Source organism: Choloepus didactylus, chromosome 3, assembly GCF_015220235.1.
Source record: "Choloepus didactylus isolate mChoDid1 chromosome 3, mChoDid1.pri, whole genome shotgun sequence".
Taxonomy (NCBI): domain Eukaryota; kingdom Metazoa; phylum Chordata; class Mammalia; order Pilosa; family Megalonychidae; genus Choloepus; species Choloepus didactylus.
Genome location: NC_051309.1, coordinates 221,960,955 through 222,032,629, shown reverse-complemented (window position 1 = coordinate 222,032,629; position 71,675 = coordinate 221,960,955). Strand labels below are relative to the sequence as shown.

Below are 71,675 nucleotides of genomic sequence, written 5' to 3'. Positions count from 1 at the left end.
TGAGGCAGAAGAAGATGCAGTAACTTGCCCCAGGTCACACAGCTGGTAAGTGGTGCAGCCATGGTCTGTTTTCTTAGCTCGTCACATCTGGGACCAGGCAGGTAGGTTTGGAGAGACAGAAGGTTCTAGATGGACAGAATTTGAAGAAATGAATGTTGTATCTATTTGTCGCTATTTGGAAGCAACTTGCATTGAGTAGTTTCACTTACCCTCTGCGACTGACTAGCAAGAATTTGACTGTTGTGACAACTTGGGAAGTGGAAGGGTAAGGAAGTAAGGGAGGAGGCTGCTGTGTTCAGGCCTCATTCTCCAGAGCCCCGGGAGGGGACGTGCGGGAGGGAGCTCTCTGCTGGGCTGCTGAGTCATGAAATTCTTGACCATCAGCCTCCCCTTTGAGGAACAGGTTGGTGAGAACTTCCCCTGTGGTTTAAGATGGGGACAGGGGCCAAAAGTTGGAGCCCTATGGTGGGGGTCTCTTGGTTCACAAAGGAGTCACATTCTTCTCCTTTTTCTCCTTCCCCTTCCCCTTCCCCTCCCTTCTTTCCTTTCCTGCCCACCCTCCCTCCAAGTGTAGCTCAGTGGGGGCAGTGATGGCGATGATGGTGGTGGAGAGGGCTGGAGAGAGGCAGATGGTGCTTTCTCTGAGGAGTTGATGGGAGCACCCAGGGTTGCTGGTGGGGCCTGGAGAATTTTGCAGGAAATTCTGGGTTCCTGCTGTTGTAAAGTAGGCAGAAGAATGGAACAGCTGGGCTCTGCTTCCAGAACCACCAGAGGGGGCTTTGATGTGCTCTGGAAAGCTCACAGGTAAAGGGCCGTACCTGCTGGCAGCAGTCAGGCAGAGATGCTCAAAGTGCGTGAGCCCACCAGACTCTCCCCGGACCCTCTGAGACCCTCGGTAAAGATGTCCATCTCCTCTAGTCGATTCTGCTCCTCCTCAGGCTGACAGGACAGAAGGTGCTAGAGGTGACCCAACTGAACTGATTCAGTGTCACAAAGCCAGTGGGCATGAGGAGTGGCTTCTCAGATTTAATGGAGGATGTGTGATGTGCTGCGCTGGGTGTGAGGGGCTGAGGTGTCTGCCACACATGACAGCTCCCACCCTCAAAGAGCCTAGATGCTTTGCAGGACACAGAAGGATAATGGATCCCTTACTGTCCTGTCTACAAAGTGCCAGGCTAGAGGCCCGAGGTGCTGGGGACACTTGGAGGCATCTGAGGGGGCTCTGCATGGAAGGCCCTCCCAGACAGGCCACCCCAATGCGGGGAGCCCCTTCCCCATGGCTGGTCCTTTGTCAGGCAGGGACTGTCCCTTCTTGTGTGTGTGTACATGGTCACACACACACACACACACACACACACACACACACTTCTAAGGCTTAAATACATTCAGGCTCAGTGTATATTATTTAAACAATTTTAGCTTGGGAATTCTCAAACATACACACAATTAGAGTATCATAGTGAATCCCCATAAAACTATCCCCAGTGTCTACAATTATCAACATTTTGTCAATTTTGTTTCATTCATCCATCTCCTCAGTGTATTATAAAAACCAGTAATGGTTCGCCTCTTCTTCCCTCCTTACCTCATGGGTGTTCTCGTAATCTGCTTTCATAATGATCATCTCACTCTGTCCTCAGAGCAATTTTATTGAGTTAAGCAGGGTGGTTATTATCATCTTCATTTTATAGATGAGAAAACCAAGGTTCAGAGAGGTTAAGAAACTTTCCCAAGGTTACACAGCTAGTAAGTGGCAGGGCCTGACAACCCAGGCCTTCTGATGCTTGATCAAATTCCCTTCCACCGGACCATTCCAACCTCCTTTTAGGGTGCAGGTGGGGGGGGGGGGCTTCTTTTTACCCCCCAGTACTTACTCCGGCCCTGTTGCCCTGCTGGTTGGAGGCACTGGGGCAGGGAAGGGTAGATTAAGCTTTCCCAGGTCGTCCATCGGTGGCTTCCTTGGATCATGGCTGCAGGATGTTTATAAAACTCTGAATCAATTTGAGGCACAGAGATTTTCAATCAGGGAAGCAGATTGCGCTGATAGGGTCAAAAGGCCTGTCGCCAGCAAGGATCGCAGCATCTGACATATTAATTTGAGCTGTCAGAACCAATATGTGTAACAGAGGCGTGGAGGCACAGGCCCTGTTTTGGAAAAAGAGTGGGAAAAGAAGGAAAGGGGGTGGGATGGCGGAAATGCCGCCTTAAGACGGCTAACATTTCACAGATTCCTGTGGGACCAATCCCTCCAGCATCAGCCCAGGCTGGGGGTCTGGGAGCAGTGGGGAGGAAGGGGGCTGGGGGCTGGAGCCTTCTCGGTGGGGATGTTGGCTCCATCGCAGCAAAGCTACCTGTTGGTAAACTTGAGAGAACATTACCTGGCTTTCCACAAACACACACGCTCTTGTTTCTTTTCTTGCCCCCACACCATTTGAGTCCCAAAGCCCCCTTTGCAACGGGAAGCAGATCTGAGATATGGCAGGAAGCTCATTTGTTACTGAGAACCCTTTGATATTTAGCATGTGAAACGTCTCTACTGCCGGGAGTCAGGTTTTTGGCAGAAAATCCCCATGAATCCTGGCTTCCAAAGGTCACACACAACGTGCCTTCATGATCTTTTCTGCCCTCCCTGGCTTCTCTCTCCTCTGTCTGTGTTTCCTTTACTTCTTGTCCTTCCCAGTCCCCACCCAGTTCTCCCTGCTGTCCCCATCCTCCTTCACACCCGTCACCCCCAATTCCTTCCAGGCTGCTTTGAATAATCCCGCTATCCCCTCAAGACCCCGTAAAATGACTTTCCTTGCTGGGATCTGGATGCAGATACTCTTAAATTAATCCACATGAATTAAGTATGTGCCAGGGCTGGGCGGGGCCCCAGGGATGCATGCAAGCAGCTCTCCAGCTTGGTGGGGTCTACATGCAAAGTGGGATGGACCCAAGAAAGTGCAATAGTATTCATGCTTCTTATACCCATGTCGTCATGAAAGTATGTGAGCACACAGGACATCACGGCATGGTGGAGCAGAGGCACATTGAACTGTTTCCATTCCGGGTGCCCCTGGGTGCCCTGGGGCCATGACTGTGTGGGTGATATAAGGCATGTGAAGTATGAGTCATTCTCCATCAAATGGAAACCCAATTAATACTGTAAAATTAAGGACAATGCTAGCTTTTGTACAGATGCAACAACCTTGAAAGGCAGACAGTATCCTTATGTTAACAAATGAGCAAATGGACACACAGAAATCTAAGCAAATTGCAACTTGCTGGGGTCCCATGGTAAGAAGGGAGAGTGGGCTTCAAATCCCTTTCTGTGGGATTTTTTTTTTTTTTATCTTCATTTTATTGAGATATATTCACATACCACACAGTCATACAAAACAAATCGTACTTTCGATTGTTCACAGTACCATTACATAGTTGTACATTCATCACCTAAATCAATCCCTGACACCTTCATTAGCACACACACAAAAATAACAAGAATAATAATTAAAGTGAAAAAGAGCAATTGAAGTAAAAAAGAACACTGGGTACCTTTGTCTGTTTGTTTGTTTGTTTCCTTCCCCTATTTTTCTACTCATCCATCCATAAACTAGACAAAGTGGAGTGCGGTCCTTATGGCTTTCCCAATCCCATTGTCACCCCTCATAAGCTACATTTTTATACAATTGTCTTCGAGATTCATGGGTTCTGGGTTATAGTTTGATACTTTCAGGTATCCACCACCAGCTACCCCAATTCTTTAGAACCTAAAAAGGGTTGTCTATATTGTGCGTAAGAGTGCCCACCAGAGTGACCTCTCGGCTCCTTTTGGAATCTCTCTGCTACTGAAGCTTATTTCATTTCCTTTCACATCCCCCTTTTGGTCAAGAAGATGTTCTCCGTCCCACGATGGTCTGTGGGATTTTAAAGACCACGGGCTACCAGGTTTCATCACATTGCCAGGGCTCTGCAGCGAAGAGAATGTTTCTCCAAAGAAACAGAACCAGCAGGATATACATATGATTTGTTATAAGGAATTGGCTCATGTGACTGTGAGGCCTGGCAAAACCAAACTCCCTGGGGCAGGCTGCAAGCTGGCAACTCCGATGAAGCTGAGGCCGAGTTTCCCAGGGGAAGCTGGCTGGCAACTCTGGGGAGAACCAATGCTGAAACGGAATCCAAAGTCCTTTCCTGACCTCTGAAATTCTTAGTTCTGACTTTTAAGACCTCCAACTGATTGGGTAAAGAGACTTCTCACCTTGCTGAGGGCAATCTCTTTTGTTGATTGTAGATGCAGTAAGCTGATTATAGACACAAATGCCTTCTCAAAATACACTCTCATTAATGAGCAGGCCAGTGCTTGACTAAACATCTGGACACCTAGCCAAGTTGACACATGAAATTAACCGTGACAGGTTTTTCTGGCCAGTGGTGATAGAGGGTCTCTTTTAGGGACACAGAAGTTAATCTTATAGCCTCATTCCTAGATTGGCAGCTTCCCCTTTTATAATCTGTCCTGTCCCTACTTTCCCAGGGTTGCTTGTTTGATGATGGCACCTTCTTCCCTCCCTTGAGAAACTCTCTGCCCATCCTAAAGCCAATGAAAATTTGGTTTTAAATCCTTGGGTAAGTTTTTTTCTTTCTTTTTTTTTATTTGAAACCATTTTTGTTCCATGTAGGAGATACAGATCTTTGATGAAAATATCTCCTGAGAAAATCTTGCTTGAGTCAAGTGGAAGAATTATAGATTTCTTGCTTTGAGGGGAGGATAAACCTGCCTAGAGGCTGACTCGGCTTGAAGTTGGGAAAATAAAGTAAATGGTGGGGGGCTGCTACAGCCCCAGCTTTGCCCTGTTTGCTCCAGGGGCATGGGCTTTGTCTCCTTGGCAGGGGAAGGTCCAAGTAGAGATGTAACAACTGCATCTTTGTCTTCTCATTGTCCAGCTTCCTGGGTCAATTACAAAGGACAGGTTTTTGAATCACTCTCTGTCTCTTTTTGGGTGGAAAAAGATAGGTGAGATTTATAAGAAGATCAGTTGCTCTTCTGATCAGGATCACCTTCCACCTGCCATGTGCAAGTTAAAATGAACACTGCATCAGGACAGAGGAGAGAATGTCAAGATACAGTGGCATGAGTATCTGTGTGCCAGGCTGGCCTGGAACTTGGGCACAGAAGCACGTGCATGTTCAATCTCAGACGGCCTTGGTCCTGTGAAGGGGTCACTCAGAGAATCTGGAAGACTCCGAGGAGGGTCAAAAGTCCGTCTCTGAGCCAATCCCAGCCACATCACATCCCCTCAAAGCAAGAAATCTGCAATTCTTCCACCCGACTCAAGCAAGATGTTCTCAGGAGATATTTTCATCAGACTCTTGTTTGTTGGGTGTTACTGCTGGAAGGAAGGTTCGAGACCACGGGGTCTGAATTCTCACTTTTCAGAGGTGGAAACGGAGGACCAGAGGGAGAATGACTTACAGACAGTAACACAGCTAGATCGAGTCAAGTCTGGGAGCAGAGCCCCACCTTCTGTCCCCCATTCTAGGAAGGACTGTGCTAACAACACAGCTGTCTAACAGTCGATCCTTACAGAGTTTACAGTGAGGTTGGGGTGGGGGTGGGGAGAGAAAAGTCAACAGGCCATTACATTGACAATTTGATGCATTTTAAAACGGGAGCAGAGGGTGCTATGCGCAGGCGGAAGGAAGTTTTTTTGTTCTTTTTTGGGGGTTGGGTTCGGGTTGGGGGAGGAGGGCTTCCTGAAGGAAGTTACTTTGAAGCTGAACTCTGACTGGTAACTGGGAGTTGGTGAAGATGGGGTCTAGCAGAGAGTCCAAAGGAGAGGGTAAGTTAGGACATTTGAGGCGTTCAGAGGACACTCTGTGTGACTGCGGGGAAGACGCTAGCAGGGACTGTGGACAGATGAGAGCAGAGGGAGTGAGGCTAGATTCCTTCCAACCCCCTAAAACCCCCTACGGTGTTTGGGCTTTAACCTGAGGGCCACAGGTAGCCGCTGGGGGGCTTTCTGTGGGTTACTCTGGCACCCAAATTGTGCTGAAGGAGCTGACCCCCGGTCCAATGTCCCCAAAACCTTTCGGTCAGCTTAATAAAAGCTGTCTTTTATCAAGCTGTGTGCCCAGCTTTGGACTGAAGTGAACATTTTAGGAAGAATTCATTTAATCTCCATAACAACCCAATAAAGTACTCACTGTTATCACTCACATATTAATGGAGGTTGATCGCTGACACTAATTTAGCACTAACTGTGTCACCCCAACTGTTATTCTTTATGAAAACCCTATGCAGCAGGTCCTATTATTATCTCCATATTATAAAATAGGAAACTGAGGCTCAGTAGAATCAATGACTTGCCCGAGGTCACACAGCTAGCAGCTCACAGGGGCAGGAGTCACAAGCCTTCAGCCACTGCACCAGCTGGTTCAGGTTGCAGCACTGCCTGCCACCAAGTGCCACCTGCTTCAGTTTCTTTCAGCACCACAAAGGAAGGAAGTTAACTTTTTTGTCTGACATTTTAGCAAAGCTGCAGTGGCCATAACTGCTCTCTGAGCTTTGCGATGCCACCCAAAGATGACAACAAGAAGAAAGATGCTAAAAAGTCAACCAAGAAAGACAAAGACCCAGTGATCAAATCTGGGGGCAAGGCCAAAGGGAAGAGGTGCAAAGGTGTTCTGGTTTGCTAATGCTGCTGTTACGCAAAATACCAGAAATGGATTGGCTTTTATAAATGGGGTTTATTTGGCTACAAATCCACAATCTGAAGGCCATGAAAATGTTCAAATTAAGGCATCAACATGAGTGTACCTTCACTGAAGGAAGGCCAGTGGTGTCTGGAAAAACTCTGTTAGCTGGAAAGGCATGTGGCTGGTGACTGCCACACATGCCTTGTGTTCTATCTCCTCTCCCAGCTCCTGTGTGTTCTTCAAAATATTGCTCCTGGGGCATTTGTCCTCTATTAGCTTCTTAAGAGCAAACTCTGGGCTAGCATCTCCAAAGTTTCAGCAAAAGTCTGCTTTCAGAGGCCATCTCCAAAATGTCTCTCCAAGCTGCAGCTGCACTCCTTCTGTCTGTAAACTCTTCTATAGGACTCCAGTGATTTAATGAGACCCACCCTGAATGGGTGGGGTGACACCCCCATGGAAATTATCCAATCAAAGATCTTGCTGACAGTTGATTGAGTCACATCTCCATGGAAACACTCAATCAATAGTTCCAACGTAATCAACACTAATACATCTGCCCCCACAAGATTGCATCAAAGAACATGGCATTTTGGGGGACACAATACATCCAAACTGGCACAAAAGGCAAAGTTTGGAACAAGCTCAATAACCTAGTCTTGTTGGATGAAGCCCTGTGACAGACTCTGTAAGGAAGGTCTGTAACTCCAGCCATCATCTCTGAAAGACTGAAGATTCAAGGTTCCTTGGCCAGGACAGCTCTTTGGGAGCTGCTTAGTAAAGGACTTAAAGTGGTTTCAAAACACAGAGCTCAAGGAATTTACACCAGAAACATGAAGGGTGGAGATGCCCTAGCTGCAGGTGAAGAGGCAATAATAAGTCTGACCAACTGAAAATTTTGAAAAATAAAATTTTATTAAATTAAAAAAAAGAAGGAGGTTAAAAGAAAGATGGGAAATCTGGAGAAAAATAAATATTTCCTTCCTTAGTCTTAAACACCTCCCACCATCACCCAACAGACCAAGCAACAAATGTCCCTCCCAAACCCAAGTTTGGAACCTCCTGGTTCAGGAGATGGGGGTGGGTAAGAAGGTGGACCATCAGACAAAGAGGCTATTTGGTCTGGGAAGGATGAGCGGAGAAGGCAGGTGACCTGCTGGTGGGACAGGGTGGCTGGCAGAATTCTAAGCTGGGCTCTGTGACCTTCAGCTCCTGGTGCTACTCTTTTAACTATGTCGTGTTATGCAGCAGAAGAGATTTCGCAGATGCATTTAAAGTTACTAGTCAAATTATCTTAATATTGGAAGATTATCTAGGTGGAGCCTAACCAAATCATACCATCCCTTTAAGAGCAGAGTTTTCTCCAGTTGGTGGCAAATAAGTCAGAGAGATTTGAAGTGTGAGAGGGACTTGACATGACGGAGGTCCTTTGTTGCTGAGATGGAGGAGGCCGTGGGACAGGGATCGGAGAGTTGAAGGCCTCCAGGAGCTGAGAGTGGTCTGGCCAACAGCCAACAAGGAAATGGGGACTTCAGGCTTACAACCACAAGGACTGAATTCTGCCAATCACGGAATGAGCTTTGAAGAGGACAAGCTCCAGAGGAGAAGGCAGCCAGTGGACACCTGACTTCAGATCTAGCCGACCCTGAGATGAGAACCCAGTCCCAATCCTGGACTTCTGACTACAAACTGTGAGATAATAAATGGGTATGGGTTAACTGCTAAATTTATATTATTTGTAATCAGCAATAGAAATGAATACAGATTTTATCTGGAAATGGGTGGCTGCTGTGACAAATACCAAAATGTGGCAGCTTGCTTTGGAATCAGGCGTTGATGGAGGCTGGAAGAGATTTAGAAGATGACAGAAGTCTGGATGTTTTGACCAGAATAGCAGTATGGCGTTAAAGATGAGGCTGGTGAGGGTTCAGAAGGAAGTGAGAAAATGATAGAGAAACCCTAAATTTTATCTTAGAGAAAGCCTAAATTGTTGCGAAAGGGCCATCAGTAGAAATCTGGACTTTTGAGAACGTTGCTGGTGATGGTTTATGAGAGAATGATGTTATTGGAATATATTGGAAAAGGGGTGGCCAAGGTGATTTTCTAATTTTATCATTATTAATTGAAATTCTTCTATAAGAAGAACTTTTCCTCATCAACTATTTGGTTAAATCTTGATAAACAGTTCTTTATAGAAAGGCTGGGTTAATGTTTGATTCTTTCCCCTTATGTATCAATTTTCAAAGTTTTTATGCCATTATACCAAAGTGCTTCAACCTAGTGTCTTAATTTGCCTGAGCTGCTATCACAACCATGACACAATGGTTGGCTTAACAACAGGTTTTATTGGCTCATGGTTACAGAAGCTGTAAGTCCAAAATCAGGCTATCAGCAAGGTTTGCTTTCTCCCCGAAGACTGTACCGTAATGGGGCTGGCCGCCGGGCAGTCCCTGAGGTTTCTTGGCTTCTACCTCTGCCTCTAGTCATATGGTCCTTTCTCACTTTGTTAACTTCCAGATCCTATTTATAGGGCCACTAGTCTTTTGGATTAAGACCCACCCTCATTCAGTTGGGCCACAACTTAGCAAAAACAACAGCTTCAAGAGGTCCTGTATGCAATGAGTTCACACCCCCAGGAATGCAGGCTGAAGCTAAGAACATGTCTAAATTGTGTGCATAATTCAGTCACACTGAGTGAATCAAGGGTCACAGGGTGCTAGAGCCAAGATTTGAACCTGGGCGTTGTTGGTCTAGCTTATGGTTGAACCACTACATTCCACTGCCTTCAAGAAAGCAGGAAGATGGTCATGGGATAATGTAAGTGAGTAAGAGAGAATACAAAAATATATCTCCATGCACCTATGGTTATAGTTGTAAATGCATAGAAAAAAAATGGAAGGAAATACACTTTTTATAGTGGTTGTTCCAGTTGCTAATGCTGCTGGAATGCAAAAACCAGAGACGGATTGGCTTTTATAAAAAGGGGTTTATTTGGTTACAAAGTTATAGTCTTAAGGCCATAAAGTGTCCAAGGTAACGTCATCAACAATTGTGTACCTTCATGGAGGATGGCCAATGGCGTCTGGAAAACCTCTGTTAGCTGGGAAGTCACGTGGCTGGCGTCTGCTCTGGAGTTCTGGTTTTCAAAATGGCTTTTGCCCAGGACTTCCTCTCTAGGCTGCAGCTCCTCTTCAAATGTCACTCTCAGTTGCTCTTGGGGCGTCTGTCCTCTCTTAGCTTCTCCAGAGCAAAAAGTCTGCTTTCAAAGGCTGTCTTCAACTGTCTCTCACCTACAGCTACTCTCTCATCTCTTGCGCGATCTTCAAAGTGTCCCTCTTGGCTATAGCAAGCTTGTCCTTCAGTCTGAGCTATATAGTGCTCCAGTAAACTAATCAAGCCCCGCTGAATGGGCGGGGCTACACCTCCAGAAATTATCCAATGAAAGATCTCACCCACAGTTGAGTGATCACATCTCCACGGAAACGTCCAATCTGAAGTCTCCAACCCAATCAACACCAATAGGATTCCTGCCCACACAAGACTGCATCAACGATAATGGCGTTTTGGGGACATAATACATCCAAACTAGCATAGTGATTATCTCTGAAAAGTTGAAACCAAAAAGCACCTAGGACACTTGAGTTCCTTTGTTTCTGGTGCTTCTTACAAGCGGCTAAGAACATATGGAAGGTATGGGTACATTTCTTACTTACAAATATCCCTGTAGTCTTTGTCCTTGAATGCTGGCAACTATCACACAGGGAAGCTGGGAAGTGTCTTTCTTTAAGGAGAGAGGGCCTGTATCACAGTCCTTTCCTATGTATGTCCTATGGGTACAGTATGGTATGGAGGGGACGAGCACATCCTCTGGAGTCAGATTATTTCAGTTCGTGTCTTTACTTAGCCACTTCCTAGCTGTGTGACCTTGGGCAAGTTACCCACCTTCTTTGGGCTTCAGCTGACTCACCTCTGAAGTGGAGAGAGTTGGAATGCCAGCCTCCTAGGATTCTTTGGAGGGTTAAAGTAGAGAATGCAAGTAAGATGCCGAATATAAAAGATACCCGACACATGGTAGTTATTCTTATAAGGGAGAGCCCAGAAGGGTTACTGGTTCTGGATGGTTGAGTAGTTACAAGAATTGAAGGGAGGGCCCCTTTCCCCAGGTGCTGTGAGGATTGCAGCCAAGCCCAGGCTCTGCCTCCTTGACACACATTTTCCCCCATTTAGTTTACCTTGGCACAAGAGGATAATTCATTGGAATGTCCACATCCTGGTCCTCGACATAAATCTTCCCTGTCCATGCATGTGGTGACAGCTCTCAGGTATCCTGGATTTTCGTCTCTGAGTTTCCCATTAGTGTCATCTACATGAAGAAAGACCTCTGTGGGTCTGCTTTTCCCTGGAGCCATCCTTCTTTGGAGCAGAGCAGGTAGGGATGAAGGGTGGGGAGCCTGAAGAAGAGGGGGGTGGGAAAAAGACCAACCCAGGCAGAGCTTCCCTGACAGTGACCTTGAGATCCAGGGCAGGGGCTTTGACGGCAACCTGGCATGGAAATACATGGTTTAGCTAACTCCCAAAAAGGCTTGTCCAGAGCCAGCACGTATGGATGCCAGAGGTCAAGTGGAGACAATCTTTTCTACAGCTCTAGTATGAGGCTGGTCTGGAGGTGAGTGATTATTTGTGATGCTAGTTTGTTTGTTTTTCTTCTCAGCTACTATATTTTTATCCCTCTTTAGCCAAATAATTATGTGCTGCTCAGCCATTTCCAACAGTCCCCAACCCTAATGATACATCAGATCAGCTCACATAAGCACCTCTTTTGAGCCCTGCTGAAGCCCACATTCTCAGTTGGGATTCATAGGCTTGAGGACACTCATTCTGTTTCTTTCACAAGTGTTTGGGCTTTGGGTCTAAAGCTTCAGTGAAAAGGAGAAAAAGAGAAAGCAATTCCCAGTGAAATGTTCTTCACTTCTGGACACCACTCAAGGTGTATTAGGAATATAAGTGAAGTCTCTTCATTCATTGCATTCATTTATTCATTCATTCATTTGGGAAATATTTGTTGATTCTTTTAAGTAGTACTTTTCAAACAATTTTTTAAAATGCAGAAAATGCCCATTTAATACAATCTTTGTGCAACCCAATATATAAGGCAGATCAGAGTAAACCTGGGTGTCTGAAGTAGAAAGAGTTGGAGCTGAAGTTCGGAGAACTTCAGTGACTTGTTCCAGGCATCTTAGCTAGTAAATGGGAGCGCTGGGTGGAATCCAGATATTCTCCTTTACTAACCCTTAGGTCAAATATGCCCTGGTTATTTGGAGCATTTATAGAGAAGTACAGGCAGTCCTAAACATACAAATGAGTTCTGTTCCAAAAGTTCATTTGAAAGTCAGTTGTCTGGAACTTGGAATATATTTTCCTATAGAAACAGAGGTGCAGGTGGTGGCCTGGTTCCCAGATCAGCCCACAAAAGCGCATTTAATCCACAATGTGTCAGAGTTATAGAACTAACAGTTCTCTCTTAGCTTTGTGCTATTAACAGTACTGCAGAACCAATAAACTAACTGCTGATAGGACAATGGCATATCACCTGTGGGAAACTGTTCCCTATCAGCCTCACCCACATAGAAAACAGTATCTAGCAAGTGAGCAAAAATGACCCTTGCATATTTACAATAGATGCTACAGGTTTTCCTTGGTCCAAACACGTGTAAACTCCACAAAGGAAGGGACTTGTGTTTGTTTTGTTTCTTGCTGTATCCCCAGCACATAGGGGAAAGTGGTAGGTGCTTTAAAAATTGATAAAGAAATAAATGCTCTAAAATTCCATAGATTTCTCAGAGAAGAGCCCTCAGACTGTCACTTAGGATCTAGATACTATTATTTAACACACAATTCTAACAAATCTGGTTATTTGGTTTCCAAATTCTCTGTTTGGAAATAGCACATTAAAGGCTGGTATAGGTGGATCACACTGACAGCAGTGACTGATGACCGATGGAAAGGCAGAGGACAGAAATACTATAAAAAGCCGACACAGGAACTCTAAAAGCACAGTAGCCTGGCTTTATTTATTTAACTCAGTAACCCTGGGAGTCATCATTGTAAAACAAACATTAATTAATGCTCTGTAAGTGATCACTGCCATTTAAGGATGTAGGAAAGTATGTGTGGAAATTATAGAACACTTAATAAAAGGTTATGTTTCTTCAAGATAAACTCTGTTATCCAGAAAACCATTCCAGATTGCAATGTGACGATTCTTCAAATTGCAAGTACTTGAGCACCCTATAGCATTAGAAAATCTTGGCTATTATGCTTTGTTATCGTAGAGGATACTTGGGTCTTTTGCGAAGCTCTCAGCTTTTCTTCCTGCAAATGTTATTGGATACCAAATGAGGATTTTTGCCTTTAAAGTAAAAAAGGAAACTAGAGTGGTATTTAGCTGTCATGGACAGCAGTGCATCTGGGAGCCAGGTATGGAGAAAGGATGGAGGGCAGGAGTAGTTAGCTCTGTAGACTATGTACCTTGGGGGAAATTTTGCTTGAAGCCGGAACCTGAGCTTCAGAGTTAGACAGATCTGCATTCAAATGTAGGGTCTTCTACTAGCTATGTAACCTTGGGCAAGTCGTTGACCACATTGAACCTTAGTTTTCTCCACCTCAAAAAGGTGATGCTTTCTTAATAGAGTTGTTGTGAGGTTTAGCTAGAAGTGTGTATTTAAAGAGTCTAGTAAAATGCTTGTTAAATAAAAGATACTCAGCAACTGCATTTCCTTCTTTTCCTATTTCTAGGAGGTATCCTCCTCTCACTTCTGTTGTGTTTGAGTGTAGGATGGTGTACGTGGGTGTGTTTGTGAGTGTGAAATGCTCACTCAATAACTCTTCTCTCCAGAGACTCTCCTCGTTCCCTGCCCTGTTCAATGTCTGACTGGGCAGTTAGGCATGGTCCAAAATTGTTTTGCAAATTTTGGTAAATATTTGGCCACTCCAGTTTAGGTGATGATTTGAAGTTGAGAACCAAGTGGTATAGTATTGTTCCAGGGTACAAATGTTTTTTGCATGGCAAGATGAAAGTGAAACATGCTCCTCTGCTCTGCCCCTCCTCTAGGGACATACTCATGAGGGTGACAGCCTGCCTGACCTTTTATGGCTCAAATGGCATACACTGTAGCTTTGGGAGGGGGAGTGTCAGGCCAAAAAGTTTTATATGGAGTTTTCATGAACTCGTTCCATGATTTTGGGAGTTTTGGTTGTTGTGATGAAATGTTGTTGTGTTCTACCCGGACCCTCCTTGGAGACCAAGGCACTGATCCCCAGCTGCTGATGGCTCACAGCTGAGTCCCTTCCTGGGCCCTGACCTCAACCTAAGGGAGCTGCCTCACCCAAGGTTATGCTCCTTCCTTAAAATCCAATGACTTGGCAACGTGGTCTACAATGATCTGGTCCCTCTGTCTCAGTGTGGGACATCTCTGCAGGCCAGCCCACTCCAGAGCTCTCCATGGGATTGCACTGCAATCTAACTTCAGCTTCTGCTCAATCCTGTTTCCTACCTTTCCTCTCAAGAAAGGCCAAATGAAAGCCTCTGAATGTTTTCTTACCACCTGGCCCAAATAGTAAATAAAAACAGTATTGCATACCAAAGGGAAAAAATGATGGAAACTAATGCCATTCTTAAATACCTAAAAGATGCACAGGTGGTGGTCTCTACCATGTCCTCATTTAACTGACCAGTCTGACCCCTACAAAAACCAGATAGATCCTGGAAGATGACAGTGAACCACCATAAATAACCAAGTGGGAGCCCCAGCTGGAATTGTTTTTGCCAGATGTTTTACATTTGCTAGATATATTAGCATGACTTCAGATACATGGTATGTGGCCACTGATCTGGTGAAGGCATTTTTTTTCCCATCGCTATCAAAAGGAAGATCAGAAGCAGTTTACATTCTTGTGGGATGGAAATCAGAATACATTTATGCCTTGCCCCAGGGATACATTAACTCTTCTGCCCTCCGTCATAATAAAGTCTGAATGGACCTGTACCATGTGGACATTCTACAAAACATCATGTTGGTCCACTATAGTAATGACATCTTGTTAATCATATGGGAATTAAGTAGTAAGTATATTGGAGGCCTTGGAAAGACATATACACTATAGACAGTGGGATAAAAAACCTACAAGTATTTAAGAGTCCTCTACATCAGTGAAGATTTTTAGGAATCCAGTGGTCTGGGACACACTGGGACATCACCAGAAAATTATTGCATCTCTCTCATTCCCTACTGTTAAGAAGAAATTATAGTACCTGGAAGATCTCTTTGGGTTCTGTAGGTAATATGTCCATACCTGGGAATATAACTCTGATTAATTTACCTAGTGACATGGAAGGCTTTAGCTCTGAGTGGAGCCTAGAGCAGGAAATGGCTCTGCAGAAAGTTCAGGGTGCAAGCAGCCTGCCTCCTGGGCCATATGATCTGATTGGCAAGTTGGTCTCAGAAGTATTTATGATGGGAAAGTTGCCATTTTCCCAACAGGAGATTTGCAATGTAAATCCATAGGTTTCTGTAGCAAAACTATGTCATCTGCAGCAGAGAATTTCTTCACCAGTTAAAAAAAATAGCTCTTGTTGTGTCACTGGACCCTGGTAGAGACAGAGTCTGGGCACTAGGAGCAGGGTTCTGTCAGACCAACCAAGGCAAAGCTTGGAGAGCCTGGTAGCAATCCAAAGTAAGATGGAAGTGGGACATTTAGGTATAGGCACAAGCAGTGCCAGAGGACACAAGTAAGCTGCTTGAGCAGGTAGCTCAAACTCCCGTGTCATCACAATTGTTGCACAGGTGACTCTCCCTCACAGCTGTGGCTGAAAGGTGGGGAGGGTTATCTTATAACCTGTTTACAGAAGAGGAAAAAGCCAAGCCTGGTTCATGGGTGGGTTAACTTGGTATGTGGGTGCAGCTAAATGGGTGGTAGCTGAACTACAGCTGCACTCAGGAGAAGCCCTGAAAGAGTAGTGAGGAGCAATCCTCCTAAAGGGTAGAACTTTGGGCAGGACACATGGTGATCCATTCTGGGTCTGGATGGACCTGTGCCATACAGACATCCCATAAAACATGACATTGGCCTGAGGTAGGAATATTTATGATCCCTACAAAGTGGTGAATGGCTTAGCTAGTTGATCATGGACTTGGAAGATGAGGGACAAACAGTTTGGGGGATGAGGCATGTGGATAGAACTATGGGAGTGGGCATGAGTGTGAAGATCTTTGTATCATATATTAAAGCCCATTAAAGAGCATTCACCTGGGAAGAGAGCACTCAAATGGAATGACTCAGCCATTTGATCCTTTCTCATCATGCCCTTTTCATTCTTCCTCCTACTGTGCTGGCACAATGGATACATAAACTGAGAAGCCACAGCGGCAGAGATGGAGGCTACACATGGGTACAACAGCATGAGTTGTCACTTACCAAGGCTGATCTAGCTATTGTTACTGACAAATGTCCCAACTGGCAGCAAAGGATTCCAACACTGAACTCACCAAAACACTGTCCTTCCAGGAATTGGTAGCTAGTTGATTATATTGGACCTCATCTACCCTGAAAGGGGCAGTGATTCATCTTGACTGGTATTGCCACGTATACTGAACCCACTGACCCAACAAGACTATCTGAAGGCTTACAGAGTCTGATTCACCACCATGGCATCCTGCATACCGTTGCAGTGAGTCAAGAGATCCACTTGATAGTGAAGGAGGGATGGAAGTGGGCACAAAACCATGAAATCCACTGGTCCTATAACACATCATATCACACCACGCAGAAGCTGCTGACCTGTTAGAGAGAGGGAACAACATTTTGAGGGCATAGCTGAGGTGCCAATGGAGATAATACTCTCTGAGGATAAGGTATATTCTCCAGGATGCAGTGTGCACTCTAAATTAATGACCATTATATATGTACATATCTTCAGTAGGTAGAATACTTTGCACCAGGTACCAAGGGGTGAAAATAGAAGTGATCCTGCTTTTAGTAACTCTCAGTGACCTATTTGGGGAATTTGTGCTTCCCATCCTCACAACTCTAGGCTATGTGGGACTGGAGGTATTGGTTCTTATAGGGCAAGGCTTCTACCTGGAAACAAAGGAAAAGTCCCATTAAGCTCTAGCTGTGGCTACCACCTGATCACTTTAGGAAACATCTCAGATGAGAAAGCTAACACCTTGATAGGTATAATTGCCCCTGATCATTGGGAAAGATGGGGCTGCTGAAACGCAGTTTGAGCAGAGAAAAACATTTTTGTCACTGAGTGTCACTTTGTATTCTGCCCAATTTTGGGGGCAAATGCACATACACAGCAGCCACCTCTTAAGAAGGGCATAGTGACCGGTGGCTCAGGTCCCTCAAAGATGAGGGTCTGGGTTACCCCATCAAGTAAGCCACCTAGACCAGGAGAAGTGCTAGTAGAGGATGAGGAGACTCTAGTGTGCATAGTAGAAGAGGGAATGATTCATATCAGTTGCAGTCCCAAGACTAATTGTGGTGGTGAGGGCTGTAGTTTGATTTCCCTAGGAAAGGCGGTCAGCCAGAATCCTGGAAGAGCTGTTCCCAGAAGGCATGAACTTACTATGTGAAGCACAATGGTAGTCTGTAATGGATACCAAGGTCTGTCTTCCATATTCCTCACTCAGGACTGAAGAATTCCTTGCCTCCAGTTTCTGGATTGTTGGCTGCAGAGGGCTTATAGCTATGTCTCCCTCTCCAGAAGTTGTCGTCTGCTGGGTTTCACCCAAGGCTACATCCCCTCCTCAGGGATAGCCTGCATCTAATTACCAGTCAGTGCAGAGATACCGCAATGCAGGAGATCACTGAAGAGCCAACCTAGCTTTATAGCTCCCCATGGAATTGGCTCAGTCAACTGTTGTAACTACATTATAGTTAAACTCCTCTCCCTTCCCAGTCCTGTTCCCTCACTCCTTTGCAGGTTTTGATCTCAGAGCACCCCTATACATTGCTTGCACCCAGTTCTCTGTCTCAGAGTCTGTTTCCTGGAGAACCTGACCTACAATAGGAATGTCTATAAACTCATTCTTCACCTAGAACAGGGCCGCCTGTATTAGGATAGACTTAACCGCTATTATACTTAATGCCAAAATCTTGGTGGCTTAACACAGTAACAGTGAATTTCTCATCCACACACAGTCTGATGAAGTCTTTTCTGGTCGAGTAGCTCACACGCAGCTCCTTTCATTCTGTGTTGTACCATCTTCAACATATGGCCTCCAACATCTCCATGGACGGGGGAGGGAGTACACTGGATACTTAACCACTTTGTCTTGGACATGACACATAACCCTTTTGCTCACACTCCATTGATGAGAACTAGTTACACGAACTGACTTATACCAAGGAGTGGGGAGGAGGTGTGAGGGTTGGAAACTGTAGACCCTGTCTGGGCAGCAGCTCCCCGGAAACAACTATATTAGGGGGAGCATGAATCTCTGAGGGTCAGTAGCCATTTCTACCACACCATTCTGCACATCCTATTCCTAGTCATGGAATAAATGAGTTTTGTGTTTACTTCTCCATCCAGCTCCCTCCCCCACTGCCTCCCAATTCTAGACTCTTCCTCCTCCCAGCTCCTGACCTCTGACTTTTCTCTGAAGACTTATTCTCAGAGAGCTGTTAAATGACTGTCCAAGGCATTAGCTGATAACCAGACAACCAGCTTAATACCAAACACTTCCTGGGCGTTTCAATTCTCTCCCTGCCCAAATATAGCAGATCCTTTCACACCTCTGTGCCTTCCCTAATGCAGTGACCACTTCCTGACTCTTCTTATCCTTTAAGACCCAGCTCAGAAGTCACCTTCTCTGCTCCTGACTCCTTGTACATCTAAGTATCATAGCACTGATTGCATTGTATTATGAAGAACTGTTTACCTTCAAGTGTTCTTTTCTGTGGGCATACATTTGGTGTTTAACCCATGAGGATGGAAATGCCATTAGAATATAAGCCCCACGTGGCCAGGATTTTTTTTTTTTTTTTCACTGCTATATCCCTGGAACTTAGGACAGGGCTTGGACCATAGCAGAAAATAGGTCAGCATTTGTTGTGTGAAGAATCCTTTGTAACCTTTTAGCCTTAGCAGAGTGCCTAGCAGGTAGTAGGCACTCAGTTGTTGAAGGACAAAGTTTGCAAGGTCAGAAATATTTGAAACCTCAGGTAATCCTTGCTAGTGGTGGAATTTCAGATACTGTATTTGAAGGATAGTTTTGATTCTGGGAAGTCCCTCTAGGTCCTACTTAGATTATTCTACCTGGGTGTACACGTATATGTACACACATGTACACAGTGCATACCCTTCATTCCTAGGTTCTCCTTTCAAATCCTTTTTGAAGATGAAGACCCAAGGAAACTGGTTCTTGTAAAACCATTTCCCTAAGTTTCTACACCAAAAGGACAAGCCCCTTGAGATGAGCTGTTGGATCCTGTGACTCCATCTCTTCTACCCTGGGCCCCAGGCACCCACCCCCACGGCTGGCTCCATCATCAGACAGAGCTGTTTTCACAAAGGCACACAACTTGAGACGCAAATTGGATTTGCCTGTGGCTTTGTGCTCCTCACAGCCTCCCTCCTTTGTTTTTGATTTATCGTTTTAATCAGTCTGTAGTCAATCATTCCCTCTCCGTCTTGCTCACCATAAACACAACCCCTTGCCAAAAAATTATGACTGTATTAAATGATTTTATTACAGTAAACTGCAGATTGTTCAGTGTAAACACAGGTGCTGTTCAAACCCCACACCCTCCAGCCCTGTCCAAACCAGTATGGGTACCTGGAGAGAAGGAGGCTTCTGGGCATGAGAAAGGGGGCTGCCTCTGGGATGGGAGGTCATTAGGCTCAACCTTTCATCACAGAGATAAAGCTTTGGTCTGAAGCTGAAGTTCAGGGAGGTGAAGCCTGGTCTCAGGTCATACAGATGCTTAATGGCAGAGCTGGGGTCAACTTTGGGGTCATTTGATATTTAAACCCCATTCCATGGCACCTCTCCTTTCTCCTCTCCCTTTTCCACGTTCATTGTAGGCACATTTCTCTATGATTCAGATGCTGGGGGAGGGATTGGAAGAATTTGAGTAGGGTAATTTGTCTGGGGTTGCATATATACCATGAATTTTACTCTTTTGGTCCTTGTAGGGGTAAGATCTTCTGGGGTGAACATAGAACTGGAACAAAGGCCAGGTCTCCCTTCCCCACCCCCCCATCTTGGCATGGAAGTAGTTGGGGGACTTGCCGTTCTCTAGGCTGGCTGCCTCAGACCCTGTTCTGGGGACAGAAATGGGGAATTCCTTGAGAAGGAGACACAACAAAAGAAGAAGATCCTGGAAGGAAACCTTGGGGAAGCTTTCCGTATCAGCCCCTTTTGCAAATAGGAGAGATTTTCCTGGGATAGGCTGACTACTCTGGAAGACTTGGGAACCTTGCTTTCCAAAGTGGTCTCCCCAAGAGCTGATGGAGCCATGGGGTTTGGTTTCTTTTGGTGCAGGTACAGGACAAAGAGGAATAGGAAATACTTTAGGGGTAATTTTACTAGAAGATTTACCCCAAATATTTCCCATCACTAAACCATGAGAAAGACATCTTCTCAGCAGGTGATTTATCAAATGGAGGAAGTGGAAGGCAACTCTTAGAACTGTGGATTCCAAAGATAGGACTATCTGGGGCAACCCACTGATGATGTCCATCCCCCCTCCCCCCCATGCCCCAGGAAGTTTCTTAGCCTAGACTTTCCAGCCCTTTGGGAATCAGTATATGGAATACACACACACACACACACACACATACATACATATATGTACATACATACACACATGTATACGTACATACAAATTTAATATACACACACAGACACACATTTACATATATATGTCAGTGTTAACATTTGCTTTTTGCCTCCTTCCTGTTTGTTTCACAGTTTTGGCACATCTGGGTCTGTGTAGTAAACATAGATCCAATATTTACCAAGCAGCTCCAAAGGTTACATTTGCTTCCAAAAGTTTTTTATTTCTCCTTCTTTTGGTTAAGTTTCAGCTCAAAAGAGAAGCTGGAAGCTGTTTTTGCTGAGCTGGGCTGCCTGAGAGGCAGGAGCACAGACCCATCTGTTGGAGATTGGAACATAAATAGCCCCCTTTAAAAATAAATCTCTGCTTTTAACTCTGCAGATAAAAATATCTCTATAAAGGACAATTCTTAATCTCCACCTTCTCCTCTGCTTGACTCAAGCGTTTCTAAGTGGAGAGTTTTTTTTTTTTTTTTCCTTTCCCTTCTCTTTTTACAGGTTTCATTTTGGCTTTGATTCCAGCGAGTTTACTGACAGATTACTTCATTTTAACTATATGGCTTTTCTGTCTAGCGGGAGGCATATTTCTAAGTATCATATTTATCAAAAGAGCTCTGCAAAACAAGGGCCAGAATTACTCTTTTGATGGTTCCCCCTCTAACTACAACCACAATAAATTTTGTGAGAAAGAATGCCCAACTGGGGACCTTTTATGTTAAAGCCGAGAACCGGGGTTCAGACATTGTCACTTTCAAGCCTCCACCAGTTGGGCTCTTTCCCCCCCGTCTCTCCCCTCCCCGGACAGAAATCTCACATCTGGTCTCACTTGCAAGGCTGGCCCTGGGCTCCCAGGGGCTCCATATTTTTCTCCCTATAACTTTAAATCAGAGGAGCATTTCAGTAAATCACAGGGAACACTTATTTATTGGACATAGTTTTGGGTCTCTTAGAGCATGGAAAATAAATTTAATGGGGCGTTTGGAGCATTTCTCCAATCTTTTGAGGGATTACTTGGGGAATTTGTCAACTGCGCCAAGCCCAGCAGCCCGATCCAGAGAGATGGGAAGGAAATGATGGGAGAATCTTCTCAGGAGACCCAGGTGGATCCTAAATCACCCCCAGGAAGATTAATATAAGGAGGACCAGTTGCCAGCAAGGTTGATTGGCAGTATCACCATTTATTTCGTAAACTATCATTTCAGCTGGAGGTGACCTTAATCTGAATTACATTTTGTTTTTGTCATCCACTCTTGCCAAGTAATTTATGGCATTCCATAGCATGCTTCTTAACCTCAAATAACAAAGGAGGGAGGTGAAGATGGTGGGCTGGGGGAAAGAACAAAGAAAGACGGTGAAAGGAAAGAGGAAAGGGAAGGGAGTAGCTCTCAGAGACTCTGTGAAAATGCTGAGGTGAATGAAGAGCAGGGACTGTTTCTCACGCTGGGAGAAGTAACATGCCTATGGTATTGAGGCACTGTGTAAGAGTTTTGGGGTTGTGGCCTGAAGGAAAACTTAAAAGAGGTGATGGATCAGATACTGGGGTGAAACCTTGATTATGGAGGTTGGATTTCCCAGAGCTGAGGAAAGCTCTTGAAGGGGTGAAGAATGGTTTCCAAGGGAAAGGAAGGGCTGTTTGGTTGGGTGGGCAAAACTTCATTCTTGAGTGCCCCTGAGTGGGAAATGAAGGTCAATCGGGCTGGTCTCTCTTCCCCGAGGGAAATAAGCCAGGATGAGTTTTTTTGGACTTTAGGAACCTGGGCCCTTGAAGTTGGGGGTGGCAGGAGCGTTTCTTCAGGAGAGGAAGATGGCAGGCTATGGTGCTGGTGCAACCCTAGGAGGGATGTGCCCTCCTTCAGGTCTGAGCTGCCAGGAGAACAAAGAGCTGTTCAAGAGGGCAGGCAACCTTTGTTTTTGGAGGCACAGTTACAATGACGTTATTGTGGTCATTTTAGCTGCAACAGCAGCCACGCCCGTTCCCTGAAGCACTGTGAGTCTTTAAGTTTCAATTTGTCTTTATTTTAGCCTCTGTTAAGAAGGAAGAGGCCAGGGATTCTTGTATTTAGGCCAAAGCTGGGAAAGTGAGCCACTGTGGTTGGGATGTAAAAGGGAGTAAAGGTTGGTGGAGATGCTCAGGTAACAGGGAGGAAGTGGGAGGACGGGACCCAGGGGAGGTCCCCTATCCAGCTTTCATGAATTGACTCCCCTTAGGATCCCCGGGGGCTGGAGAAAATTCTGTACCAGATGCCAATTTTATTTGCTTTTCTCTGATGTCTTGGGGAGACAGGTTTCCTCTCTGGTTTTCCAGTCACAACCGTTCCCTGCTCCCCTGCTCTTTCACTCTCTGTTTCCAACCCAACCCTCCAAGTCCTGGAACCTGCTGGCAGCCACGGAAGAGTAACTGGGAGTTGAGGAACCCACAGAGAGCACTGAGATGGTGGCTGCAGGAGAAGAGGGGCCATGGGGAGGCAGGCTGTCACGGGCGTGCTGGGACACGTGAACCTTGCAGCAATTGCCACCTTCTTCAGACACAAGGCTTAACATGAATTGGGGCCTTTGTATGCTCCCAGCCTTCTGTGGAGAAAGTTTAAGTGGATTGTTGGGTGAGTACGGAGGAAATGGTCTGGAGTTTGGAAAATTAAGGACCAGGGCTTCACTGAGCAGGGCCTGAAGCCATAACCTTCTCATGACTTCCCAGAGGCTTTGCATGCACTTTCTTCTTGATGCTTAAGACCCTCCATCATCATCTGGCTTCATCCAAATTACTCAGTCTTGATTTCCACCCCCAGCATCTCTAAAGTCTGCCCCCAAACCTGACACTCCTGTGAACATCCCAGATTCAAATTTGTCTTCTCCCTTGTGCTCTTGTGGCCTTTCTCATCCTGTCCTTCAAGGTTATGCTCAAATTTTATTTTCTTTTAGAACGCATGCTTGACCACTTTATCTTCTTTGACCGACTTACAGTCTACACCAAACTCTTTAATATGAAATTAAGTACTATTTTGTATTGCCCCTATTGATTCCATATTCCCTGATCAGTTCTAATTTCTTGGTGAGGAGTTGGACTAGATGAGCTCCAAGATTCCTTCCGGTTATAATATTCCAGGACTCTATGTCTGCTATCTCAGCTCTTCCTCTGGACTTTAAACTTCTCAAAAGCAGGGGCAGTATGTTTTCCTCGTATTGAACCCCTCAATATTTTAGCCTGGGTCTGGGTTCTGAGTGGCTATTTTGTAAGCATGCTGTATTACGTGGTCTAGTTGTGTCCTTTTTTACATTGAAGTAGAAGGAATCAGCAAAGGTTTAGATACTCTGGAAGCCTGGTCTCATAGTTTGGCCTGAAGAGAAATTATTTCTCCAACCTTGTGGATATAGTAAAAAACAAAACAAAACATGGAAGGTTCACCTTTCAAGATGTTCTGTTCCAGGGAATTTACATTGGGGCACACTGCCCAGCACAGGGAGAGGTTTTTCTAAAAGGACCCGGGAGCTCCTCTGCAGCAAATGCATTTTGTAGTGCAGCAGAAAAAAGTGCCCAAGTTGGTTCATATCTTAGTTTGGCCACTTAAGACCCATAAGACTTGGACAAGTCACTTGACCTGTGTGAGTCTTGTTTTTTCACCTTTAAAATGCTAATAACAATACCTGCGCTGTCTTATCTCAGAGGCTTGTTGTGGGAAGGAAAAGATGAGATAATATGTGAAAATGTTTTGTAAATTGTGAAGCTAATAGTGGTAGGTGTGAAGTGTCCGAGGAGGTGTGAAGTGTAGTTATATAATAAAAAGTAAAATTCACCACAGGGTGCTCTCTTTCTCTCCCTTTCTCACTATTAGACAAAAAAAAAACCCCACTCCTCTCGCTGGATAATACCTTGTAGAGACTCCTACTCCTGTCAAAACAATCTCCCTCAAACAAAAATCAACGTGAAAATAAAGTCAGTGTAAGAGAGAACATCCTGGTATACTCGGAAGTTAAACTTTGGGAAGAGAGGCAAACATGAGCAAAAAACCTGCTCTGGCAAGATGGTTCCTCTGGGGAAAGATCTCTGTGAAGAAAAACTAAAGATGTGAGATTTGCCTGGCTCAGGCCTCAGCTTCTGCACAGAGCTCATGGCGGAACCGGGTGAAAGGGGAGCCTCTGGGACCAAGCCTTCCTGCCAGTGTTGGGACGGTCTCACCAGCCCCGCGTGGCCCGGTCCGTAGGACATCGGCGCTCTCCGCGCCCCGTGCGCCGAGAGGGCGCCATCTTGTTTCCTGTTACCCGGATGCACCAACGTGCGCGGACCGCCGTGCCGCGGTTCTGCGCATGCCCGGGCCAGCGACTGGAAACCTTTTACAGTTAGCCTCCCTCACGCGCTCTCCTTCCTGTCTTGTCCTGATCCTATACTAAATTCCCCTCTCTTCCTGCACTCATGCGCCTTGCCTTGTCTAGTTTCCCCCCATGAATCAGAAGGTGGAGGGCTCCCCAAAGCTGGCACTGGGCCTCCATCCTTCCACAAACCTGTTTGTGTGCAAACAAAGGGCTCCCCCACCCACCCCCAACCCCATCACGGCCTTCCAAGACGATGATTGAGTTTTTCCCCTGTTCTGCTTGATATTTCTGCCAAAGAAAGAAAAATCCTCGTTGAAGTCTAGCAGGAAATCCAATAAAAATTCTTCAAAAGATAGGCTTGACATTGAAAAACAGCAAAATTATAAAATAGACCTTAGAAAAGAGAGAGGAGAGTTATTATATCTGGCACCGAGCAAAAGCCCCGAGACCCCGTCCAAATGAGCCATCACAGATTGAAAGTGTTTAGCTTCCCGTTGATTAAATATGGAGAAAGGACCCCAGGCCTGCCAAGCCTCGGGGATCCAAAGTTTGTTTTCAGTCAGAATGTGTTTTCAGTCAATGGAAAAAATGGTCAGCCTGAGCGAGGCTATGTAACCGAGAAGCCCCGGGTTTGGAGTGAGTAATGGCTGTGAAGCAGAAAACCATGAGGGTTGTTAATCATTGCTCCTAGGCCCCTGTAATTTAACTTGGAGAGCTCCCCACCCCCTCTCTTCCTTCCCCCTGGGTTCATTTTGCTCAAGGGGGAATAGATGAGCCCTTCCGACACTCCTTGCTTTATTTCAGTTCTTAAAACTCTTCACCCCCAGTCGTGCCCCATCCTCCCATTGCCCTGAAAGAAGAGAAACCTTCACATCTATCCACCGGCTTCTTTGGGGGAAAAATGTCTTTGTCCCATGAGCTTCCTGGAATCAAGTCCTGGAAAAAATCCCTTTTGCCTTTCTAGGGTAGGCTGTTTTTCAGAGGTGTTTACTGACATTCCTTAAACAGGGTTATCTTAATTCAGCTCAGAATTTTCTCTTCTCCTGGGCCCTCATCTGCCCCATATCACCCCCTTATAATCAAGAGCTTAGAAGTCTGGCTTCTGATGCCATTGAAGCCCCCCGGAGGGCGGTTCCCGGAGAGAGAAGGTATGGCGTTTGGAGGCAGAACCCTGAGGGAAGACGAACCTCCTTTCTTGTTGAATGCAAACACCATTTTTACCTTCTCCTTTCTCTGCCCACCCACCCCTTCTTCTCTATCAGATTTTTACACCCTGTGAGTGGCCTCAGGGAGTAGGGATATGGGCTAGTTCTAATTCTTTTTCTTGTTGTCCCCTCTGCGAGGGTACTGGGTGCTTTCTTTCATTGGCACTGGACGTTTCATCAGCCTCAGACCTCCATGCAGTCACCTCTCCAGATAACTGCTCTTCACAGATCACATTTCTCTGAAATCTGTTTAAATTGCAGGGGATAGGCCCAACTGAGCATTCTTTTGGTCTGCTGTTTGTTTCAAAATGGTGGTCTGCCTGAGCCACAACTCCGTCTCCAAGTACAGACGGTTTGATACCTTTGAGTCAGGCACTAAAATTTGGTTAGAGGAAGTCACTTCAACCAAATTCTTCTGGTGGACTGGGCAAATAAACTAAAAAAAAAAGAGTGCATAAATGGCTTTAAAATTATGACCTGCAAAATGCTTGGTGGTTTAGTGGAGACAGATTCTTTGGTAAAGACAGAGAGTTTCTGGCAAGCTCAGCTGTAGAGGACATGAGCCCAGTCAGCAAATACCACGAATGACCAATGACTCTAAGAAACAAGAAAGAGACGGCTCATGGGGCCGGATTGTCCCAAATAGGCAGCTAGAGGAGTTCTGGGTGGGGAGACAGTACGATGTAGGATGTGCGCGCGCGCGCACGCGCGCGTTTGTGTGTGTGTGTGTGTGTGTGTGTGTGTGTGTGAAGAAAGAGGGAGGTGCTTGGGTTGTCACCATTCTGGGGAAAGAAGATCACTCTGGTTGTCACATTATTCTGATCCTCATCCTCACCATGGCTATCATTTATTGAGTTATTACTGCGTACCCGCTTTGTGCCAAAACTCAATGTGTTATCTAATTTAATCTCTCCAATGACTCTCTGGAATGCACCTTCTATTCCTGCGCCACAGTAAGGAATCTGAAGTTCAGAGGTAGCAAGGGCACAAAGCTTGTAACTGGCAGAGTCAGGATTTGAACCCAGGTCTGTCTGGCTTCATGCCCTTAACCACACGAAGGAGTCTGGTGGGTGAGTTTCTAGAAGCAAGGTTTCCAGGGTCTGGAGGTTAGGAGAGGACCCAGGAGAATGAGTACACATTGAAGACTCAAATTCACAGGGGGAAGGAAACCTGCAGCCTCAGCAGGTGGGGGGTCTGCATCTCAAACAGCAGTGGTGGGCCTGATGGGTGTCAGGACCCACGTGGGCAAGGTTAGCGGAAGGTCACTGTCACCATCAATCACCCACAAGCCTTTTGTCTGTAGATGAGTGGAGGGGGCGGGGCCAGGCACCAAGCAGAGCAGGTGAACCAACAGGATTTAAGGGGCTCTGCTGGTGGCCCGAGATGGGAAGGGGCCTGCAGAATTTCAGGGGGAAGCTTCATGGTTTGGGGCATACCCTGGTGGGAGAAAACACATGCTGGTCCTGGGTCCTGTAATCTGGCAATGAATGTTGGATCACTCCGAAAGCCTGGGTCTCTTGTATCTCTATCCATCTATTTTTGAGTGCCTCCTTGACCCACATCACAACTGTTCTGAAAGTCACCAAGAAATAGAAGAGGTATTTGCATTCAGGGAAACTTACAGTCCAACTGGGAAAAATAAGTTTGTGGCACATAATGTATAATATATAACAGTTACAAATATATATATATGTATATATGTATATTATGCAGCAGGCACTGTTGGAAGTATTTGCCTGTTAACAGAAGTAAATGCTAATGGTAACTGGCTGAGATAGGAACTCCTGTTATCCCTGCTTTTCATATGAAGAAACTGAGGCACAGGGAGGTTAAGGAACTTGCCTGAGGTCAGTGGTATAGGAAGTCAGGTTCCACGTCCAGTCCAGCTTTCAACCAGTGGGCTCCAGTGCATGTGTGTGTATGTGCAGAAAACCGTGAGGCCACAACATATGGAAGAAGGGGATGGAGAACTAAAATGGGCAGGCATGGCTCATAGAGAATGGGCTGTGGGAGGTCAGGGAGGGCAGACAGAGCCGTGTGAATCGGCCTCACTGGGGAAGGAAGCTCTGGAGAGATGGTAGAGCTTGGGGTGAGTGGTAGGACAGAGGGGCTTCATGAGCAGAGGCTGGGGGCAAGATGATCGTGGAATTTGTTGTAGGGAGTGAGTCTGACTAAAGAGTGGGATGGTCATCAGGGGGTGGTGGAGTTCAGGCCAGGGCAGGTAGGCCTTGAATGCCAGGCAAGGAATTTGGTCTGTGCTCTCTCAGGAGGTGGGGTGGCCAGGGATTTTGAGCTCAGGGGTCATTTGAAGGGGAGCTGGCACAGCCTAAAGAACAAGTGGCCAGGAGACCCAAGTTCCAGGCTTGGCTCTGCCTTTAGGCATCCCCCTCAAGGGTCACTTAGCCAGTCTACCTCTCTGGATTCCAGCTATCTCATTTTAAAATAAAGTTCTTGGGCTGGATGATCCCCATTGGCTATAGAGTTCTATGGTAAAAGCAGAAGAATCCCTCAGGGTTTTGTAGGAAGAAACAGAAGGCAGTGAAATTGATGAATTAAGGTGCGATCTTAGGTAACTGGCTGTTTCACAAGTGGGGAAACCGAGGCACAGAACAGCTACCTGATCTTCCCTAGTGTAGGGCCGAGGCGAAACCCCCCCCCCCCCGACTCTCACAGTCCTTCCCGGGCCTGCTTCCCTTCAGCTAGGAGTGTTCAGAGAACTTTGCTCAGGAGCAGGAGTAGGAGAGGGTAGGATAGGGGGGCTCAGCTGATGGTGCCACCGGCCTTCATGTGAAACACAGAACCCAGGGTCCATTTTATCAGTGGTGATGGCAAAGCTCGGAGCTACCAACCCTTGGGCTCCCAGGCTTAGCTCTGCTGTGGCCAGGCCCTAACTCTCAGGGGAACCTCAGAAGCTGTGCCCAGTCTCCCCCTTTTGCTTTTCTGGGCACCACACCCCTTTCCTCACAGCTCTTGCGCTGAGGCTGGGGAGTGCCTGAGGCCCTGACACTTGAGTGAACCTCCCTCTCAGGTTCTTTTTAGCTGGCCATGTCAAAGCAGTCTGGTAAAAGTTAACAGGCCTCCCGCCCGGAGGAGATCAGAGGAACAACTGGAGCTTACTGGGGTCAGGGAGAGGTCGTTGAAACCTGTCTGATGGGGGCAGCCCCTTGAGCTGCTGACCCTGCTCGACGGGGCCTGCCCTGCTCCCCACCCTAACCCAGAACCCAGCGCTCCTTCCAGCATGGCAGACCCAAGCCCCTGTTTCTGGAAATGCCCCTTCGAAGGCATGCGGGGCCCGCCTCCATCTGCCCTCGCTCTGGGCCCAAGTGTGTGTGTGGGGAGGGGAAGCCAGCAGTGACCCCATGGGTGAGACGCAGGGCTAGGCCCAGCCAGGTGTGACCCCTGGTCCTGACCCCTGGTGGCCCAGAGGGGGAGGAGGCGAGGGGTGGGGGCTGGGAGGAGGCTGTTGGTGAACATTTACCAGGACCTTTGAAGATGGAAATGATTCCCCAGCCCCTGCTGGGATGGATGGGGTCAGAGTTCACAGACATGGTTGCCGGGTTCTCAAAGTAGGCTGGAAATCTTGCAGACACATGGGTTAGGGCGCCATGTGATAGAATATTCCCCAGAGGAATATCCTGGGAAATATTTCGGGTGCTCTCCTGACCAGGTCCAGTGACTTGGAGGCCTGGGGAGGGGGCTGACGTATGTGGTCATTTACAAAGGTTCACATTGCTCTTGGCTGGATTTTCTAGGTTGTATTTGGTTCCACTAAGATCAATTGCCTCTGTCTCCTGCCTCTCCCTGACTTACTTTTTATTCTATGAATCCTAGATTGCTTGTAAATTCCATTATGCTCTTTCACGCCTGGCACCTGTGCCATGCTGCTTTCTCTGCAAGCTGGCCGTTCCCACTGGCTAAGGCCAGTGCATTCTTGCCTGATGGAAGCATCACCTCCTCCAGGAAGCCTTCTTGGAATGGAACCTACTCCTCTGCTCTGTTCTTCTAACCTGAACTCTAAACCAGTGACCCACTGTATTGCCTCCTTATTAGAACAAGAGCATTTCTGTATGGATGCATTTTCTCCCTACATGTAAATTATCTGCTTGTCTTCTCCATGATTCTGGGAGTTCCCCCAAGGCAGCAACCTTGGCTTGTCTGTCTGTAGCCCTTGAACTCCTATTGTATTGGGCACTTAATTGACTTCCAAAAAATACTTGTCTGTTGACTGATCAACAGCTGTGTGGGTGTGGAGATGAGAATAAAGAAGCTAATATTTATTGTGCATACTCTATGCTGGGTGCTCAGCCTGGGACGTTGCTTCCCATGATCTTATTTGGTCTTCACAACAGTCATAGGATCAAGCCTTCACTACCCTGAGCCTCACAGCTAGTAAGTGCAAAAGATGGGATTCAAATCACAAGGCCTTGGCTACAGAAATCCAGGCCCTTTCTTCTGCACATGGGAGGCTGATCAATAGAGAGGTGGACATTCTGGAAGGCACTTGAGCCTGAAACTTCCAGGACTCTCACTGTTTCTGTGCCCACGTGGCTAGAAGCCCTTCTGGCAACGAAGGGGAGGTGGCCTCGGTGCTAGGAGCTGCACAATAGGGTGGAAAGCATTTGGGGAAGTGGAAGGCTTTGGTTCCAAGGTTATTCCCACCTGTTCATATGTTTGAAGTCATTAAAGAGGTAGTGAATTAGGCACACTGAAGGTGTTAAATGAGTATTTATCAATGGTTGCTGAATTGTTCTTTGTTCCCGAGAAACAGGTGGGTTCAGATTGACCCAGTAGGGACTGCACCCATTTTGCAGTGGAGGAAGAGGAGAAAAGCAGCATGGATTTTGGTCTCCAGGCCTGGAATGGGAAGGAAGAGTTCCTGCTCGAGGTACGTTTGCCTCCTTTGTTCTGACATCTCATTTTGCTTTGTTTTGTTTTCTTCTCCTTTCTCAATTAAGAAGAGAGGGCAGAGCAGAGTCTTTTGATTCATCTGTTCATAGGGCTCAGTGGACTGCCAGAAACTGGTCTAAGACCCCAGAACTGGGCAGAGGACCAGTGCCCGGGGCTGGCCTCCCGGGTTCCTGCTCACGCCAGTAGCTCACGTTGACTTCTCGTGCCCCTGACTCTCACAGTAGACAGCTGGGCCTGATCCCGAGCCCCCCGGCCCAGTCCTCTTTGGTGAATACCCTATTTTGCTTGACCAAGGGTCAGATACCCGAGGACTGTACCCAAACAGACTACGCTCACTTAGATCACTGGCAGGTAATTTGATAGATGTGTTGGCTGGCACCCACTGTAGGAATTAAGTAGAGCCCGAGCACTGGGGACAGTGGAAAACAACCTTGAGTGGTGGAGGTGAGCAGGCAGCCTTGTCTTACTTTGGGGGGCAGCATTGGCTTCATTCCACGACTCAAATTGGAAGGCTGTGTGCAGCGTCTCCCAGCTGGACAGTTGACATTTCTCTTTGAGCCTTTTCCTCCACAGGGCAGGGCAAATGTCTCTGCAGCTGAACCAACCCAAAGTTGGGGTATCTGAGCTGTTGAGGAGGGATCGACAGCAACAGGGTTCTCTTGTGTCCCCTCCTACCAGTGCAGGCTTTATTTCCCTGAGCCCACCCACGTAAGGACTCCTGCAAATAAACTTGTGTTGTGACCACAGTGGGAACAAGGGTCTTTCAACAGATGGGAGTGGCGCCATATAAATGGGTGTTTTATGGACCATGTGGAGAAACTGACCACTTCCAGAAGGCAGTACCCGTCTGCAAAGAGGCCAGTCACAAAGGAGAAACTTATAGGTCCTTTCATCAGGATGAGGATTGTTAGCTCTGCCTCCAGATAAGCAGAACAAACAAGCCTCAGCCCAAGTGGGAACTGGTTCTGCCCCTTTTCTTTGCTTTTCTAAGTCATCAAAGCCAAGTTCCTAAGGCCTGACTGTCTCACAGTTCTTTCTGATGGTTTCATTGTTTTGTTTATTGTGCTTATGACAAGTGCTAACAGACCGCTTTCAAAGTGTGTTGATATTTCAGTTGTTTTTGAATAGCCCTTCTGTGTTTCTGCATCTGGACAGCATTAGAGGCTGGCCCTGGGGAACCACTGGGTTCCTATAAAAGTGTACCAGGTCCCCGTGTGCAGAAAACACTGGCCATGGAAAATTAGACATCCCATCTGGGCAGGAACAAATTCTAAAACTTTGAACAGAATTGTGAGGCAATGTTCAGCAAGCAGCTGGGAATCCAGGCCCGGATTGGGAATGGGCCAGTGAGTCTTGCCACATGGACTGTGGGTCCTATTTCTGTCCATGGACATATTGTGATCTTCTACAGGAAGGACTCTACCATGTTTACCTACCTAGCAGAGTGCTCTGAGGAGGGCAGTGCCATTGAACGTTTGTTACTGAGAGGTTCTCTCTTTCTGCCTTCTTATCCCAGGTTTTCTGGTCAACCACCAGCATGGCGCCCAAATATGGGGTTCTTGAGGACTGGACAAAAGACAAGAGCTGAAGATGGAGAATGCATGGGGTCCAGGAGAGGGATGGGCATAGTGGGGGTACCCATGTTGTACCTCCCTGGCCTGCTTGTACCTCCCTGGCCTGCTTTCTCGGAGATCTTTGGTTACCATCACCCAAAAGCTCAAAGTGGGGAAAGGGTTGGGTGGAAGTGTCCTTTTAAGACTGGTTCTTTGGTTTTCATGGCCATGATGGTTGGGTTCATGTGTCAACTTGGCCAGGAGGTACCATCCCAGGTATCTGGCCAAGCAAGCACTGGCCTAACCGTTGCTGTGAGGACGTTTGTGGCTGCTTGATAAACCAGAAGGCTGGTTTGTTAAATCATCAGTCAATTGGCTGCAGCTGTGACTGTTGACATCGACAAAGGGCGTGTCTTCCACAATGAGAGAATGCAATCAGTTGATGACTTTTAAGTGAGACAGACAGAGGACCTTCACTTCTTCTTTGGCTGACCAGCAAAGCATTTCCTGAGGAGTTCGTCGAAGTTGCCAGTTCGTTTCCTGAGGAGTTCATTGAACATCTTCATTGGAGTTGCCAGTCTGCTGCCTGCCCTACGGAATTTGGACTCGTGCATACCCACAGTTGCGTGAGACACTTATAAATCTTATATTTATAGATATCTCTTGTTGATTCTGTTTCCCTAGAGAACCCTAACTAATCCAATGGCCTTTCCCTTTCCACTTCTGCTCTGACCCTGTACCTCTCCCACCCAGCTCTGCCACCTACTGCATCAGAACACTTCAGGATGCACCTTCCTGCTTCAAGTGTGACAGACTCTCAGGGTACAGGACAGGCTCAGATGAAGTGCGTTATATATTCAGTCTCGCTGTACTCAGCATTCACTTGAATCCGTTTCTTCAAGGCCTTCCCTGTTTTTCTCTTTTCAAGCAGGCCAGGTTTTTCTTTAACCTACCTACCTTACTGCTTGTAAATGGTTTTCTCTTGCTTGGTTTCAGGAGGAGCAAGGTCTCTTTTTGATTGAACTCCAGGTAACTCGATGCTTCAGTTTGAAAAGGCCCTGACTAACAGGCTCTCCTGAACTTGCACAAAGAGCCAAATGAGATGGAGATTGAGCAGGGCTATAGTGGTGAGCTTCCATGCCTCTTTGCTGCTGTTGGAGGACCTGCAGGCAGTCCAGATAAGGAAAAGTTACTTCTGTTGGTTGGTACCATAAAAGAAGCATGGGAGGCCCTTAGATGAACGGTGAGCATGAACACACATATAAACATGTTGGGGTGGGGTCAGGGGCTGCATGGTATGATTGGCTGGTGATAACTGGTCTCTACCCACCAAGCCTCAAAGTTCTTGACATTTTTATGTTGATATACCCTAGCATTTTCTAGGTATACATGATCTTTTTTTTTTTTTTTTTAATTTATTCTTGTTCAAGCTATCTGTCATGCCTTGAATCTTTTTCCTTGAACAGAATTGCCTATGTTACTGCTCTTACTTCACTCTATCTGGAACACCGATAAAGCACTCAGCAATGCCATTTTGCTTGCATGAGCCCTTGTTTCTGGCAAGGGGACAAAGTAAGACCCTGGGTCTGGGGTCAGGCAGATCCCAATAGCCTGGGCTGATTGGCCTCTGAGCAGCTGAGCACACCCTTCCACAAAGGCAGGAAGATTGTCTTAGTTTCCCAAGTGCTATGACAAATGCCATGCAATGAGAATTTATTCACTCATGGTTTTGAGGTTAGGAGAAGTCCAAAAAAAGTATCAGCAAGATGGTGCTTTGTCCCCAAAGACTGTGGTATTCTAGAGCTAGCTGCCGGTGAGTGATCCTGGAATTCTTGACTTTTCTGTCACATGGCAAGGCACATGTGGTGTCCTCTCCTTTCTGTACCAGGTTCTGTTGACTTCTGGCTTCCACTCCTCCACGGTGGCTTTCTTTTCATAAAGCTTCCAGTAATAGGATTAAGGCCTGACCTCATTCAGTTGGGCCACACCTTAATTAAAAATAACATCTTTTAAAAGTTCCTGTTTATAATGGGTTCACACCCCCAGGAATGGAATAAGATTAAGAATACATTTTTTTTCCTGGGCTACATAATTCAACCTAAGAATATTCTATAAGAAGGACATTTCTTATTTTCCACTGTGATTCCTTGAGAACTGTTGTCCTTACTCTGCCACCCAGTGTGTATGTGTATGTGTGTGTGTGTGTGTGTGTGTGTGAACACTTGTCATTTTGAAAAATTTCAAGCTTTATGTAGCAGTTTCTTTCTCACCAGGGTCTCTCCTTGTGCGAAACTTTAATTTTATAGCTTTGCCTGTTAATTCATCATTGGCGCCGTCATCAATAAATATTTATTGAGCTTTCACTGGGCACAGCACGTTGAAATAAGAACTATGTATTTGACACAAGAGGAGTCAATAGCAGATGGGGGTAGGTTTGGAGAAGTGTGGGAGAGGTAATCTCCGAGATCTCTTTCAACCCTGAGATTTTGTGACTTTGTGGCTGAGGTGTGAGGGATTGCTTGCTACATGTCAGGCAGTGGGTTCAGACAAGAGCATGTGGGCAATCAGAACGGGAGCCACCCAGAGCCAACCCAAATCTTCAGTAGTCTGTTGCACCGGGTTTGTAAAGGGGTGAAGTGAATCTTCTAGGCCTTTTCCACAGTGCCCTGGAGGAGTAAATATTTGCTGATTGAATGATGGTTTGCCGTTTGACTCTGGAACTTGAAAGGCATACAGACTTTGGAAAAGTTCGGAGCCTGTTGATGCTTTGGCAGCAGAGCATCACGTCTCCCTTTTTCAGGGTTTTGGTGGGCAGTCTGATCGGAGCCCCATTCTTTGGGAGCCCCTGGAGTGGTGTGGGCTGGAAGCAAGCACTGCCAGAGAGAGGGCTGTGTATCTCTAGGTCATCAGACCAGAGGCTCCCTGCCTGCCACAGCAGTGACTCAGGTCTCTGGGGGGTTTTCTTCAACGTGATAGAGATGAACAGGGCTAAGAGAATCCCCTTTGGGCCTGGGCTTTGTGCTTATTGCCTCCATATTTATGGGAAGGTGGGCTGACCGACTGTGGTGGGGGTGGGGGTGGGGGCAGGTTCTGGAGTAGAGTCTGTGGCGGCACTTCAGGAAAAGGCCCTGGCTCTAGTTAGAGGGGTGAAAAGGTAGAGCTGAGCCTCCGGGGGTCAAGACACTCAGTTTCCCATTGCCAGGCAGGCAAGGTGTTATTATTATTTTATTATTGTTATTATGCCCATTGTACAGAAAAGAAACTGAAACTAAAACTGGTTGTGGTTAAGTAGAGAACAGGACCCATGAGTCCAGGCCTCCTGCCTCCCAGGTCGTGGTTTCTCCATGTGGTGGGGGAACATTCCAGAGGAGCTGAGCCTCTCTCTTCCTCCTAGAGGCATTCGCTTCTCCCAAGATGCCTTTCCCTGAGATTAAACTGATGGTGTCTGGTCTGAAAGAAGGCTGGCTGAAGCAAGGAACTGGGGGCTATGGCCTGGCCCCGCATTTACCACCCATTTGCCGTGGGCTAGTTTCCTCACCTCCCCGAGCCTCAGTTTCCCCAACTGTAAAGTGAAGGCAATGGTAGTCACTAGCTCACAGGGTTGTTGGAGTAGTAAATGAAGGAATGACTATAAAAGAGCCTGGAACATGAGTTGGTGATGGATCAGTCTGGGGTGTTTTACAAGGAGGTGATCCAGTGGTTAAGGCTGCAGGTGCCTGGCCTGACCTCCTGAGCTCAGAGAGGCTCCCTGACTTGCCAGGTCACACAGCTAATGAGGAGCAGAGTCGGGGCAAGTTGCCCAGTCCTGGATCCTTTGCTCAGGGAAGTGGGACAGGGCTCTCCAGGCAACACTCCAGGGACAAGATGCTCCTGTCTTGGGGGTTTGGGCTCTGTGACTTCCTGGTTGCTCTGGGACAGCTGCCATTTGGGGAGGAGCAAAGCACAGAGTGACTGCAGGGGACTAGCCCTCCCTTCTCTCTGGAGACAGGCTTTGGGATAAACCTGAGCAGCTGCCTCATCAGCCCACGATCCAGGGAAGGCAGTCACCTCCACGTAGACTAGGAGCCCGGGTGGGGGCACCCCTGGTGCCCTGGAGATCTCGGCATGGCTTTCTGTCAAGCCTCTGTTGGTGCCCGGTTCCCCCAGCAAGCTATTATGTACTGGGAGAATTAATCACACTGTTAGGTAAGCATTATGGCACTTTTATGGCAGCTTTGAAGCTAATCTGTCACTAATGCCGGCTGGATTATCATGATTTCTTGCAGTTGTGATTCATTAACTCGAAGTCTAATAGTAATTCTATTAAACATCTTCCAGCGCCAGTTGCCCCAACATGTCCCCACACTCCCTGCTATTGTACTGCCGCAGTGGCGTGACTGGCAACATGTGTGGTCTCCCAAAAGGAGCACCAAGGAGTTGGACAGATCCCCCTGCCAGCTAGAAACTACCTGAAGATGTGTCCCTCCCTTACCCAAGCCCAGAAAACTTCCCCTCCCCATTCCAGTTCATGCCACCACCGAGTATTCTCTGGTCTGTTCCACTGATTTTAGCTTTTCTCCAAAAGTAGGCCGCAGTACCTTTCTGGAACTTTCATTGCTGCCTTCAAAAGACCAGACCGTGCAGAAGTGGAGGCTGGAGCCCCAGCATGAGACAAGCACCCTGCAGCTCAGCAGGTGACTGTTAGACCCAGCCGGACCTTCCTGGGTGCAGGAAACCCAGACCGAGGAGCACTGCAGAAGAAATGTAGCCACATGCTTCCCTTCTTGCCCAAGCTAACAAGGCTCAGGGGCGAGGAGCCGGGGAAGCAGTGGGGGCTCGCCATTCACCAGAAGGCCTGCCAGCATTCGTAAAATTCCTTGGTGAGGTTTTTCAGGAAGAAAATTGTTCTCTTAGGCTGGCTGTTCTCTGCAAAAGGTCAGCTCCGGGGCATGGCTTGACTGATGGGCTGTGAGCGGGCAAGGACAAGAAAGCAGGGGAGAGAGGGGTGGGTGGGGGCTGGGACTGGTGGAAGACGGGCAAGCAGGCCCTCTGAGCCGATGCCAGAGGTGGCATGGAGGATGGTGTGTGCTGGTGCTTGAAGCTCGCCCACCTCCTGCCCCTCTTTCTGCACCATTCATCAAGCCCAGCGCTGATATCTCAACCATTTGTAATCCCTGCAAGCCACCTCTCCCACCTGCTCAAGGGCACAGTGATGCTGACCCTGCATGCCCCCTGTTCAGGCCTCTGGGGCTGCTGGGGTGATGGATGGCCTCTCCTCCCATCCAGGCTTGCCTCAACACAGCTGGGGAAACACAGGCAGGTAGAGGTGGGGTCAAACCTGGGACAGCCGTGGTGGCCCAGTTGCCGAGGCCAGGGGACTCCCCCCACAGGGGGCAGGTTGATGCCAGGGATATGGAGCTAGAATTGAGAGAGGAGCCAAGGAGATAATCACGACTTCATAAGGAAGAAAAGAACAACAACAAAAAAACTCCCCAACCCCAACCCCAACCCCAACCCTCTTTACACCTCGAGGTCTTCCAAGTCTTCTAAAAATCTATAAAATGGTGTGACGTCTTTCTGTGCAGAGCTCCAACGCGGTCTGCTCCACTCCATCTGTGTTTTCTCACGCCTGTGTGCTTTAAGAACCACTGAAATAAAAAACAAGTTAAAAAAGACATAGATTTATATATATATAGTGAGACCAAGAAAGGGAGGACAGTCCTCTGCCGACTGCCTTTGCTTTTCGCTTTTTTTTTTAAACCAGTGTTTGTTGTAGGAAAAAAGATATAAAAATAATCCTTAGACAACCGGAGTAAATATTCTCCACGCAGCAGCCGACCAGTAGGCAGGATCCAATGTTTCCGCCTTCCAACTTCTAGCTTATATTCCCTGTTTCTTGTTCGTGGGTGAAACTGGTTCTTTGGGTGGGGGCTTACAAACTATCCTAAAGCGAGGACCCCGGCCAGCTAGTCCGACAGCGAGAAGCTGCCCCCTGAGTGTTTGAGGCCTGAGTGTTTGGGACATGAGTTGTAACCCAGATATGACGTGCGTGTGCGCCACACGTGCGTGGGATGCTGGAGAGGCCTGTGTCTGCTGCAGAGAGGGCCACGTGAGAGTGTAGGTCAGCAGTGGTGAGCTCATTCTCGGCCTCGAGGGCTGGGGCAACCTGCTCTCCCGCACCCCTGCAGTCTGGTACCAATGCCACAGATGACTTCCTTCTGGAACTTTCTGAGGCTGAGGGGGAGGGCTCAGGAGGGTGTCTCCAGGCAAGGGAGTCTGAGGGCCGTGGAGTTTTGAACAAATTGAACAGAGAGAGCAGAGCAGAAGGAGCGTCGGGAGAAAGAAAGGTTATGGAGGGAGTAAGGGATGAGAAAGACAGGGTGGAGAAAGGAAATAGAGAAAGAAGGGATACTGAGAGGCTGGTGGAAGGAGGGAGGAAGAGAGAGGAAAAGAGAGCTCCAGTAGAGCTGCAAGAGAGATGCTCCTGGGACAGGAGTCAGCAGGGAAAGAAAGGGGGAAAGGAAATTTAATGAGGCCGCTTGAAGGCTGGCTTTACCCCTCAGCTGGCAGGGTGTCTGGTTTGATCTCCCTGTGAGTCGGGCGGGGCGGCTTGATGAATCGTGGTTTGTGGAGGAGAAGGGACCCTGCGCTCTTTGATCTCCAGGATTTCTCAGGGCCTGTGGGAGGGAAGTCGCATGAATCTGCACACTCCCAGGGCCCTGGCCGGCCTTGCTGGGGCTCCCTGAGAAGGCAGGTGGAGAGGCAGAGAGAAAGCGAATCAGCAAGATGCAGGTGGGGTGTGGGGGAGGAAACCCAAAAGGGCACGCGGGGGTCCTGCATCTGGGCAGCCTGTGCGCGGGGAGACTTCACCCTTAGTCTATCGGGGGTGATTCTGCAATGAGGCATTTTGCCCCCTCTTTCCCTACAGGGTAATAGCAACTGTTAGTGGAGAACCAGACAGAGAAGAAAACCGTTTGCACAAAATTGCGTTATGTTGCTTGTGGCCAGAGGGTTGGCTTGTTTAATCAAGGAGAGAGTTCTTCTCAGGGGTGTGAGGAGATGGGAGGTGTAGGGCTGCCTGGGACTGGTTCCATTTTGGATGGAAACAGATTTGAGCAAAGAAAATCACATATTGCCAAAAAAAAAAAAAAAAAAAAACCTTCAAAAAGAAGGAAACAAGGAACTAAAACCCTAATGCCCTTAAAAAAGAAAACCAAAAAAAAAAAAAAAAGTCATAAATTATGTCTTTGGACTAAATCCACTGGTGTTCTGCCAATTTCAAATAATAGTGTAACTTGATTAAAAAACTTTATAGGATTTAAACTTGTTGGCTCCTCTGACTTGTCTCTGAGACTTCTCCTTAAGTCACTTTCTATATCAGGCTAATTTGTTCCCAGATTCCTTAATCTTCTGCAAGTTGGTGATGATGCTTATAGCTCTGGAGCCATATTTGAGCTATTTGTGATCACTTTTGCTCATGACTTCCACCCAGAAATTTGGGGCAACTTAAAGACCCTGAGAATGTCCTGCTATTGAAATACAGTGTGTGTGTGTCCATCTCTGTATGTACTCAGGTGTAGACTCTTCAGCTTTCACCTGCTCTCTGTCTCTCCTGGGCACTTAAGTCTCAGAGAGGGGCTGCACCAGGGAACCACAAGAGTCTCAAAGAGTTCAGCTAGCCTGTAGGATGTAAGGGTTAGGGATAGAGACTCTGAACATTGGAGGCAAAGGAAGTTCCAGAAGTGAAGGGAAAGTTTTCTGGCAGGATCGGGGTTTCTACTGAATGGCATTAGCCTGGGGGCAAGGGTCAGGGGCATTGAACTCCCATCCCAAGGTTGAAGTTCAAATCCCAGCTCCGTGACCTAGTCACCAACTGTGTGACCTTGGGCCTTCTGCACAATATCCCCTAAGCATCAGATACCTCACCTATAAAATGGGACAAAGAAAAAGGCTTGCTCATAGGGTGGTTGTGATAAATGCATTAGTATCTGTGAGAGCACCCTGTAAATTATGAAACCTTTGATTAACAGCAGGCATTAGGATTACTTCTTATGTTCTAGAAACCCAGGTCTCTTTTAAACCCCAGTGTTGACAGCGGGGATGTTTTCGTTGCAAACTGAGTTTGCTCATGGAGGGCATTGGAAGATGGGACTCCATGTTACTTGCTTCGCCCGACTCCCGTGCCGGGCACCTGCTGTCCTATAATTATAGTTTACTAATAAATATGTTTTGTTCATAAATGTCCCATTAAACCCGGCTGCAATTCTTCACCTGCCTGGCCTGGCTTCTCTCCAGGTGGTGGGTCTTTTGAGCTCTGGGCTGCTGCACCTGGTCTTTCCATGGAGGACACTGCCCAGTTTGACCAGGACCTCTCCAGCTGCATGGTGGCTACACGCCCAACTCTGTGCTCCAGCTGCCCACCAGTCCCCTCCAGCCTGTTCGGCTTGTTTGTTTGTAAGATGAACATTGCATTCCTTGAGCCTGGGCTTCCTTCACTTTATGACTGCTTTCCTGGCTTGCCAGTGGTCCTCAGATGTGGGAATATTGCTGCTGTTGAGAAGCTGTGTGGGTGATGCCTGGAGCTCAGGCTCTGGGTTCAACTGCCAGCTCTTACATGGAAGCTGTTGGATGGAGGTCAAGCCATCTCTAAAATGGGGAGAGCAGTGCCAACCCCTCCAGGGTGGTGGCAAGAATAAAGAAGGCCTCCATGAAACTTCTCATCAGTGCTTGGTGCATAGTAGATGCTCAGTAAAGGATCATTCTTCTAGGCCAGTAGTTGCAACCCTGGCAGCACATTGAAATTAGTAGGGATAGTTAGAATTCCAAAGGCTGGGCTCCAGCTCTAGAAATTGTGATTTAATTGGACTGAAGTTTTATAAAAGTTCCCCAGGTGATTCTAACGTGTAGCCCGGGTTAAGAAATACTGGTGCTTCTCATACTTTAATGTTCATCCGAATCACCTGGGGATCTTATTAAACTGCAGGATTGAATGGATGTGGGACAGCCTGAACGTCTGCATCTCTAACAGGCAAGCCCATGTTGTGGTGTATAGACAACACTTTGAGTAGCAAGGCTCTGTCTTTTCCTAATCCTCATATGTCAGTGCACCTGGCCTCTGCCACTGGTGGGAGCCCCTGGGACGCAGGTGCCGGTGCACACATGAAGAAACTTGAGCATCAACTACTGAGGCTTGCTCAAGGATGTTCCTGCCAAGTTCCAATCCTGAAATCTGCAGTCCCCTAAACACACACACACATGTATACACACACTTTGTTTCTCTTTCTCTCTTGCTTTTTCCAAATCCAATCCTGAATACCCATGTGAATGGCACCAGAAGATGTTTTCCAATAGTTCACTATTTTTTTCCAGTTAACCTAATTATTTCTGTGCAGACAACCAAATGAATGAAAACATTTGCCATAGAACATTAGGGGCCCTGCCATTATCTAAGTATTTGTAGTGCTCAACTAGGAAAGCAGTCCCTAGCTGGACTTGTAAATAGCCCCAAGACCTTTACATGGTCAAACAAAACCCAGAGAAGTGAGAGTGATAATACAGCGAAACCCAGTGAGGCTGCAAAGGACAGCCACTAGCACCAGCTCATGAAACTGGGATGGATTCATTAGCAGGAGACAGATCAGACCATGGAACAAAGGGTTTCTGAGTAATGAGTGGGCGAGGTCTTCCAGATAGCACTCAGCCTTGAAGATTATGTCCCCCGTTAACGTCAGGGATGTATATAAACTACCAACCCTCTCCCAGCACAGTTTCAGAAGGCGTTTGGGGGCAGGCACTTGTGCAGAGGACATTGACAGTGAGTGGACATTCCAGTGGAGGAGAGTCTCATTTACACCAAATTCCTTGAATTTATGGAATAATATATGGAAAAAGGAATAAGCGGAGAATACAGTTGATGGAGACTCTTCGTTAAAGGATGAACTTTGAATGACTGAAAATCCTCTGCAGTGAGAGTGTTGACTCAGACCCATGGAGGGCTGAGTCTGCAGTGGCCTGGGACTGGATGTGTCAGCCAGGACTTCCCTGTGTGGTGTGCATGATCTTCTCAGCAGAGGCTCAACAGTTAGGACCATAACGAAAGAAAGCCCCGGCCTGCCCCATGTCAGAGGAGTCCACCAGTCACCCAAGGAGAACGATTTTACCATCATGGCTGAGGGATGGTGGTTGGCACCAGAATCACCCAGTATCTGTGCCTGTATTTTTATTTGGACTGTTCAGCCTGGCTTAAGTTACCCGTTTGGCGAATGGTATGGAGTTTTTTTCTCTAGTTTAGATTAGAATTTTCTCTTTTTGCCCCTTTTTATTGTCTTTGTAAAATCAAGTGTTGCTAGGGACAGATGTTTGGACAAGGTGGACCCAGCTGATGATCACTGGCGAGATTCTGGGATATGGAGCAACCAGCGAAGTAGCCCATTTTACTGAAAAGATTCCTGCACACAGTCTACTGTTGCCTAGAGGTGCTACCGTTTCTAAAGGACATGTGTCATGCAAGCTTCAGTTGGGTTTTCTGGCCACATCTGCCTCTGAGAAGTCTAGGGCCTGTTCGCATGCAGAAGTCAACATGTGCCATTCTGGAACTCTTCTTTTATTGCTCCTTTCCTCTCCAACAGCCCCCCTCCTCTGACACCTCCTCTCTCCCTCCTTTGGAATCCTAGTCCCAGATGTGACTCTCTGTTTCCCTTGGCTGGGAATTTGCCGTTTTCCCATAACCCAATCGTGTTGCCTGTTAGAGAAACCAAAAAAAAAAGGCCAACTTTCTGGGAAGACATCTAATCAAATTCCCAAAGAGGAAAGAGGAAAGCCCCCTCTGAAATGGACGGATACAACCTCAAAATACATAATAACCCCTGAAGACCTAGGATGAGCCTCGGACCCAGTACCATTGTGTCCTGTTTCTTAATGTCCTCTGCAAAGAAGCTGGCCCTGGCTTTAAAATAGCCCTCTGGTAAAAGCAACTATTTAAAGAGTATTGGGGTCTGAGAAATGCAAAACAAAGTGTTGTTGATTAAAAACACATGGTTTGTTCTCAAGACACGAGTAGCCAGCAAAATCAAATGTGACAGTGTTTTGGCTTTTTCTATCCCGCAAGACATGATGGTGATTTATTAGAGTGATGTCAGCTGTGGTTAAAAAAAGTTTGCTGTGTTGTCTTAATAAAAAGAGACTTTACCTTGGAGCCACGAGCTCCCTCTTTGGCCTTTGGCTGGAGGCACCCGCTGCTAGGCCCTTGGCCCTTCCTGTGGGGGCTTCTCTCCAAGGGCAAACCTCTGCCTTTTTGGGGGGCAGTCTATGAGGTTACAGGGTCTCTTGATGGAGATGCAGGGTGACCTTTGAGGGATGTTGAGCCCACTCTTGGCTTGCTTGGATTGTGGAACGTACAGATGCTACACCCAGCGTCTGGAGTTGGAGCATGGCTTCACCTGTTTGGGTGGTGGGGCCTGTGGGTGAGGGAACCCCATAGTGGGGGAAGAGACCCTCCCCACAGCCTTCTCTAGTTACCAGGGCCTAAGGCCTGGGTGAAGGCTCAACAATCAGCAGGTAGATAATTTCCTGAGAAATTGGGCTGTTTGCTGAACTTAAGGAGAGTTTCTTCATTGAAACTCTTTGATTATAAGGAAGAGAAACGCCTCAAATTCAAGTAAACAGGGATTTATTGGAGAGACACAACCATTGATCTCACTGACATTTAAGGAGAGACAGACCATCTGGGAAGTGCAAGTGGGCAGTCCAATTGGGTCTGAGGCTGTCTCCTCCGCCTTCCGTGGAGCCATGTGCTGGCTTAAGGCTGCTTTCTGTGTTTCTTTTTCATTTTCCTCTCGGGTTTCTGTGGAGAGAGTCCTAGTTTTTGCTTCTTGGCTTTGGCTTGCTGGAGTATCAGCTGTGCCCCAGTGCTATATGACCAAAGTTTTAAGTACCCATCACTTTTCTCCAACTTAGTCTCATTGCCTTAATTCCAAATTCCCGAGAGAGAGAACCCAGTTGTCACAGCTTGAGTCAGATGTCTGTCTCTGGTCCCATAGGCAGCAGCTCAGGAGCTGGGGGCAAGGTCTGGTGGTACAAAGGGACGGGAAGGAGGACGAGGCCAGCAGGCGATGTGAGGCAGGGCTGCTGCAGAAAGGAACTGTAGATGCTATCAGGGAAGTTGAAGGACACAATTACAGGTGCGTGTTTTTGCCCTCAGGATTGGGGACTTGCTTAGACGAAGACTAGATTTGCTGTTTCTGAATGTCTCTGCCGTCTTCTCCTGCAGAAAGGAGGGAGATGAAATTCCCTTGGACACCTATAAATCTTTCCTGTAGACACACCCAGAGAATGAGAAGATGATATTGCTTTTGAAAATTAAGGATATGGATTTTTTTTTCTAATTACAGAAGAAACCCAGAAATCCTTGTAGAAAATTTGGAAAACAGAAAAACCCAAAGATGGAAGTTAAAGCCACCCCTAATCCAAGATAACTGCTGCTAACATATTGGTGTATTTCCTTCTATTCTTTTTCCCCTAAGTAGTACCCTGAGGCTGCGTGAACTGTGTTTAAGAGCTATCTTTTTACTTTAATTATGTGTCTTCAGACTGTCTAAGACTTTCGGATTACTTCTAATGTATTTGCATAATTTTTCCTGGGTAGCTGTTGTCCCCTTGTTATTTACCTTTTCCTGTAGGTAGATGGAATCAATATTTGTCAGTACCTCTGTACTGCTGCCCCACTTTCGTGAAGGTCACTACTGCCTCTGCTCCCCCTGCAACCCCACCCCCATTACCACTGCATCCTAACTCCTTCCATTCTTTTGTAAGTTATTTTTAATAATTTTATTCATGCACTATGCAATCCATCCAACGTCTACACTCAGTGTCTCTCCATATAATCACACAGTTATGCATTCATCACTACAATCAATTTTAAAACGTTCTCATCGCTCCAAAAAGAAAAACCCCATGCCCCTAATCCCCCCATTACTGACACTTAGCCTTGGTGTGGGACCTTTTTTATAATTAATGGAAGAATGTTACAATATTACTAATAACTATAGTCCATGGTTTGCAGTAGGTGTTTTTCCCCCCATTTACCACCCTATTAGTAACACCTTGTAATAGTGACATTTATTTGTTCTAGTTCATGGAAGAACATTCTTATATTTGTACAATTAACCACCTTCATTGTCCACAACAGGGTTCACTGTGTTATACAGTCCCATGTTTCATCCTCTAGCTTTCCTTCTGGTGACAGACATGACCCCAGACTTCCCTTGCAACCATAATCACACCCATAATTCAGCTCTGTTAATTACACTCAGTAATGTGCTACCGTCACCTCTATCCACTTCCAAACATTTACAGTCAAGCTTATTAAAAATTCTGTACAAATTAAGCATCAGCTCCCCATTCTCTATGCTCATTCTATCTCCTGGTAACCTATACTCAAGATTTTAACCCCAAGAATTTGCTCATTATAATTAGTTCATTTTAGTGAGAACATACAATACTTGTCCTTTTTGTGTCTGGCTTATTTCAGTCAACATAATATCCTCAAGGTTTGTCTGTGTTGTCACATATACGGCTTCCACCCTTGCTTCTCTTCCAACCCCTTCTCCACAGCCGGGTGAACTTTGAAAGCCATAAGTCTTTGGTGGTCTGGTCAATCCTTGCTGAAGATTCTTTACTGGTTATCCCTTGCATTTAGGATAATATAGAAAAATCATTTAACATGTACCTCTGTCCCACCAGCTCATATTTCCAGCCACACACTCCTCCTATCAGCTCCTGATTGGCTCAGCCACTTTCCCCTTCAGGCTCTCAGAAAATTCCTGCCATGATGAATAACACCTTGCTCCACCTTCCCCTGGTTGACATGGACAGCTGTCTTAGTTTTCCAGGATGCCATGGCAGGCACCACACGATGGTTGTCTTAAACCGACTGAATAAGACACTGGAAGAGCTCAGCTGGGGAATATCAGTTGCAGTGCACAATGTGCTCTTACATAATTATGTCTTATTACATCACAACAAATGTACATCTTATTGGTCCCATTTTACAGTTGAGGAAACGGAGGCTCATAGAGTTTACATGACCTCAGAGGGTTCAGTGAGGCTAGAAGTCCCAAATCGAGGCATCAGCAAGGCGATGCTTTCTCTCCCAGATCTGTAGCATTCTGGTTCTGGCTTGCCGCCCATCCTTGGGATTTCTTGGCTTTCCTGTCACGTGGTGATGTCCTGTCCTTTCTCTTCTGGGTACTGTTGACTTCCTGCTTCTGGCTCCTCCCTATGGTCTTCTCCCTCTAGGTCTGAATTTCTTCTGCTTATAAAGGACTCCAGTAATCTGGATTAGAGCCAGTCCTCATTCAGTTTGGGCCACACCTTAACCAAAAAAAGGTGATCCTATTTACAGTGGGCTCATACTCACAAGGATGTGCATTAAGACAAAGAATGTGCCTAAATTCCGGTACATAATTCAACTCCCCACACCAGCCTTCAGGTTACACTTCACATGTCGTGTCCTCAAAGAAATCTTTTCCTCAAAGAAGCCATATATTAAGCATGCCTCCCTTATAGTACCCCCATGCCTTCTTTACTTTTCCTTCATAGCACTCATCAGAATTTGTAATTAGACATTTATTTGTTTGGTTATGTGCATCCTGTCTGTCTTGCTGATAATTATGTGTACACGATGAGGGAGGGCTAAATCTATTTTGTCAAATGCTGTTATCGTTTTCCTGCTGCCATCTCCAACTCCCTCTTCCCCACCCTGGTGGGGGCCTGTCATATATTAGGTGCTCGATCAATGTTGTTGAACAAATGAGTGACTCTAGCTCTTGTCTGGTTCAAATGCATAAGTGAAGAGTCACAATATTGTGTATTGGATTGGGGAGGTCTAGGGAGATAACATGGTTTTCAATAGCCCCTTGGTGTGAGCAGCTTTTCCATTTGCAGTTATTTGTGAGTGCCCCAAAGGTCCATGGCATATAGTAATTTGAAATCATGGTGAGGCCTGATCTTGAATTGTGTGTGCTGAGACACTGGTGTGTAAGGCAAGTTCCTGGGCCAGTGAACGAGGAAAATTTTCAGTGATTTATCTACACCTTGGTTTGGCTTTGATATTCTCTATGTTCTATGGGCAGAGTCTACAGGATCCCTGAAGCTGGTCAAGCCTCCTGTAATTGAACACCTCAGTGGAACAGGAGATCAGCCTTCTGAGTCAGCCTGGCAGGCCACTCTGGCTGTTAGATCGACTTTACCTAAGTTAAAGGCAGATTTAGCTTTCTTAGAACCTGTGCCAGTTTGAAACTGTTACGTACCCCAGGAAAGACGGTGTTCTTTAATTCAGTCTTGTGGGCGCAGACATTATAGGTGGGATCTTTGGTTAGGTTGTTTTCATGGAGATGTGACCCATCCAATTGTGGGTAAGACTGACTAGATTATTTCCATGGAGGTGTGACCCCTCCCATTTAAGGTGGGCTTGATTAGTTTACTGGAGTCCGTAAGAGAGCTCAGGGGCTGACACAGACCCAGATGCTTGGAGATGCAGACAGAAAGACATTTGGAGAGGCTAAGCTAAGAGATGAAGCCCTGGAGAAGCTAAGAGAGGACCCCCAGATGCTTAGAGAGAAATGCCCTTGGAGAAAAAGCAAGGATGCACAGGAGCTGAGAGAGAGAAGCTAAGAGAGAAAGAAGCCCAGAGACATGTTGGAGAAAGTAATTTTGAAACCAGAAGTCCGGAGGAAAGGACCAGCAGAGGCGAGCCACATGTTTTCCCAACTAACAAAAGGTGTTCCGGATGCCATCAGCCATTCTTCATTGAAGGCATCCTCTTGATGATGCCTTAGTTCAGACACCTTTATGGCCTTAGAACTACTAATTTCTAACCTATTAAATCCCCTTTATAAAGGCCAATCCATTTCTGGTATTTTGCATAATGGCAGCTTTAGCAATCTAGAACAGAACCTTTACCTATTGACTGCCTCTGTCCTCTGGGGAAACTTCAAGTTCATTTAACGGATGTTTATCAAACACGTGGAGTGTCATGTCCTGGGGGTAAAGAGCTGAATAAGACTCTAGAAAAGCCCAGCTGGGGACTATCAATTGCAGTTCACAATGCATTCTCACATAATTATCTTGAGTGTTCACAACAATCTGATGTACGTATTATTAGTCCCATTTTACAGTTGGGGAAATGGAGGCTTAGAGAGATTATGTGACCTACCTGAAGTCCCACTGGTTACAAGCGGTAAAGCTACAGCTCATCCCCAAGTCTTTCGACTCTACACCTGTGTTCACTTGTACAGCCCTAAGTGGAAAGTATCAGTATACTTCTGCTTCATGCAACCCCTAGCACATTAGTGGGTAGCCACTACACTCCCCAAACCATATCTTCTGGATAAACTTGATCCCATAAAGTATGATGATAATTCAGTGGGTCTGTCTTGGACCCAGTCATGTGGAATTACCCCTGCAAGTTGCAGAAGGTTCTGCCTACTGTACAATAGTCTTCCATCTACAAAGGCAGGTCCCAGCCTTGAAAACAAGATTACAAAGAGGACTTGGGGGTGGCTATTCTCCGTGGGCCGTGAGGCCCATTGCTAAGACTGGGACCTCTTTCCTAGGGCAGTTCAGGAGGTGCTTCCCCAGCAAGCATCATTCAGTGAAAGCTTACAGATGCACAGATTCCCAGGGCTGGTGTCTGATCCTTGGGGAATCTTCTTTAGACACCCCTGCTAAGGCAGCATCTGACATCTGACTAACTGGTTCATGTTCCAGGGAACCAACAACTACCTGAGAAATTTCATTTCACCTATAGACAGACCAATTAGAGTTTTGGCTCAACACAGAAGGAAAACAATCTCTGTCTCTTTGTAGCTTGCACTTACTGGTTGTCTTGTAGCTGGGAAGTATAGGCTCATGGCCTCTCCCACATGGCAGGCTGTCACATATTAAGTGTGGAGGGAGTCTCAGGTGGAGCTCAGTCATGGCTCAGACATGTCTGAGCAGGCCTGGTGAACCACTGGAGTGTGCCTATTTGCGTGAGAGACGGTGGTGCCTCCAGGGAAGGAGCTCACCTTGAAGGTAGAAGACAACAGGCCCAAACACCTGACCAGGTAACCAAGCTTGGATGATAGCTGAGAGGAGCAGTTCTGAGCATGGCACAGTGAGTCTCACAACTGGACTTGTCACACAGCTTAGCCCCTTTCAGACCTCTTTAAGTGACCCAAGGAGAGTGTCGTAGTTTCTTCGGGCTGCTGTAACAAAGCCCCACATGCTAGTGGCTTAAAACAATATAAATTTGTTGTTCCAGAGCTCTCGAAGCCAGAAGTCTGAAAGCAAGCTCCCTCTGAAACCTGTATAGGAGAATCCCTCCTTGCCTCCTTTAGCTTCTGAGTTTGCCTGCAATCGTTGCCATTCCTTCGCTTGCAGATGCATCTGTCTCCATCTTTGCATGGCTTTTCTTTCCAAGTCTGTCTGTCCTGAATTTCCCTCTTGTCTAAGGGTGTCAGCCACATTGGATTTGGGGCCCACTCTACTCTGCTCTGGCCTCTCCTTAGCTAATCACGTCTTCAGAGACCCTACTTCCAAATCAGGTTACCTTTCAGGACCGTGGGTTTGGGCTTGAACATATCTTTTTGGGGCACGATTGAACCCATAACAGAGAGCAAATCAGTTGTGCATAAAAATGGAAAAAAACTGGTGAAGAAAACATACTGTGGTTCCTGTTAGCAGGCTTTGGGGCTTGTCTTCAGAGTGAAGCACACAGTGGAGAGAGGCTCTCTCCCATCCTGCAGTGCAGAACTCTGCCTCTTTGGTTTTTGGGAGCCTCCACACCCCTGTTGTGGCCCTGACAGTAGCACCCAGCAAGAGGGCCCTGAAAGAGGGCCTGGAGCAGGCAAAAAATGGTGGGTGACCAGAAAATAGAGGATGTGTGCCTGTGAAACCCCTTAGGGATTGAGGCAACCCCTGGGGGCTCCTAGAAATATTGGGGGTAGGGGGTTGACGCCCTGAGTGAGCCAGTGAAGGTCAAGTCATTGTAACCAAAGGGATCCTATACACATGGGCTGGTAGCCTGGGAGACACAGCCATCTCTTTCCCTGGCTGAACATCCCCAGGGTCTCCAATCATTTTCAGGACCTACAGCTCTGAGTCACCTCGCTGGCTGGTTACTCTCTTTTGGAACAGCTCCAGGCTGTGAGAGCCACAACTGTTTGCTCTAAGGGCTTTAAGAAATCCTAGAATTAATCGGCCTAACATTCTTTTTTTAGACTAGATGAATCAAAGGCTCCCAGAGGCAGGAAGGGGCTTGCCCCAACTTTGTACATCCAGCTAGCAGAAGAGGAAAGACTTTGCTAAAGCTACTTCAGCCAGGCTTTCCCCTTTATTTCAATATACACCTTCCTCCACTGTCAGGTTAAAATCTGAATCAGGAACTTGAAATGTTGACACGTGAACTGACGACGTCCTCATAGCCAGGCCTGATAGAGCTTTGGACTGACTTACAGTTGTAGCAGACATTTGGTTTTCAGCCTCTGAGGGTAAGAGAAACAGACAGGCTTTTCACTTATGTAAACAGGTTTGACGGTGGGGGGAGGGCAGTCTGGCTGGCAGGAGCTTTACATTCCCGGAGGACTGCAGGGAGATCTGCCTCAGTGGACGGAGCATTTCCTTTTCCTGCAAGGAATAAGGGTTCTGCAGAAAGCTCTGGGCAGAGGCACAAAATGACTGAAGACCAAGTAGTCCAATGAATCCAAAACAAGTGGGATAATTGTCTACATGGGACAACTTGGTGCTCAGATAGAAAATCCCCAAGAGAAACTGACCAGGAAAATGCCCCACTATAAACTGAGGTCCCAGAGGGGAGACTGGTGGCCCATGTAGACGATGACATGCAAAGAGCAGTATTTCAGACAAACTTGCCCATTCCAGAATTTATCACCCATCATCAGGGCTAGCAAGTTGATGTTGCTTCCAGACTGGTTCAAATGGCTCATGGTGACTGCTGGAAGCATTGTGTTGAGAAGGATTCTGAGGCTAGGTCTGAGGCAGAAATGAGTGTCAACACACAAGGTGGGGAAGTGGCTTGAGAATGGTGGCAGGCTGAATAATGACCCCTGAAGATGTTTGCTTCGTAACCCTTAAAACCTGGGAATATGTTAAGCAATGTGACAAGGGGAAATTGCAGATGCAGATGGAATGAAGGTGGCTAAACAGCTGCCCTTGAGATGGGGAGAGGATCCTGGCTTACCCAGGTGGGCCCAATGTGATCACAAGGACCCTTATAAGGAAGTGAAGGATGATGCAATGTGAGAAAGACTCCATGGGCCATTGCTGGCCTTGAAGACGGAAGGGGACCATGACACAGGCAGGGAGACAGCCTTTAGGAGCTGGAAAGGCCAATAAAATGGATTTTCCTCATAGAGTCTCTAGCAGGATGCAGCCCTGCTAACACCTTGATTTTTAATCCACCGAGAACTATCTCAGACTTCCAGCCTCCAGAACTGCAAGATAATACATTTGTTTTGTTTTCAGCCACTAAGCGTGTGCCCATGTGTACAGCAGCCACAGGAAACGAATACAGGTAGCTATTGTTTTCGGTCCATGACTCATCAGGAAAACTTTTCTTATGTTTAACCTCAAGTTCTTGCTTGGTTCTTCAGGCCGCCAAGGACAGGCCCCCTGAGGTTGCTGAGGCTTCAGAATAATTTCCCTTAAGGAAGGCTGGACAAGCTCCACCACCTTAAGAGGGAGTCATGGGGTTTCGCAATTGTCAACCACACTTTGAGTGCTCAGGCAAGGAGAGTGTCCTGGCAGGCAGCTCAGAGCTGGACAGCAAGCACTTGGCAATGACTGCTGCACTGAGGAGTGCTTTGTTGGGGACAGAGTGCAACCTGGGACTCAGTGCACTGGCGTTTTATTCTGGGCCTCAGTGGTCCTATCCATGAAATAAGCACTAGATAACCTCATGAGGTCTTTTGGATTTCCTGTTGTTTAAAGTACTCAGAAATGGAGCTGGAGAAACTAACTGTGACTGATTGTCTTCTAAATACCAAGCTTTGTGTTACATGATCTCTTATGTTCTTGTAACAGCTCTGTGGCATCGGTCCCCATTTTACAGACGACAACATAGAGGCTCAGAGCGGTTGAATATTTTTCTAAGTCATCCAGCTAGTAAGTTGAGGAGCCAGGCATGAAAATCTTGATGTCAAAAGCCCATACTTTTTCTGTAACATCATGACACCTCCCAATAAAGATCCCTTCTGTCCAAGAAGGACTCTGACCCTGGATTATGCTGAGGACATAGCCCACGTGGCCAAAACCACAGGCTGAGTCCAGCCATGATGCTTTTGGGATGAGGCTCTTTGGCATGCCAGAAGCCGATGGTGAAAGATCTATGAGGTCACAAGAATAATTCTTTTGCAACACGGATATCTGTGGTTTTGGTTCTTCTCCTGGCTCAGCTAGGGACTAGTTGTGTGATCTTGTGGGCAGGTCACTTGACTTCTCTGGGCCTCAGTTTCCCCTACTTGTGAAATGAGGAGGTTGGACTAGAGTCAGTGTTTTCCAACCATTAAAAAAAATGCATGCCTCATCAGGAGAACTTTTTGAACTGATATTACAAAAGAAATTTGTTTATTTTAGAAGTAAAGCATAAAGTGTGCTTTTTCAAACCACACATTCCTCTCCACTTTTACCTCCTGGATAGGGAATAAGCTCTTTCCTCCATCCCACCATCTTGCCTGAAGTTGACAATCCCTCTGGCTTTAAGATTCTTGGAGCCTAAGAGTAATACCATATCCACATCCATACAGGTACGCATGCATGTACACACACACATGCCATTTGCTGTCGTTACACTCCCCACGTCTTGGGTAGCAGAGCCTCTGAAAGAGAGGAGGCAGATGGCCTTTCTGTCTCGCCCAGCTCTCCTCCTGGGATCCTCCCCCCATGTCCCCACCATTTTTCTTGGCCTGGAACATTTGTCTCTCTTGCCTTCCCCTCTGGGTCACCCCTGACTCGCCTTTTATGAAGCAGCAGGTCCCGGCCCTCCCGTTTGAGCAGGCCACCTCTCAGCGAGATTGCAAAAGTGGTTATCTTTTATTCCTGGCACGTGTTATAACACAAGAGTGCTCTCGACTTCAGAGATGATCACCTCTCATCTTTTATTCCCCTTTTTCTCCTCTCCCTTTTCTTCCTGAGAGATGGTAAAATGACTGGACAAGCCCTCCCTTTCTCCCGGCTGGGTCAGAGCTCAGTGATATTTACTTCTGGGGTAAACAGCTGTAATCTCCCCAGCCAGATTTTATTGCAGTTACGCGAGTGAAATTCTTCTAGTCTAACCCAACCATGTGCTGCAGTTTTTGAGTATAAAGCTTTAGACATCTTTTGATATAAAATGGCAACTCTGGGCCACCGAGTTTTGCATCAGGCAAAGAGATTTCAATTTGACTGGACTGGGAAAGAAGGGCCTCTCTTGCAAAGCAGTTTTGGATAGAAAAATACACATGGAAAAGAACATGTGCTCACGAGAGGCAACGGGGAGATTGGTGGGTGTTTCACAGAGCCTGGGAAGCTCTCCCCACTCATGTAAATCCTTGGTGGGGAGTCAGGAACGTGAGTTCCCAAATTGAGATAGCTCCTGCATTGCTGCCTCCTGTGTTTCCCCTAAAGATGAGCTAGAAGCAGAAGAAGGAAGTGGCACCGTCCCTGAACTCGGGGGACATGTTGTTTTTAGTGGGAGAAATAAGATGCACTTGAATCCTCTAGAAAACAGTAGAAGCACAGACAAGGCCCAAAGTCCAAGTCAGATGAAGCTCAGAGGCTCACAAATTCTGGGTGTGGGAAAGGGCCATAAATGGTTAGAAGATGGGAAATCGATATCGTTTGTCAGGAAGGCATCTGAACTCTGACGAAGGCTGGAGCAAGCCTTGACAATTGCATAGCTTGTGTGTGTGTGTGTGTGTGTGTGCGTGCGTGTGTATGTGCATATTAGGTGATGGTAGTGGTGGGTTGGCAGAGTGACATTCCAGGTAGGGGGATCAGCACCAACAACAGTTTGGGTGTAGGAATGAGACTGGGGTGTGCGTGGGGTCAGTGAGGAGACCCTATGGGCCAGTTCTGCAAGCTCAAAGCTGAACGTGGGTGCTGTTAAAATGCCAGGGCCCTCTTCCGAAGCACTCCTTGTTTCTATGTGTGTGTGTGTGTGTGTGTATACACACACACACACACACACACACATATACACTGTGCGTTGGCTTTTCTTTCTTGTCGACCTTCCAGTCACTCCTAAATTCGGTTCCTGTTCCCTGCCTCTCCCTGCCTGCCAGTGCTCCCCATACGCTCAGCCAAGTGGTGACATTTTCCCCAAGCACAGCCTGTGCATTTTAAAAGACTGAGATGCATGTTGGGGGTTGAATCCTCCTGCCACCCTCCCCTTAAGGGTGAGCGTGCATGTGTGTAGTTTTGCCTTGAATCCCCCTTCAAAAGGGAAAGAAACTAGATTCCCAGGGCCAGGGATTGATAGGCAGCTCACAGAGCCTAATATGCCGCCTGGCTGTCCCCACCTCACGCTACACTTTGATGGAGGCAGATCCATCAGCGACTGGCTCTTTCTTCTGAGAGTAGCACCAACCCTGGGGTCAGTGGGCCGCTGGGGAGACTGAGGCTTCTTCTGCTCATCCCTCTGCCTGGGGAAATTCGGGGACTCAAGCCACCCTGCCAAGGGTTCCCCTTCCTTCCTGCTGTGCAGCATGGCTCAGCAGTGCCTTGGCATGTGACCTGAGGGCCTTCCGTTGTTCTCCTGTTTTCTTCTTTCTCTGCAGCTCCTGCTTCCTGCGCGACCCCGCTGGGACTTCTGCTGGGGGAGACAGCAGATGACTTCCGAGTCCAATCTCAGCCTGGAACTTGCTCCGAGGGTCAGGGATGATACCCACGGCAGGAAGCATTCCCAGGCCTGTGTCCAGTGGGGCACCTTCCCGCCACCCTCGGCTTCTGTTCCTGAGCATGCTCCTTGCAGCAACTCTACTGCCTGCCTTTGGTCTTTGCTCCTAGAGGCTGCTACCTTAGTTCTTTTTTTTTTTTTCTTTTTGGTCTTCTTCATCTCTGTTTTTGTCCCTTGCAGATGTCCCTTGTTGAATTTTGCAGAAGTGCGTGTATGTGAAAATCAATAAACATAAATTCAAGGGTAGGGTGTTTGCTTTAGATACCTGCCGCTGAAACACCAGTCCCCCCTCCATACAAAAGTTCATCTGTGTTACTTTCTTTCCTTATTGGGTTTTTTTTTGGTTGAGTCCTTGCCGGCTCTGATTGCTGTCTTTGGCTTAATTAGTTAGTAGTTCCCTGTGACTTGTCATCTTCCAGGGGCAGCTAGAGGGAGCTGGGTTTGACGGGGCTAAGGGAGAAGAGAGGGAAGCCAAGGATGTCTGGCTGTGAAGGTTCTCTGGGCCCCAGGGCAATGGCCTTCTGGGCAAAGAAGAGGAAGGCAGGGAGGGCTTAGTGGGGTCGAGAAAGGAGGAGACAAGGCACTGCAGGAAAATGGGACCAAAGTCCCAATTAAGAGCCGTACCTGCTTCCCTTCCTCTCTCCACCCATGCCTCTCAGGAGCTGACTTGAACCAGGTCTTGTAGTGCAAGGGGGCTGTGTTTTGGTCAGGGCCCTGACACTAGCTGTCAGCAGGGGCCAAGTTCCATGTCCCTGGCCGGGATGAGAAGGTGGCTTCTCGTCCAAAGAGGAGGCCAAGCATGTCTTGCTCTAGGCTGTGAGGTGTCTGACCTGCTTCGCGACCAGGGGCAAGACTCCCGATCCTGGTTTGGAGATGCCCTGTCTTAAGCATGTCCTGACAGCCCTCATGCCATACAATTGTTTCAAATGTGCTAAAATAAAGGTAATAATTTTAAGACTATAAGGATTGAATCCTGAAATATTGTATATGGCTGTTGAAATTATCAAGAGATCAAATGCAAGAATATTCATTGAGCTCCTACTATACCCAGAGCTTTGGACATGATGTCCTTAATCATGGGACTATTAAAAAAACAGTAATAAAACTGATAGAGATCATTGATTGAGTGCCTTTTACATGCCAGAAATTGTACCAGGTGCTTTGCAATAGTTTTCTCACATAATCTTTACAATAACCCTTTTATCTGCAATAGACTACTAAGGAAGCTGACTTAAAGAAGGTGAATTAACTTGCCTAAGGCTACGTAACTGGTTAAGTGGTGAGGATGGGATTCAGACTCAGCCTCAGTGCCAAGCTCCAAAGCCAGGAACTCCATGGACATAATGAAACGACAAAGTCAACAAAGAACGGTAGGTAATTAGACGCTACTGTCTGTCCTTCCAACAATGTCATAGGAGGTAGAGAAGGGAGAAGGTTCATGAAGCTACAGTGGTGACAGAGGCTTCTGGGTTTAGGTAGGTGAAGGGATAGGTAGAAGCATCTCGGGATGAATTGGGTACATAGGTGAGCATGGCTGGGGGGAGGATGCAAGGGTCAGTGAAGAGAGGAGTAAGAGAGAAATGGAGGTTTTGTTTAGGGAAATAATGGGGTAAGGAGCATATCACTGTGGTTAAATGCAAAGTCCCTGTATGTTACCTGTGTGACTTTGGGCAAACTAATAAATTCTTCTAAGCCCTAGTTTTTCATCAGTTTAATGGGGATAATAGTACCTGTTTTACCTTCCTTTTGTGAGGATTATGAGATAATTCAGGTGAAGTAGTAGCACAGAGTTTGGCACGTAGTAACTGCTAAATAAATGTTGTTTAAAGTGTTCTTTTCTCACTTGAGAAACTCCTGGGCTTTAGTGCAACCTTAATTCTTTCCCCCTTCTTCAGGGTCCTTGGTCACTGAATCAACAAGTCCAGTTAATTCTGTCTTCATAATAATATTTGTTCTTTCTTTTCCTTTCCCACTGCCTGTCCTAGATCCCTGTCCTCACATGCCTAGATTATTGCAACAGACTCCTGACTGGTTTCTTGTCTTCAGTCTCCTTCCACCTCAGTCCAGCCCACATATTAACACTAGATGATTTCTCCTAAAACACTGCTCTCTCCATCTTACTTCTTTGCTCACAACCCTCCGGTGACTCACTCTTGACTTTGGGATTAAATCCAGACTTCTTAGCTTAATCACCTCCGACCGACTTTCTCATTTCTTGGCCTGTATTCCCCAACATCCTTGCCCTCTGTGCCCCATGAACATGGTCTGTTCCTTCCTGTCACTGAGCCTTCATCCGTGTTTCCTCCTCCCGGAAGACACGTTTTCCGTTCCATCTAGCCAAGCACTGGTCTTTCATCCTGGCTCATGTGGAATCCACCTCCCCTATGACGTCGTCCTGACCCATCCAACTCATGAGCTCTCTCCCTCAGTGGACAGCTCTTAGACTCTGTCTCTGTCTGCCTTGCTCTTTTGACCATGAGCTGCCCTGCCAACGCCATATACTCATGGAAAACTAGAAGTTTCCCCTTGGACTGCAAAGTCCTCAAGGGAAGGCTGTTCATTCCGTCGTTTCTGTCTCAGCAGGGCTGAGCATTTTGTAGTCACTCGGTGCATTTTATATTAATATTTTGAGTAAAGGTGATAGTGAGAATGATGATAATGAAGAAATGGAAGATGGGAGAGAAGGACCTCTTTTCCAGTAAAGAGAGGATGACAAAACAGAACTTATTTCCTTGATAATTCCTGCTGGTGCAACAGAAGCTGTAGCTTGATTGGCCAGTCATTCCTTGTCCCCAGAAACCAGTAGCCTCTTTTTCCCTTGGGCCTCCCTTGGGGTCATGCCCACTCTCTCCAAGCTTGCCGTCGACTCTTAGGGTCTGCTCTCCCCCACCAAGCCTTTTCTATTGGGCTTTCTAGGGTTCACAACCTTGCAGAGGTCAGAGTGGGGATGGGATCAGGGTTTTGAAGCCAGTCTTCAGAGCCCAGCCCCAGAGTATGAGTATCTTCCGAGGCCCTGCTGGCAGTTGGCAACTGGTTGGGAGGGTTTATTTAATGCCTCGACAGATGAGTCCAGAGCGTATGAATGAAGAATGGGACACAGTGGAACACAAGGCAGAGCCTTTGACAATCATGACAATAACATGCCCATTTATTATATCCTCAATGACAATAATGGCAATAATAAGGACAATAATATGATGGGAAAGAGCAGAATAGGGTGAATGATGGGTGGGCACGCCAGAGAAACCCTATTCTCATCCCAGGGCCCTGGAGTTTCACACCAGGATTTCTATTTTTTGGGGTCTGTTCTCCATGCCCAGCTGGCAAAATGTCTCCTTCTCTTTGAAAGGGGGAAGAAGAATCCCTTACCCGGGGATCTTGGGGACGTCAAACTGCTCCTTACGCAACAGCCTCCTAATGAGTTAAGTGTAAATGAATCAGAAGCAGATGGATTGGATTGTTCTGGAAGTACACCCGAGGTTTAAAAATTAAGGGAAAAAGCATTTGGCAAAAGGCATTTTGGGGTTTGCCAAGACCCAGAACATTTGAAAAACAGTTCAAGATCTTTTTTCTTTTTCTTTCCTCTTTGGTTGCAAAACTCAAAATGCTGCCGAGGGGCAGTAGAAAGACTTGGGCCTCGGTTCTCCTTTCAAACTGAATTTCCTCCTGCCGGGTGGGTAATGGACCCCAGACAGGAGGAAATGCGCTGTAGAGTGGTACCAGGGACTGGCTGTGTCCGGGGCAAAGCGCCCAGCTCCATCGTCACGGGTAGGCAGCCCCTTGTGCCGGCAGCTCTCAGACCCGCTTCAGCCTTCTGGGCCTGCTTTAGAGGTGCTCCCTCCGCTTTGCGGAACACCCCATGCCCTTCCTAAGTTTTCTCCCACCTCCTCCAAACACAGGGAACCTCATTACTTGAGGGAAACAGTCTCCCATTTGCTAGGCGAGAAACTTTGGCGGTTAGCAAACATTATTCCAATAAAATATAAAGTGAAATGTTTATTTTAGAAAAAAAAAAAAAAACTTTAAACAGTTTTTTCAAAAAATTTTTTATTAGTCACATTTGGCATAGCTGAGCTTTTCCCTGGAGGGAGCAGCTTGCTGGGGAAAAAGAAAAAGAAAGTGACTGTCTCAGAGGAAAATTCAACCCGGCAGTTTCTAAATCTGCTGCTGGCTTTGCTGTGTGATTGTGCACAAGATGCCAATCTCTCTGTGCCTCGGTTTCCCCAAGACCACCTCTAAAGATTTTCTAGGATTAAATCCAAATATATGACTTAAATAAATTAGGGCCTCCAGTGGGGCTAATTTATGTTAGATGATGAATCCTAATTTTATAGAAGCATTAGGAGTCCTTGGTGTGTCTAATATATGAACTACTTAACTACATTTTGGCATAATGGACCCCCATCCCCCTTTTTCCCCAGGAACTGATCTGTGTGTGAAGCGTGACACCCCTGTGTGCCTCTCCTGCTCCTGTGGGTTCTCAGCTTGGCAGACCTGGCCATTCCCTGGGGCTGGGGACAGAGCAGCTGGCTGCCCTGCAGTGCCGCCACAGAATTTTGAATGGGCTCTTCTGGGGTCTTCTGCTTCCAAGGAGCATGCTCCCCATTTGTGGTTTTACCCCAACCCTGCCTTGGAAAAAGCAATACTGTCATTTCCCTTTGAGTTGCTTCTTGCTACAATCGCCCCCCTCCCTCTCTACAATCCCCAGTTTGCTGCCCGCTGGCCTTGCTGCTTCTAACCTGCCCGGAGCTTACCACAGGGTGCTGAGAGGTTGGAAGCTGCAGCCCAGGCTGGGGGTGCCATGGACAGAGTGGGAGCAGAGCATGACTTCATTTGTTGGTTCCTTTGCTTGGTGTCTTCATGAGGACAGGCCTGTTCACCCCAGCCCACGAGGACAATAATGACAGCTAGCCATTATAGAATGTTTTACCATTCATAATGCACTTTACAGATATAACCTTGGAACACTGCCTTTTCCTTTCAAAAATCCACAGAAAATGCACACAAGTTGAGATCTGCTAGTCTACTACTCCATTTCACAAGAGGGGATGTTCTTAGCAAGGTCCCACGGCCAGCTGGTAGCCGTGCTGGGCCCAGGGCCCTACTGCACTTGCCACAATTTCTTCTTGCACTTGGACCCTCCTTGCTCTTCATCAGGATCTATTTTGTTTTGGGTTCTCTTGTTTACATCACCATTTCAGCACCCCCTATGGATGGCAAACTCCTTGAGGACCAGGATCAGGTTTCTCACTTCTCCGTAACTCACAATGTCAGGCAGAGTGTTTTGTTGTGCAGCATCTGCTTGACAAATATCTAATTGCCAGAATATGATGTTGAGTTGGGCAGTGCCAGCAGCAACCTCAGTTCTCTGCAGAAAGATTAGAGATCCCTTCAGCCCTGATCCAGCCTTGTCATCATCAGCACCAAGGTCCCCGTTACGGCTACTCAAGTGGGCCAAGAAATACCAAAGCAGGTTCTGGCTTCTAGATACTGTCTCAGCCCAATAAAAATTAAGCAGAAGCTCAGGTGTTGGAGGGAGGAGGCCACCCCCAGGGGGAGGGAGTGGAAGAGCCTCAGGCCGGCTAGCTGGGGCCTGGTGTCCACCCCAAGGGCTGGACTCCATGGCCCATCTGCAGGGTGATTGGAGCCCACCCTTTCTGCTCTGTGAGAGGGCAAGTGAGAGTCCACTTTGAACTTCCTAGAGGAAAGGTAGGAGTTAAAACCCTGCTCACTTGGAGGTTTTGGCTTGTTGAGGCTGCCCTCAAACAGAAAACAGCTCACTCATCCCCTAGGGAAACTGGAGGCCAAATCTAGGACCTGCGGGTGCTTTATCCTCTTCTCTAACTTTGGGGGTGGGTAGGGGGCAGGAAAGGATACACAACCCAACGGGGTGGGAGGGGGGTGTTTATTTCGGACTCCTAGCAGTTCTTTGACTTCTCAGGCCTGGGAATCCCAAGAGGCCATCCCTTCCCCACCTCCTTGCTCCCTCTAATCTGTGAATTCTGGACTTCTCAGACATTTCCAACTAAGGATGACTCAGGGTGAAAGTGGACTTGTCAGAGACTAGAAGGGAAGACGAGATAAAAAGAAGATTAAAAGTCAGCCCGACTTCTTGGTTCCCCTTGCCTCAAGGGACCTCGACCCCACCTAGATAAACACCCACACTCTTAAAACCAAAATCCCACAGCAAAGCCCCAGAATCTTCGGGCTCCAGGTCAAGCCCTGAGGGCAGTGGGGGACGTGGCTCGGCGCCCTGCGCCTGTGGACGGAGCAGCCTGGAGCCCGAAGGCCCGGGGACGAGAGAGGCTGTGGGAAATCTGTCTCACCCCGGCTGTGCCCGCTGCCTCTGAGTCACCCGGCCAGCGGGGGTGCCTCCCCGGGACCAATGAACCCCAGCTTGAACGGAAAGTCCAGATTTCAGTGCGACAGCTCAAGAGGTAGGAGGAGAGACACGTCTCACATCTGCAACGAAATTAAAAATGAAATAAATAAAATTTGTTAGTTTACAAATAGAACTGTTACTTGTTACTCGGGGTATTAACGATCTCTTTTTTTTTTTTGATGGGAAAAAAACATTTTTATTTTTAATTTTTTTTTTTTTTTTTTTTTTTTTTTTGGTAACGCCCGTGAAAGACGTTTGTTTCAGTTGCCAACATTTCTGCAGAACTAATGTGGGTGGATTGTGACAGATATAATTTCTCCATCCTCCAGTTTCATCAACTTGAGTTCTGTTAAACTATACCCGCTGGGCTTAGCTCCTTTTAAAGTTTCCGCTTTGACAGGTAGATTTATTAGTCTTGAAATTTGTACAAATCAGATGTCACTCGTGGCAACTTGTCAAGATGTCAGTCTGGTGAGGCGGCATGAAAGGCTTTCTGGAGAGTGAGCCAGACGCGAGGCAGGCTTTCAAGCGCTCCAGCGTGAGCCCAAGGAAAGGATGGGGAGGGCGGGCGGCCCAATCCAGAGGGCTTGACTTTATTAAATATCTCAAGCTGTACAGGGGGGACGGGCGACGGAGCCCTGGTCTTTGGGACACGGAGTCTGACAGCCTCTGAATGACGGATCCTGTCAGTGGCGGTGTCACGTTTCTTTGCTTGTTATGTTCACTTAGTGGGAAAAGGCCAGGGGTGCTTGCCTGGCCAGGTAGCGAAGGAAAGCGAGGCCTTTTGGTTTTGAAAAGTGCTGGGTGGGTCTGTTGAGGTGGGTGGGTGTTCCAGGGTGGGATCCCTTGGCTGGAACTAGGGGATGCTTTCTGGCTCCCAAGTGTAAACTGCTAGTTTCATGGGGGAAAGAAAGCAGCCCAGAGGGAGGGAGGCCGTCTGGTTCAGGCCAGTGGAAGTGGGGTGTGTTCTCTGCTCTTGGAACTGCTGGAGCCAGCACTCCCACCCCAGTCCCTGGAGACCCAGGGATCAGCTGCCTTCCCAGTCTGCAGGCTTCCCAAAGCTTTCCGTTAATCTCCAGGTTCCCAGTGATCAGTGAAGCAACCTGAAGTTTGGTAAGCTCCACATTTATCTTACTTTGCCATACCAGGAAATGTTATTAATAGTCAGAAAATTATCTGATTTTTTTTTCCCCTGGGGGAGGGAAGTGCTGTGGAAAGAACCCAGTCAAGGTCCTGGAGATAACTTTCTCCAGATGGCACAATGCAGAGTCATGGTGGACATGGAAATTCAATTCTCTAAGAAAGGCGTCCTCTTGGAGGGGTGGGGCCAGTGCTCCTGCAGCAGAGGTAAAATTGTACCCAGGGAAGCTCTCACTTTCATTGCTCTGTTTGCCCACCTGTCTGTCTGTATCCCCAGGAAAGTTGGAAGACACCAGGTAAAGCCAGAGCTCACAATATTCCTACACCCCCAAACTGTTTGACTCCAGGGAGGAGGGCAAGGACCCTAGAGGATGGTAGCAGGATCCCATATCTAAGTGCTGAGATTCACTCCCTGAGACTCAGCCTCCCTCAGGAAGGGGTTGGGGAGCTACCACGCTGATCTCTTAAACGATGCCTTCCTCAGTACTCCCACCACTTCTGGCCCTTCTGTCTGCCTCTGATCACATGCAGTCTTGCCATCAGAAGGAGGCATGATTTGATTTGAGATGTGTGCGGTGCACTCTCTGTATCCCCATCCCTTTCCTCCTTCTTGTCCTCCTCCTCTTCATTTCATTTCTTCGTGAGTTTCCAGAAACTCCCGTTAAATGCACATACCTCTATGAGGGGTGACACTCCCTCCTTGTTGGGGAATAATGGACCTGGTGCTAAAAGCATGAAAAGGACTTGGGGCCAAGAACAGGGAACGGGGGATGCAGGGGGGTCCAAGGGAACTCAACTCATCTCAGGGGATTTTTGAGAGTCCAACCTGCTTGGCCCATCCTGTTCCTCCAGTGAAAGGCGGGAGGGCTGGGTAAGGGAAGGGGCAGCAGGGAGCCCCCAAAGGCCTTTCCCAGTCCTCTCACCTCCTTCTCTCCTCCTGTGAAGGGCACTTTGCACAGACCCTTTCTCCTGGTCCCTTCAGCAGCACAAGGGCTTGGTGTTATCGGGGGCTGGGTCTTTCCCTGCCAGCAGCAGAGTCTGGGGGTGGCCAAGTGGGGAATTTTCCTCTCATGGGGCCTAAGAAGGTGCTCTGTTGGAATTCTTTCCAAGAGGGAGAAGAAATAAGTCCACTGTTTTTCACTCTGGGACCTGGGCCTTGCAAGTGAGTGTGATTATCCCAGGTGAAAAACCTCAGACATGCAGAGGCATGCTGACAATAATGGTCAGGATGATACGATAATACTAGTGGTAATTACCCTAATAAATCCTTAGGATGTATATGAGGTCCTTCAAAGCCCTCAAAGTGCTTTCACATCTGTGATCTCACAAAACCTCCACCTACTCCTTTGGGAGAGATTGGTGGGACAGGCTCTAGTGACCACATGGGGGAAACTGAGGCACAGAGCCCCTGCCTTTTGCCCTAGCTACACGTCTTGGACCAATGAACCTTCTTGATCTCTGTCGCCCAGTTATTTTGAGTTGCCATCCTGTCCCTGAGTGTGAAACACACACACATGCACAGAACACAAACCCATCTGTGTGGTTTCCAACTTCCCAATGGGCCATTGCTTAATCGCCAGTCTCTGTCCCACCTCTCGTTCCTCTGTGTGCTATGCACTGGTTATTTCATCAAAAGGCAAACAGGGAGGAGGCAGATCTGAGAGGCACTTCACAGGGGAAGACTTCCTTTAAAGGAAATCACTTTGTGTCATAGTGCAGGGGGACTTACTTTCATGTGGTAAATGCATTTTGGCAGCTCCCTGCTCCACATTAGATAGATCATTAAACTAGGGACAGCAAGGGGAATTTTCCCAGCCTCTCCTCCAAAGACCACTCCACCAGCCACAGCGAGGCACACTGGGGTCACTTTCAAAGGGAGAGAATTGGGTCCTCAGAGGCTAACGAGTGAAAAACAGAGAAAAAACAGTGGGTGCTCACTGCTAGCTGGAGTCCTGTGATTCCACATACTAAATTCGTCTCTGCTTAGTAATTTCAGGGCAGCCAGCAGGGAGAGAGAATGTGGGGTGGGGAGAGGGGGGTGAAAGGCAGGGAAGAAGGAGAAAAAAACCCACCAGCCCGTCTGGCATTAGTTCAGAAAGCTCTCCAACTCACACATCTGGTTCTTATATTTCAAAGTTAATTAGTCATATTGAGGCTGTCTGAAGATAAATTTATCATCCAGAAAAAACACAAACAGTTTGAAAAATGAAAGGAAGTGAGGTGACATGGCTTGACGTTTAAATAAATCATTTTAACATGATTAAAAAACTTGTCCCGTCTGACACCCAGCACTTGGGTACTTTGTAAAGACTTTTTGACAAAGACAAGTCCCTCCTTGGTATACAAAAGCCCTTGCTATTCAATTACTCAGAATAATCTTTGGCCAATTACTTTTCTGAGTGACTACTGGGGAGTGCAGCCTGTGGCCGCACCACACTCTTTAGGGTGGCTGTGGGGATTTGGGGATAGTCAGTGATTATCCTAGTGAAAAAACTCAGAGAGTAAGAGGTTTGGGAAACTGAAGGGTTTTTGTGAGAGAGCAGCGAGCCTAAAATGAATCCCTAATCCTATTCTCTCTTGACGACCGCTGGGGTTTCAGCAGGAAATCCTTGCTCGACCAAAGAGCAAAGATCTTCTCTAAATGACTGGGCAAATAATTCCAAGAACCAGATGTGTCCTGTCGTTGACACCTCCCAGGGCTTAGAGGCCAGTCTGAACTCTGTGGCTAATGGAGTTAAGGAAAGGGACTCTCTGCAGCCTGGCCGTCACAGGCACTGGCCAGAGGGGGGTAGTAAAAATGTAAATCTTTGTTGAGTTCTGTTGTGTTGGCTTGCTTTGGGAGCAGATGGAAGTGACCTGAAATCCAAAGTTCTACCAACTCAACTGCACCACTGTCCACTCGTCCTTCTCTCCCCAGCCATGGGCCCTGCCAACACCTGTTTCACTTAGTAAAGGTCACTGGTTCCTGTTCTGTGGAATGACTGACAGGTCTTCCTAGCCCAGCTCAGTGGTGTGAACAGATGATCCTGAGTGGTGGAGGAGGAGGAGGAGGAGGAGGTGGTGGTATGCGTGGTGTTTCGAGATGGAACGGAAGCCTCTCCAGGCCTTGTCCCTATTCCGTCTTGGGTAAACTGGCAACTGGCTCCTGGGAGATTTCTTAGGTGCATTCTGGTTTGTCCTTTGTTTGCGTTCTCCCTGCAGGACAGGAGTGATATAATACAACACAAATGCTTTCTGCTATTAGCAATTTGGTCTCATCAGTTTTGTTAATGGGATAACAAGAGGTGCTGGTTATGGTGCAAAAGTCTCCTTGTGTTGGTAATTTTCACTGTAACAAGTTTTCAGTCTGTCACTGTTTGTTTCCAGCAATACTGGCAAGAGTCTGCTTACATCAGGGGCTCCCATTTTCTCTGCAGACCAGCAGACTGTGCTTTCCTTCTGTGGTGAGCTAGTTTCTTCTGCCTTGCTCTGTCTCTGTCCATCTTGCGCCATGAACCTGATTCCCTGTCTCCCCAAGTTTCTCCCATCCCATGACAGTGCTTGCATTGGAGGGATACATCGTCCCAAGGCAGCCTGCAATGACAGAAGGCCAGTGTTTTAGTTTGCTAATGCTGCGGAATGCAAAACACCAGAGATGGATTGGCTTTTATAAAAAGGGGGTTTATTTGGCTACACAGTTACAGTCTTAAGGCCATAAAGTGTCCAAGGTAACACATCAGTAATCGGGTACCTTCACTGGAGGATGGCTGATGGTGTCCGGAAAACCTCTGTTAGCTGGGAAGGCACGTGGATGGTGTCTGCTCCAAAGTTCTGGTTTCAAAATGGCTTTCTCCCAGGACGTTCCTCTCTAGCAAGCTTGCTCCTCTTCAAAATGTCACTCACAGCTGCACTGAGTTCCTTCTCTTTGAGTCAGCTCATTTATATGGCTCCACTGATCAAGGCCCACCCTGAATGGGTGGGGCCATGTCTCCATGGGAATATCTCATCAGAGTCATCACCCACAGCTGGGTGGGGCAAATTCCAAGCAAATCTAATCAGCACCAAAACGTCTTCCCCACAAGACTACATCAAAGAATATGGCTTTTTCTGGGGGACATAATACATTCAACCGGCACGGCCAGACACAGAGCCCCTCGTTCTCATGACTCCCACCCCCTCAGGTGTCAAATGGAGAAACCGAGGCACAGAGAGAGGAAGTGATTTGCCCAACCTCTCTGTCAGTGTAGGTGCAAGGTCAGGATGAGGACTCTAGTTTCATGATTTCAAATCCATGAGTCTTATGAAAAGATCAGGCAGTCTTTGAAACAAATTTCCTTGCATATGGGAGAACTCATGCCAGTGAAGTTAAGGTCATAAAGAAGATAGAATTGCCATCACCAAGTTGGTGGGGTCTTTCTTGGCTTAATCAGGTGGCACCCTTACACGAGGTGGTTTGTCGAGGTGAGTCATCAACCTGCCAGCTGGGATGCCTCAGTCTCAGGATCCCTGTTCCGGAATCAAGAAAGAAATGCCCTCCTTAGCGAAGCCTGGCTAGTGGTGGGGTGGAGACAGGCTCCGGCTCCAGCCTTGGCCACTGGCTGTCCAGGACAGGAGCCCTGATCCTAAAGAGACTTTCCTGTGTAAGATGAGATGCTCCTACCTGCCCCCAGGCCCCACACCCCTGCTGCAGCTGGAGGAGCCCTTCATCTTGCTCTTGTGCATTTGCCGAGGTGGCTAAACATTCACTCCTGCTGGAAGTGTTCCTTTTTGTGGGGGGTACCCTGAGATTCAGAGGCCAAGAAAAGCCAGAAGCTTTCCTATTGTGGAAAGATACCAGATTTGGGGTTTGATGCACTAGGCTTGATTGACTCCTGGCTCTGCCACTTAGTGGCTACATGACCTTTCTAGATAGAGAAACTGTCAGCCTCAGTTTCCTTATTTGTAAAGTGAGGATTTAAAATAGTCAGCTCATAGGTTTGTAGAGGGGAGTAGAGAAAATGTAAGCAAAGTACCCAGAATGCTCCAAGGCACATAGAACGTTTGCCATAAATCACAAATTCAGCCCTTTACTCACTGAAGGGGCCAAGTGATGACCTTCACTATATCGTGAATTCATGCATCGCTCACAGTTTAAGGTGATGTGGTCATGGACTGTCTGGCATTAAAGGGTGGTGGGTTTTTGGAGGATGTGCTTGATTTACAGGGTCAAGGACAATTTCCAAGGTGTAGGGACTTAGAACATGAATCTAGCATCTGTTGGGTGGAGGGAGAGAACTGCTGGCCACCAAGTCACAGCAGTGTTGGTGTTTGGGAGAAGGAGTGAGTATTCAGGGGCTAGAAAAGAAGGAAAGGGAAAGCCCTGACTTTGGTGCTAGTGAGAGCTACAAGGTGTGTGCACGTTTCTCCTGTCAAAACCTCCCTCTAGTTGTCCAAAGCTTCCTGGGTTGCTTCTTGTTCATAGGGCAGACAGCTTGACCATGTAATCCTGGGAAGGGGCAGTAGCTCCGTAGAAAGGCAGCTTCCTGGCCCTACCTGGGAGAGAGCAGGTAGCTGGGTGGGCCACTGCCTTCTGCAGTCACCTGTACAGGGCTTTGGCTATGATTTCTGCCTGCCTGTCTGCCTGTCTGGGGCTTCCTTTGGCGTTAACTGATTGTGTGTGTGTGTGCATCTGCCATGCCCCTTTTGTGATCCAGATCTCTACTTAGAAAATGGGGGGATTCACAGTGGGCATCGGTTAATAAAAAGGCAGGTAGGACCAGGACATCTGCTATGACCGACTGTTGGGGACCAGGCCAGTCGCTGAGCCCCTTTGGGTCTTGGTTTTCTGTCTGTAGCTCTTCAACATGTCCAGCTCATTCTCATTCCCTGCGTCACATAGTGCCTCTTGCCTCCTTGGAGAAGCTTCCTGGAACACACAGTCTAAGATGCCTCTCCCGTTACTTTGCTGTTTTTCTTCTTAATATTTATGACTGTGATAGTTTGGAGGCTTTATGGACCCTAGAAAAGATTATTTCTTAAAGCTAATCCATTCCTGTGGGTGTAGACCTATGGTGGGTGGGACCTTAGGTTATTTCAGTTGAGGAGTGCCTCAGGTGGGTCTTAATCCTCTTACTGGAGCTCTTTATAAGAGCATGAAATAAAGAGAGAAAAGCCAGAGAAGCTGAGAGAGGAAGCCAATGAAGGCAGAAACTGGAAGCAGAGAAACCCAGGAGACAAGGGAGAAACCAGCAGACGTCACCGTGGGCCTTGAAGATCGCCAGTGGCCAGTCTTCAGGGAGAAAGCATCATCTGTGATGTCTTGAGTTGGACATTTTCACAGCTTCTGAACTGTAAACTTGTAAGTTCATAAATCCTGCATTATAAAAGCCAGCCCATTTCTAGTATGTTGCACTTCTGGCAGCTTTAGCAAAATGAAACAATTACCTTAACTATCTTGTTATTTGTTCCCTCTTTCCAGATTGTAAGTGACTGGAGGGCAGAGCCCTTTCCATCCTGCTCACCTCTTTCCTCCCAGTGCTAGGGCCAAGGTCACAGGTGCTAATGCCTCTCTGTGGCCTGAAGGGATGAACTTGCAACCAGCAGCCTTTAAAGACTTCCTCTGCCTGCCTCATAAGATTTTTGCAAGGGTCCAGTGAGGGTAGTTGTGAAAGTAACTTGAAAGAACAAAAAGAAATATGCCAAATGGAAGCCATTGCTATTACTCTCTTGTGGGTGGTGGAGGGCATTCCTTTGCCAAAATCTCTTGGTTGCCTCCAGGTGAGCCTGGCAGAAGCTGGACGTTCTCAATCCTTAAAGCAATTCAGTTCAACCTTATCCACATTTATTGAGTGTCGGACTCTAAGGAATGGCTTCTAGAAACCAGAGGTGTGTAAGTACATAATTCAACCTCTGTCCTCAGGAAACCATAATCTGGGAGGGGAGGGAGGCTTGCAAAGCAATACGTCTTAATATAGGGACATATGCATCAGTAAGGCAAGTTTAAGGTGCTGAGTTGCTGAGAGGAAAGTGTGATTAACCCTAAGAAGATGGGGAGATGACAGCAGGACCTCTTGGAAGATGAGGTCCTGCCCTCTTGGAACTTATAACTTGGTGTAGACATTTCCTATAACCCAGCATTTCTCAACCTTTATGTTTTCATTATCACTCTCCACCAGGAACCTTTTTTAGACACTTTTGCCTGATCACCTCCCCATGCCCCACTCCCATCAAATTTTCTTTTCCTTTTTAATGCAATTTTATTGAGATATATTCACACACCATCCAATCCATCCAAAGTATACAATCAGTGGCTCACAGTATCATCATGTAGTTGCGTATTCATCAACACAATCAATGTCCATCAAATTTTAATGCCACATATATACAGTATATCTGTTTATGTACCATTGCCCTTTGAAAAGCTACAATCCTTTGTAATATCTAAGCTTTTCTTGGACCCAAGAGCCAGTTTTTGCCCCTTGGGGGTGACTTGACCCTGTTGTGAATGCATTCTAAAACTGAATGCCTTTCTGTTGCCCCAGCCAATTCTGCTGACCATGGACTTCTCCTACATGTCCTGATGCCTTCATTGTCTTCTTTTCTGTTGACTGTCACCAAATATCCAGCCCTGGAACAGACACAGGCCAGAACTCATGGTTCTGGGGGCTCTATGATTTGCCTCTAGGTTTTGAGGTGTTCCTGGCTCCTTAGCCTCCTTTTCTTCTGGGGAATTTGGGAAGCTTTACCCAGTTGCCTTTGCTGCCAGGAGCTTTAGGTGTGGGCCTTCCAGAACTCTCACCTTCACCAGACCAGTGTGGCTCCACCCTCAGCACACCACATAGAGTTGAGACTCGAGCATCTCTTCCTTGGCTGTTGTTTTCCAGCTGGTGTCACTGATCACTCCATTTTAGCAGCACCTGCAACCTGTTCTGCCCAATTGAGTGCTGATAGCACCTGGACTGATGTCAAGCCGGGTGTCATGGGTGGATTTGTGTCCTTCAAGAAGACATGTTTGAGTCCTGACCCCTGGTACCTGTGGATGCGATCTTATTTGGAAATGGTTCTTTGCAGATGTGATCAAGTTGAGATGGGATTATACCAGATTAAGGTGGGTCCTAAATCCAATATGACTGGTGTCCTCGTAAGGGGAGGGAACACAGAGGCAGAGACACACGGGGGAGAGCACCACATGATGACAGAAGCAGAGATTTGATTGGTGCAACCACAAGCCAAGGATGCCTGGGGCCACCAGGAGCTAAAAGAGGCAAGGAAGACAAAGAAGAGCCTTCAGAGTCAGTGTCGTCCTGCTGACACCCTGATTTCAGACTTGTGGCCTCCAGAACTGTGGGAGAATAAGCCACCCAGCTTGTGGCAATCTGTTTACGGTAGCCCCAGGAAACCAAAGCTCCAGGACACATGCTTCCTGGTTAACAGACTGGCAGTTCTTTCTGCTTCGGGTTCTTTTCACATCCCTCCTTCCACTAGCCCAGCTTCAATAAATACTTGTTGATTGATCAGCGTGTGTTTCTTCTTTCTGAGGCAAGACTAGGGAGAGCAGGACTGCTCCTTGCATAAATCTTCCCATGGACTACAGGACATCCGAGTAGATGCTTTAAAAATGTTAGTTGAATGGCTTTGGATAAAGAAGAGACAGGTTTGGAGAGTATTTTGTTTCTACTCTCACCCCACTGAAAAACTGTAATTCACTCAGGGTCTTGACATTCCAGAGCTTTGCTTTGCGTGTCAAGTGGCTCCAAAGGCTTGAATCCATAACTGGCCTTTGGAACTTCC

The 71,675-nt window shown here is 47.2% G+C and overlaps 1 long non-coding RNA gene across 1 annotated transcript; it reads left to right on the top strand.

The window, feature by feature from the left end:
- The first annotated feature begins 33,188 nt into the window (after window positions 1-33,188).
- LOC119528999 lies at window positions 33,189-71,364 on the top strand. Its single transcript, XR_005215799.1, has 3 exons — window positions 33,189-33,736; window positions 56,619-56,775; window positions 70,769-71,364. It is a non-coding gene; the product is annotated as an uncharacterized LOC119528999 (long non-coding RNA).
- The last annotated feature ends 311 nt before the right edge of the window (window positions 71,365-71,675 follow it).